The following is a 72,089-nucleotide window of genomic DNA, read 5'->3' on the forward strand; positions in this document are numbered from 1 at the left end:
CTTATTGCAAATCTTCACCTATTTCTTCCAAAAATTTCCCCGATAATGTAATGTCAACTGCTTCTTTGAAATCAATATTAGTGTAAATTATTTAAAGTGGAAGAAGAACATAAAAACATTAACAAAGGAATTTACTCTGCCATCTGCAATCTGATGTCTCTTTTTTAGTCTTTGTCGACTTGATCTCTTCAATTTCTCCTATTGCATTCAAAACTCCAATGACATTTGCATATAATTTATCACATTTGATGTACAAATACATTTCTCATGGATTTAAAACACAAATATTCAAATTAACTATATCTGATAATAACCTTGTATATATCATTCGTTATATTTTGAAGATCATGAAGACCAGCAAATTCAAATTTATATCTTGGAATAATAGCTCTCGGTTCTTTTATTTCTTATACAGTCGTGATCATAAGAAATTGTATATGGTATATACCATCAATGGATCTGTAAGAGGGAGCAGATGGTATGACTTTTATATGTCTGATCAAATATATCGACCCTTCATGAAGCTGATTTTTAAACTTTGCAATTATTTGGTATCGAGGCATGAATAACTTGATTCTAAAAAACCAGTGAAAATCACAAATTTAACCAAACTTGTATAAATCAGAAATAAAAGTCTTAACATTATTTTCAAACTATATTTTACACCTGTTCATCAATCAAAATCATGTCAAGGCTCATAAGTTCGTCACCCATACTAAAATTCCTACATTCCCACAATCTAGATACTCTGACAGTGACCATCCAATCATCCCTTGTTTCATCAATATCTTTAAGAAAAGTATTAGACATTGTTATGACCTGTCTACAAAAAGAAATTCATTCTTAATACAATTCAATAAAAGCAATAAACCCAACCAAGAGTTTACAACTAAAGCAAATGTCATTGTACCACAATTATAAATAAATAACATAATGTTTCGATTTTATAATCTAATTCATACTATAAATATTTCTTATCAAAATTTAATAGTATGCCGAATTTTTTGTTCGGCACTGAAATTTTAAACTCCATATTATTATACACAAATTAATAGTTTTTATAGATAAATTCATAATCCAACATATACAACATTACAATAGAAAGATAAAACAATTTAACATATCACATTACCTATAACAGGAACTATATCTCAATTATGCCAGCAATTTGTTTGTTTGTTTTTTTTTTTTTTTTTGGAACAATAATATAATGATATACTTTCAAGTACCTTTACTTATTTCTCTTAATCGTGTACGACAACATAAACAACTACGTATATATAACAAACACATTAATTGCAAGAGTTATGTATAAAACCTCTCACATCCACATAAATACTCCTCACACTTCACATTAAACATAATACATAGCAAATACAATGTATTGATCTCTTTCAGATAAAAATCTATCCACAAAATTGCATCAACTTCAATAACACTTAATAAACAGCATAAGAATGATAACAAAATTAAAAAACGACTGGGATTTTTTTATTTTTGTATTTTTTTTTTACGTGGATAGGTGTAATTCTTATTTAAGTTGCATTCAATACAAACTTAAACTGTTATGTGACATAAACAGTACCATAAATTTCTTCAACAATTTAACAAAAACACTACATTAAGAACGACATTAAATATCAGAATACCAAACATCATCGTAATACCGAACACATCAATCAAAACCAAAATCCTGATATTGTGATCATTAATAGTAATATCACATTGAAAGTATCACATAACAGTACAATGCATCCCTCGATTTTGGATAAAATTATTAATAGTACAAATCTAACGCATCGAAAACGAGCAATTGTAAAGCTACAAAACACGATATCAAGAGACAAATACCACTGACAACAACATTAAATATGAGAACACCAAACATCATCAAAATACCGAACATATCAATGAAAAAGTAAGTGTATTAACCCAGCGGGCTGCATGATTAGTTTGGCACTTTGTTTATTACAATTTATCCGCATAAAATACCATCATTTAGAAACCACATCTCCGATATACCAAACAAATTACAACATAGCAAAAGGTTTATTATAATAGAAATCATAACCTTTTTCGTTTATAGATTGATACTGAAATTTTCAACTGATAGAGGTTATGATTTCTATTATAATAAACCTTTTGCTGGTTATGAGTCACTTCAATTTTTTTAATAATATTATTCTTCGACACTTTGGCTGATATAAACTCAAAGAGAAATCAAGCCACTTTATTTTTTATTAACATTATCGTTCAACATTTTTAAAAAATTGTCTAACAAATTGTATGGAATCTGTTGCCTAACCATTGTCTATAATTTAGATATAAAATGCTAATGGGGAAAATACAGACTATGATATCATGATTTAAAAATGCTTGGAAATTCGACATATCAAGGTATCATTGAGGTCTACATTCCATTGCTGAACCATAACCAGGATGTAACTAATTGTATTTATAATTTGTTACAACTTTTCTTGGAACACAACTAAACCATGAATTTGAATACTTATCCATGATTTAAGGATGCCCAAAATTTGGGTAGCTCGATATATCAGAAAGATAAACAATTTCATCTATTCCTATGTTAGTCACTCCTAGGTTATTTTTTAAAGTTAGACCAAGTATTAGGCAGCTTGCCTAATACCAACTAAGACAGAGACTAAGCCACTTAATTTTTTATTGATATTGTTGTACGACAACTTTAAAAAATGGTCTAACAAATAGTATGGAATCCGTTGCCTAACCATTGTCCATAACTATGATTGTTCAAGCTATCCAAATCTTTACATCATCAAATGATCGATATATCAGATCGAATTGGTTGTATTCAATATACGGTGATTTATTAGTTGTAGTCAATATACGATCCACAATTTATCCATAAGGTACCATTGAGGTCTACATTCCATTGTCGAACCATTATCAAGATATAATTTGTTGCGTTTATAATCTGTTATAACTTTTATAGAAACACTGGTAAACCATGAATTTGATTGGAATTTGAATACCTTGACACAATTCCATATGTCCCTATATTAGCCAGATTCAGATAAATACTAGGATTTTTTTATTTTTATAATTTTGTTATGTGGACACATGTAATTCTTATTTAAATTGCATTTGATACAAACTTGTATTATTATGTGACATAGATAGTTCCATTTATTTCATCAACAATATAACAAAAACACTAACAACATTAAACATCAGAATACCAAACATCATCATAATACTGAACACATCAATCAAAAAGGAAGTGCATTAACCCATAATTAAACCAAAATTCTGTTATCCTGGCCATTAATAATAATATCACATTGAAAGTATCACATAACAGTACAATTGCAGCACAGCAAATGGTTATTACAATGGAAATCATAACCTTTATCATTTATAAACTGATATTGAAATCTTCAATCGAGAAACACATTGACCGCTTCAATTTTTTATTAATATTATAGTACGGCGGATTTACTAATATAAACTCAAAGAGAAATTAAGCCACTTCATTTTGTATTAATATTATAGTTCGGCATATTTAAAAAATTGTACTAACAAATTACGATGATACACAACTCAACATGCGCCCCTTTTATTCCCCCTTATTTAGATCTTTTGAATATCAACGCAACTAATAGAATTCAATATGAAGAAAGTTTTCCAATGTCAATACAATGCACCTATATAATTAGCAATCCTAGACAAATGTCATTAAACCACAATTAGTAATAGTAATCCAATACACTTGTATACTTGTTATTAATGCACATCTTTGGAATGCCAATGCAATGCACCAATATTATTATTATTATTATTATTATTATTAATACAGATCCCAATTTTTTAACTAATTAATATTTATAGATGGAGCAATAAATACCAATCCAACGTGTTAAGATAAAGCAATTTGATTGGCTTGTCAATCCAATGTGTCAAAATGGAGCAATTCTAGAGCTTCCAAAATGTGCCACATGGCGAACAACCTGCATGGATATTCAGCTTATTAATGCACATCTTTGGAATATCAATGCAATAAACCTGTATTATTATTATTATTAATTATTAACACATATCGCTTTTTTTAACTAATTAATAATTATAGATGGAACAATAAATACAAATCCAACGTATCAAGACAGAGCAATTTGATTGGCTTGTCAAATGTGCCACTTGGCGAACAACCTGCATGGGTATTCAACTTTATATATATAGGGCAAATACCGAGGATGTAAGTAATTGCATTTATAATTTGTTATAACTTTTCTATGAACACTGCTAAGCCATAAATTTGAATACTTATCCAAGATCTAAGACACACAAAAATTTGGATAGCTTTATATATCAGAAACATAAACAATTCCATATATTCCTATACAATACTAGGCAGCTTACCTGATACCAACTTAGAGAAATGTAAAGCCACTTAATTTTTTATTGATATTGTAGTTCGGCATCTTTAAAAAATTGTCTAACAAATAGTGTGAAATTCGTTGCCTAACCATTACTCATAATTATGATTCTTCAAAGTCTACTACGGTTGATAACTTCACCATCAAACCATCAATTTGGCTATAGAACGGTAATAGAGCAGATACAGATCCACAATTTATCCATAAGGTATCATTGAGATCTACATTCCATTGCCGAACCATTATTAGGATATGATTGGTAGCGTTTATAAATCGTTATAACTTTTTAAGGAACACTGTCAAACCATGGATTTGATAGGAATTTGGATACCTTGATACAATCCCATATGTTCCTATATTGGTCACTTTAGGAATATTTCATTGGCGCAAGTCCAAAGGAAAGGATAGTAAATATTTTGTTAAACCTACAACTTAGAAAACAGTATAAGAACGTCAAGATGATTAGACCTTCTGATTCCAATGCAATGCACACATACTGACAAAACGAGTAAAAAATCGTCATCCATAATTGGGCGACATGATTTGCTTGGCAACTTGTTTGTTGCAATTCATTGCATAAGATATCACGATCCAGAAAACATAGCTTTGACATATTGCCTCAGTATTAATAAATACATAGATGATTTGGACACATACAGTTGAATACATCAAAATCACTGTATATTGACCACAACCAACAAAGCTTTACTTCATCAAACGCCAAACCGCAAATGTTCATGCAGACAATATAACTTACACAATAACAACCATCACAATCCAGTGCAACTGAACTCGGAATAACCAAATCTCTGAATCACCATCACCATCATGTCGCGATACCAACCATGACATTCCGACAGCACGAAATGTTCATGTCCACAATCAGTAAAGTCGATACAATAACATTCCATTCATAAATCACAAAATCGAACCTCAACTACTATTGGATTTTGCCACCTTGTGACAACAATGCACTGAGCATCACAATTCGATGATAGCTGAGGTCCGATTGTGTAACCTGAGAACAGAGCTAGCAAAAACAACACCTACACGAATCTTGTTAACATAAACCAATCCACAAATGTTTCATGTAGCCCAGTCCCAAAACAAATGGTTACATATCGGCTAGAACAAATACATAGCATGGCCGAAAAAACAATGCTTAATCTTTAGACAAAGTACAGACCACGAACATTTAATGTTACTCGGCGTCAACAATACAGAAAAAACTAATTGCCCATCACATGAACATACCAACAACAAATACTCACTGCTAGTCAGAATTGTAAGCTGAAAAATAAAATTAGTAAACATTAGTGAGCACATAATACATGCTAATCGATTGCAACCACAGACATACCAAATCAATGAACTTACCGAAGACTTAATAAACACAACTTGGTACAAAACACGATGGACATTGTATAAACACATCAACTTTTTTCCCTGCAACCTATAAAATGAAATCAACAAAATCAACGAATTCACATTTTATACCAATCGATCAGCAAAAGAAACGCACCGAATCAATGACTTTACCAAAATAATAATAAACACAAATCCTCATTTCCTTGAAAACAAACATAACAATATGTAATCCATCTTCATGTTAACATTGTTAAGGAACAATTATCCATCCGTATAAAAACTAGTACCTAAAAAACGGAAACAACAAAAGTTAATTAATATTCATGTTAAAAATATCAAGGAACACACTTACCGTTCGGAAGGAATAACACAATCAATCATTCAAATAAATTGGCCGAACAAAAATAATCATTCAATCTAAGAAAAAATGTTAAAATAGTTGGGAGACATACTTACAATTTCACATTAAAATACTTAGAACATATACTTTCAATTCAGAAGAACAAATCAAAATAACAACTTCTGACAGTATCAATCCGACATCATGCCTTTATTCCATGCCAATTCATGAATCTCCAACCTGTAATCAACAACCAAGACATACATAAATAAAAAAACGATCGATCAAGATGCATGTGAAGAACAGACATATTATTCTCACAAAATAATATAACATATAAACAATAACAAAAGACCAGATGTATCGTTGACACTAACTAACAAATTGCAATGATACACAACTGAACATGAGCCCCTTTTATAACCCCTTATTTAGACCTTCTGAACACCAACGCAATTAATGTCAATACAATGCACCTACATAATTATAGATAGCAATCTTAGACAAATGTCATTAAACTACAATTAGTAATAGTAATCCAATACACTTGTATACTTGTTATTAATGCACATCTTTGAAATGTCAATGCAATGCAATGCACTTGTATACTTGTTATTAATGCACATCTTTGGAATATTAATGCAATGCACTTGTATTATTATTATCATCATTAAATATTAATACAAATCCCATTTTTTTAATTAATTAATAATTATAGATGCATCAATAAATACCAATCCAACATGTCAAGATAGAGCAATTTGATTGGCTTGTCAATCCAATGTGTCAAAATTGAGCAATTGTAGATCTTCTAAAATGTGCCACATGGCGAACAACCTGCATGGGTACTCATGGCGAAATATTAATACAAATCCCATTTTTTTAATTAATTAATAATTATAGATGCATTAATAAATACCAATCCAACGTATCAAGATAGAGCAATTTGATTGGCTTGTCAATCCAATGTGTCAAAATTGAGCAATTCTAGATCTTCCAAAATGTGCAACATGGCGAACAACCCGCATGGGTATTCATGGCAAACAACCAGTATGGGTATTCATGAATCTTAGAGTTAAAAATATCTCAGTAAACCACACGTCCAACGTGGCAAGAAAGAGCAATTCTAGAGCTCCAAAATAAACCAATTTTAGAGCTAAAAAAAAAAAAAAAGAAAAAAGTGTCATACGTGTCACTCAAATAAATATGCTTTTACGTTTGGATTTGGAATACCAATTCAGCAATTAATATCTCTTTACAATATCACCAATAAAATTCAACCACATAGCAATCACAAATCATGTGTCAAAATGGAACAATTCTATGAGTTCCAAAACATGCCACATGGCGAACAACCCGTATGGTATGTATATATATATATATATATATAGTTTATCTATTCTTGTATATTAAAGTCTTATTTGGTAATTTATACTTAAAAAGCCTTTTTAAATTTTCTTAAACAAATAACTAACAATTTTTTTCATAAAAGCTATATTTTCATTACCTTTTACTCTTATAAACTATAATTGATAAATTGTACAAACGTTAGGAGTAAATACTTTGTAACGAAGGAGGAATTTGAAGGAAGACGCTGAGATTGCTGTGTGTTGGGATGCATATATCGGATAGGAGATCTGGAGATTCAATTTTGGCGCGCTCAAGCACCCTGGTTGAATATATATAAAGTTTAATATTATTTGATCTTCAGTATCATCATATATATATACATATATGAACTGTCTTCAAGGTCAAAAAAGGCATGATTTTTTTCTAAAAGGTGCAATATTTTTAGAACTGCGAAGTGAGATGGAGAGAGGGAAGAAAAGATAGTTAGTATGAGGATCATGTTTGAACCAGAGAGGAAGGAATAAGTAAACGGTGATGAAAAATCAGTTTTTGAGGGAAATTAAAAGCATCCTTAATGAATTGGGCATATGTCTTTATTGGAATAATCTACCATCAGGGTATTATCACATCATTCATACCACTAAACCAATGAATTTATGTCATCTCATAAATTTTTCTCTCACGTCTATCTTTAAATTAAATATTGGTCCTTAATCAAATACAATAAAAACGCAAACACGCAATTCCCAAAGACATGCGAATTGGACTAATTTGGTCAAAATAATAGAGGCCAATTTCCACAAGATCTAAGTGACATGATGATGCACTTGGAATGCAAATTTTCAGCTATACTTCAACGAATAATGTATATATATATATATATAGTCAACAATAAATCGTTCACTTTTAATCTACACGTTAAAAATTTAAAGACATCTCCATCTAAGAAATTCCATGTGTTCACTTTTAATCTGCACGTTAAAAATTTAAAGACATCTCCATCTAAGAAATTCCATGTGTGTGTATGTAATTTCAAATCACCATTTTAGTGTTGCCAATTAACGCTAAAGAACATTCACAAACAAAATTTCCATTTTACCATTAACTAACAATCATAAATGATAGTTTGGATTTTTTTTTAAAATGTAAATTTTTATCCCTGAAAATTTTGATATCAGATCAATCACAGTATAATTGCAAAGTAAAATTTTGTATTTCATGTTCATGTGATTGCAAGATTAATTGTTTGCATCTAGGGATATATGGTATATACATTTGCATTATCAAATAGTAGAAGCCTCTCATTTGAAAGGGTTCAAAGTCATTCAACCTTACCTCAAGTATTGAAAAATCATGGGGTTAAATTTTTATGATCAGTTTGTGTTAAGCTTAAAGAGTATTCAAACAAGAAATGCTAAGTTCTCAATCAAGCAATATTCATAGTATTTAGAAGAGAAATAATAAGAGCATAAACAAAAATAAAGAATATATAGCAATTATAGTGGTTCGGTAATCAGTTGATTACCTACATCCACTCTTCAAGGCAGTAGGAATTCATTTACTATATGAAAGAAAATCTTACAGAGCTTGTAGATCCTATTTACAAGATAGATTCCTAGGAAAACCCCTCTATAATTACACCTGAAACAGACCCAAGAGTGCCTCACCTCTCATGTCAAATACAAAGCATTAATCAACAATTTATACACAAAGAAAGGGAATAAAAACAATTACTACTAGGCTCACCACCATCGTTGATTTCATCCTGAAAACATCAATGCTCCACCTTGACAATTTCTTTAACAAACTTTCTCTCTCTGTAACCAAGAGAGAACAATCAGGAAGAAGAATAGAAGATTTTGGTCTAAACCAATTTAGGTCTCCAAACAAATATCCTAATGGGAAATTCCAGTTATGCCCCTTTCTTCCTTCTAAATTGCCTCTGACCAAACATATAAAAGTTTGACTCCACATAGGCACAAATAAGTGTCACATCAGCACAAAACTTCACCTTGACATCTGATTTCTTCACTCTCTACTACCCTGGAACATTTCTTCATTTTACTCACTATGAAGCAAGCTCTTGAAAAGCCTTAGTTTATCCAAAGTGACAACTTTGGTAAACATGTATGTTGGATTCTCTTTCCCGAGAATTTTCTCCACCTTGATGACTTTTTCAATCATGTGTCTGAAAAAGGGCAGCCTCATATCAATGTGCTTGGATCTCTCATGGAAAGCTTGGTTTTTGCAAAAGAAGATAGCACTTTGGCTATCACTTTTGATTGAAAATTGAGTTTGATTAAATCCCAGCTCACTGAGCATTCCCTTGAGCCATATTGCTTCCTTGGCAGCTTCTGTGATTGCCACATACTCAGTTTCTGTAGTCGATAGGGTCACAATAGCCTGCAAATTGGCTTTCCAACAAATCAAGTTATTCCATAAAGAGAATGCAAAACCAATCATTGATTTTCTGTTGTCAGGATTCCCAGCATAATTAGCATCAACACATCCTGTAATAAAATCCAGCAAGTTTCTTCCCTTACTATACACAATTCCAATTGACATTGTTCCCCTAACATATCTTAAAATCTATTTCACTGCCTCCCAATGAGTTTTTCCAGGATTACTAATGAATCTACTAACATAGCTTACTGCAAAAGCTAAATAAGGCCTTGTACAGACCATGAGATGCATTAGACTACCTATAGCATTTGCATAGGGAACATTAAGCATTTCCCTTTCCTCATCTTCAAAACTAGGACACTGATTTATGCTTAGCTTAAAATGTTGTCCCATTGGAGTTCTAACGGGTTTACACTCAATCATATTAAACCTTCTAATAACCTTCTCAGCATATTCCTTTTGAGATAGCACAATCTTTACTGTTTTTCTATCTCTCTCAATACTCATTCCTAGAATCTTTCTAGCCTACCCCAAGTCTTTCATTTCAAATTGTTTGTTCATTTCAATCTTAAATTTAGCAATTTCAGTTGCATCTTTACAGGCAAACAACATATCATCAACATAAAGTACTAAATAAAGGTAACAATCATCATATAAGCATTTGAAATAAAGGTAGTTATCAAAATTACTTCTTTTGAAACCAAAACAGATCATAAAGTTGTCAAACTTCTATACCATTACCTAGGTGACTGCTTCAACCTATACAAAGACTTCTTTAAAAGACACACTTGGTTTCTAGAGCCTTTTTCAAACATTTCAGGTTATTCCATTAAAATCCTTTCCTCTAAATCACCATTCAAGAATGTTGTTTTGACATAAAGCTGCTCTAATTCAAGTTCAAATTGGGCTACTAAAGACAGAAGAACTCTAATGGTAGTGTGCCTTACCACATGTGAAAAAATTTCAGTGTAATCTACCCCCTCAACCTGTTTAAAGCCCTTTGCAACTAGCTTGGCTTTAAACTTAGGTGCTTCTACCCTTGGAATTCCCTCTTTCTTTTTAAACACCCATTTACACTTGACAACTCTACTGCCCTCAGGTTTGTTTACACGCACCCAAGTCTTATTTTTCATCAATGAATCATACTCATCTTGCATTGCTAATCTCCATAACTTAGATTCTCTACTTTCCATAGCTTCTTTGATAGTTCTAGGTTCATCTTCTACTTCTTCAACAACTTGGAGTGCAAAAGCAACCATATCAACCTGGGAATACCTCTTAGGTAACCTAATCTCCCTTCTCAGCCTATCTCTAGCTAACTGATAATTTTGAAGTTCATGCTCTTCATCATGAGCTTAATTATCTTCACTTTCTCCTAAAACAGGTTCCTCACCTTGAGGTTGGCAAACTTCTTGCTGATAATCTGGCTGTAATTCACCAGCATTATTAGAAGAAACTTCATCACCTATTTCAAGCCTAATAACTTCATAATTAACCTCACCAGATTTCTCATTGAGACCACCCAATTCCTCTTCCTTGAATTTGACATCTCTACTAACTATACATCATTTCCCAGCAACATCCCAGCATTTATACCCTTTTACCCCATCAGGACATCCTATGAAAATACACTTAATGGCTCTAGGATGTAACTTATCAGATCTGTCATGCACAAAAATAGTACATCCAAAGACTCTCAAACTGTTATAATCAACTGGATATCCAGTCCATTTCTCAATAAATGTCTTAAATTCAATAGCTGGAGAAGGAATCCTATTGATTAGGAATACTGCTGTATGAGCAGCTTCTACCCATAATTTGGTGGGAAGTTTGGCACAAGATAATAGGCTCCTAACCTTCTCCAGGATAGTTCTATTCATTCTTTCAGTTAGCCCATTCTGTTAAGGTGTATACCTAACTGTCTAATGCCTTAGAATTCCACTACTCTTGTACAGTTTATCAAACTCCTCATTTATGAACTCTAGCCCATTATCAGTCCTTAACTTCCTGATTTTCTTCCCTGTCTGGTTTTCAATCATTACTTTCCATTCCTTGAATTTACTAAAGGCTTCTCCATCGTTTTTCAAGAAATATATCCATACTCTCCTTGAATACTCATATATGATGCTAATAAAAAAACCTACAGCCCCCCAAGGATAGATATTTAGTTGGCCCCCAAACATCAGAATGGATATAATTTAAGATGGACTTAGAACAATGTTTCCCCACACTAAATCTAATTTTGCTCATCTTCCCATAAATACAATGATCACAAAACTCTAATTTCTCTACTTTGTCCCCTCCTAAGACCTTTTGCTTGCTCAGCTCAACTAAACCTTTCTCACTAACATGTCCTAACCTTCTATGCCATAAAGTTGTCTTATTAGACTTATGAGACAGAGATATTGTTGTTGTTCCAGTGATGATTGATCCTTTTAGAACATACAACCCATTCTTCTTCTCACCCTTCATTACAACTAAGGACCCTTTAGTGACCTTAAAGACTCCACCTTGAGCCTTATAGTTATTGCCAATTAAATCCAAAATTCCTAGAGAAATCAAATTCCTTTTAAACTCTGGTATGTATCTAACATCTGTGAACAGTTTTGAACTTTCATCATTCAAATTCAGCCTTACATCTTCAATTCCTAAGACTCTACAAACAGCATTGTTTCCCATCAAAACTTTGCCAGACTCCAACTTTCTAAAATTCAACAGAAAACTCCTATTTGGAGTCATGTGAAAGGTACAACCAGAATCAAGTATCCATTCAACATTAGTTTCATTTTCAGAAGCCACCAACACATCAGAACTCTCATACCCATTAAAAGTTACATATACACTCCCACTAGCATCCTTTTCCCTTGAACTTTTCTTCCTATCAAGACAGTCCCACTTAAAATGACCTTCCTTATGATAGTAAAAACATTTTCTAACAATTTAGAGTTTGACTTAGATCTACCCCTGAATTACCCTTTCTTATGACTTTTCTTTTCAGATCTACCTCTCACATGCAACCCTCACCATCCAATTTACCCTCTTTCCTAAATTTAGCATCTTTTGCAGTAATTGCAACTATAACCTCATCTAGCTTAAGAGTCCGTCTACCATATTTTGGGGTATCAACAAAATTATCATACATTTTTGGTAAAGAGTTTATAAGGATGACAGCTTGATCTTCATCCTCCACCTTAACGCTTAAACCCTCTAAATCTTGAACTAATTTCATGAAATCATTCATATTCTCTCCTAAAGACTTACTCTCATCCATTTTAAAACCAAAAAACTTCTGTTTTAAAACTAGCCTATTAGGAGAAGACTTGGACAAATATAAAAAGTCTAGTTTTTCCCAAACCCCTGTTGGTGTGGTCGTTTTCTTTACCTCTCTCAAAACTTTGTCTCCTAACCCTAGAATTAAGGTACTATGAGTCTTATCTAGAAGATCTTTCTTCTCATTTTCAATTAAAGATTCTGGTAAGCTATCCTCACCTTCTAAGGTAGCTGATAATCCATCCTTAACTAAGACAGCCTCATTTTCATCTTCCACAACCCATAATCATTATCACTTGTGAACTTCTCTACTTCAAACTTAGACATTTCTAGGCTTACAACCCTTACAGTTACTAGGAGATGAAAAACCCTAAAAGTTCAAGATCTAGAAAACCCTAAATCAAGACTCTCGTAACTAAACAGTTTGAATCTAACCCTAGGCAAACCCAAATTCAAACAATCTCTAATTCCCAGACCTATTCTGGCTTTGATACCACTTGTTAAGCTTAAAGAGTATTCGAACAAGAAATCCTAAGTTCTCAATCAAGCAATATTCATAGTATTTAGAAGAGAAATAATAAGAGCATAAACAAAAATAAAGAACACACAACAATTATAGTGGTTTGGTAATCAGTTGATTACCTACATCTACTCTTCAAGGCAGTAGGAATTCATTTACTATATGAAAGAAAATCTTACAAAAATTGCAGATTCTGTTTACAAGATAGATTCCGAGGAAAACCCCTCTATAATTACACCCGAAACAGACCCAAAAGTGTCTCACCTCTCATGTCAAATACAAAGCATTAATCAGCAATTTATACACAAAGAAAGGGAATAAAAACAGTTACTACTAGGCTCACCACCATCGTTGATTTTATCCTGCGAACATCAATGCTCCACCTTGACAATTTCTTCAACTAACTTTCTCTCTCTGTAACCAAGAGAGAACAATCGGGAAGAAGAATAGAAGATTTTGGTCTAAACCAATTTAGGTCGCCAAACAAATATCCTAATGGGATATTCTAGTTATGCCCCTTTCTTCCTTCTAAATTGCCTCTGACCAAACATATAAAAGTTTGACTCCACATAGGCACAATTCAAGTGCCACATCAGCACAGTTTGGTTTATGATCTGAAAATAATTTTTTTAAACTGAAATACAATTATAACTTTTGAGTCATATCTTAGTATTTTAAGCCCTCATACCCATCCCGATGCCAAGGACAAAATTTTCCCCACTCTCAACCCCAATCTTGGAATTTTCCAAATAATCCACATCCGATGAGAGCAAGTTTCTCCGGATACCCAACCTTGCCGGTTTTTATTGTCATCTATAGATGAAACAAATGTATAGAGCACAACAAGGTCATGTCAATGCATGATTATAATCTTACAAGCATACGCTGCACCATATTCAACTAAAATTTTCTGATCATTTTTATTTTTTTTAATCTAGCCAACTTTTTGCCTTCAAAATTTGGTATGAATCTCTTAACTCGTTTAAATAACACAAAATTAATTGAATATAAACAATGATTCATCACATTTGTAATTATTATTTAATAACTCAAAATTAATTGGATATTAAAAAAGAATCCATCTTGGCATTATTATTCATCAAATTTGTGATCATATTTTGCTTTGGTTTTGATCATTTTAAACTTTGTAGATGATATTGTTGGAGATATATTGTATTATATCTCTTTGCTCAAATAACCATTGCGTTTGTATACCATTTTGAATATATGAAACATTTCAAAGCACAACTTTTATGAAGGCCTTTTGGGAAATAAATTATTTTACAAAAATATTTAAATAGAATATATGCATGTAACACTATGTATCATGTCAATGTATGTTTTCGTACACTATGACAATTTATCCTTTTCTATGTTACCTTGCCTTGATCTCGTGTACAATTTTTCACTTTCAAGGTGAGATGAATTCCTAATCATCGTCTATGTTCTTCCATGGGGATCTCACCTCCCTCTCCGACTTCATTACGGATGTCTAAATTTAACTTCAAAACCTAAATTTTTTAATTCAAAAATAAGAATCTTTTGATTGGCAAAATATTTAGCAGGTTAATATGTAATTCGCTAAGGTACTACAAGGGAAAAATATGTAATCAATTATGTTATTTATAATTAATTATTTCTCTGACTTCATTTAAATAACACAAAATTAATTGAATATAGAAATTAAATCATTACGATCCATCAATTTTTTATTAATTAATTGGATATTAAAAAAAAAAATCCATCTTCCCTTATTATTCAAAAATTTTTAATGCTTTTTTAACAACTCTTGATAAATTCTTAAAAAATAAATAATGATAAAAAAAAAAAAAGGGGAAAAGAAAATTATAAATTTTACATATAAAAGCTAAAATTTCATCCTATAAAAACCATTTTTTTGTGCCCCCCTTTATTCAGAAATCTTATCACCCTTACATGCAATTTCATACATAAATTTATTTTATTGATCTCCCACAATTATTAAATATAACACTCTGACCCCTTCAAACATAATTTTCTGGTTTCGCTATTCATTAAGCAAATTGATTAGGGTGATTTCCCCTTACCTTGCAGTTGTTTGCAACCAAGAAAACAACCGTTTTGACACATGGGTATTGTTGCACCGCCTACTTTCATGCACATTGGCATGCAATCTGTTATGCAAGCTTCGTCTTCTCCTTCTCCATGACCATGAACCACCTCCATGTATAAGAATTCTCCAAAGATTATCAGTATTATTGCCACTAAAATTTTGAGTTTCATCTTCATGTGATTGCAAGATTAATTCTTTGCATCTACGGATATACGATATATATTTGCATTGTGNTTGGGATTTGGTTTAATTTTGATATATTGGTTAATTGCTTGATATTTAGAGTTAGATTTGATGAGTTTTTATGGGTTTATGAGTTGAATTTTACTGGGTTGGTAGAAATTGTTTGAAAAACCTAAGTTACGAGTTAAATTATGATAAATTTGTGTTGTTTTTTTAATTGTAATTGCAAATAAATTATATTTCTGATAATAAAAATTCTTTTATTTTTTTAGTTATGGACAAGTTTTTGATCAAAGAAAGTTTTCTAATGAGGAACCATTAATTGAACAAAACAAAAGGTGTCACGATAGTGTTCACAATGATCCTATGGAATCTAGTTCAAGACAAAATATATGTTAAGCTTAACTTGAGTAGTCTTCATACAGATCTTGGATTGAGGATTAAAATTTTAGAATATCATCCTAATGATAGAGACAAAGTGAGAAAGATATACTTGCAAAAAAGGCCTTGCCAACCACATAATCATAATTTTAAAAAATGAGTAATTGAGAATTTAATGTGTCGTTTTAATCCCGTTTGGTTTAGAGAATATACAAAGAGTAATACTACACTTATAAAGAAATTTTACAAAGATCTCCATACAAAATGATGTGATAAAAAATGAATGAAAGAGTGAATTTAATGAGTTTGATTTTTTGTTTTACTCTTCCATTCATTTTTTGCCACCTTACTTTGTATGGATATCTTTGTAAGATTTTTTTTGTGAGTATAGGATTATTGATATACAAATTGGTTGGAGTATAGTGTAGAAAAGGAGAGTGTTTTTGTTTGTATTGTTATCTTTTTAGATATGAAATTAATATTGATATTACCTGTTGCAACTACAAGTGTTGAAAGAGCATTTTCTGCGATGAAGATTGTGAAAAATCGACTATAGAATCGAATGAGAGATCAATTGTTAAATGATTGTCTTATTACATATATTAAGAGACAGATATTTGATGGAATTGTCAATGAAGCAATTATGTAACGTTTTCAGAATATAAAAAATCATCGAGAACAATTGTAGAATTGATAATTTGGTATATATAACTTTTAAAAGTACATTTTTTATGCTTATTACTTCAGTATATATTTTATTGTAAATTTACCAACTTTGATGTTTTGAACCCACTAACTCAGAATCCTGACTACATCCCTGTTGTTAACAATACACTTTACTTATAATCGTATAATGAATTGAAATTATATAAATCAGACGTAATTAAATTTTCTTTTACAAAACCTTTTTTAAACCTAACTACTATTTTGAAAATTTTATATAACAATTAAACCAGGGCAAGAGATTAAGTTAATCAAAGAAAAGAGATAGGTACCAAAGTGAGAGAAATCAGAGATATGGGCCTTAAATTAATGTATGAGAATGGCTTGTAACAAACTCACAGATTTCCCGAATATAGATACATTTCAGTATTTCACTTTGCTTACAAATACCTTCAACCCCCTTTATATAGCCATGAATAAGTTGAATGACCGCCCAAAAACCTTTTAGATATCCAAACACTTGGGACACATGTCCCTTAATCATTTCATCTACAATTTCCACCCAAGGTTTGGCCTAATGACATTTTCCCACCCAAAAAGTTTCAAAATACAATTTTACTACCCATGACACCATTCCGTTAGTAAATTTCAGTTTGAAGAAGGACATGATGGTAAAAACCCTAGTTAGTAAATACGGGTACAGCAAAAAAAGGGTACGGGAATTTTACGGGTATAATACGGCAAACAGTAAAAAATACGTTTATAAAAATTCGGCCATAAAATTCGGATACGGGAAAAATACGGTACGAGTATATACGGGTTTAATACGGTGCATTGTCAATAATACGTTTTGAAAAATACGGCAATATCAATCTTAGTTTTAATACTTTTATGGATTACTTGACTAAAATCAATATAGTATTTTAAATGTAAAGTATTCAATTAACCAATAACACAAATATATAATATATAACTGATATTTAAATTATATTCTCCATACTCAAACACAATATTTAGTTATGATTCTTTACTAATTTATAACTTGATAAGTTTGATATTAAATGCAACCAATTTTAACTTTCTATTAATCCATTAAATTATTTAAATCAAAAAATAAAATTTTGTCTCACAAATCTATATAAAGATTAGTATTACAATAGTCTAACTATTATTTTATACCTATAATATATGACAGTTTTTTTTTTCATAATAAATTATTATTTTAATTTCATTAATCTAATCTAATTTATTAGATAGCATGGAAATAATTTAAAATATGAAATGTGTTTTGACTCAGTATCATAATTAAGCAAATTACTATTTAATTCAAGATAATTATTCATCACAAAATGAATACAAAGAGGTAGGTGAAAATGTGAACTCTACATATTACTTTTGAGTTTAAAATGTAAAGGTGTCAGGTGTGCGGGAATGGGCGGGAAAGTGGATGTCTTTGGGCGGGTTAGTTTTTTTATTCCCCCCCTTTTAAAACGACGTCATTTCAATTATTATTATTATTTTTTAAAAATTCGTGAATTATTCGCGAATTATACGGATACTCCAATAATTCGCGAATAATTCGACAGTCCTTTATAAAATATGTAAATACGCATATAAAACGCGTATTTACTAACTAGGGTAAAAACTCCATTATAAATAAGGGCAGGATGGTCAATTAACATTTTGCATCAAAAATCAAAATTTAAAAGTGAAGTGTGGGTAGTTGTTAGAGCCAACGGTGGGTCGTGCCAGCCCACGACAGGGCATGGCACAACATGAAAATATGTGAGCCGTGTCGTGGGCCTTAAAAAAAGCATGTGGGCTGGCATGGCACGACACGAAAATTAAAAAATTAAAGAAAATTAAATTAACGGCAGATTTCAAGCTTCAAAATCGTGTTGTTGAAGATATATTTGAAGATTTTAAGAACTTATAAATTAAATTAATGAAAATGTATAATAATTCTTAATCCTAATTTTTAAGTTTGTATTTGTAATTTATAATTATAACTTATAAGTAATAAAAAGTGTTGAAATTCAATTGATATTTCAATGTCTCATTATTTTATTATATTTCATAGTGATTCTATATTTTTTTAATTAATATAAATACAAAATGTTACTAAATATAACATATAAAATATTTTTATAATAATTATTAATAATAAATCAAAATTACCATAATTTGTAAATATTAAAATTAAATATTTTTACAAAGCACGTGGGCCGACCCATGGCACAGCCCAAGTCACGACACAGAATATAATGGGCCATGTTGTGGGCTTTCAAATTTGATGCGTGGGCATGGCATGATAGGGCATGAATTTTTGAGGGTCTTGGCACGGCATGACCCACAGTACGATGGGTCTTGAATTTTTAGCCACGACATAACCTACCACCACCTCTAGTAATTGTAGGGCTAAATAGTTGCCATGTGTCCCATTAAATTGATTTAGGAAAAAAAGGGAGAATGAAAATTAATTTGCCCTTTTCTCCTTATTCTCTGTAATTTTCACTTCTTCTCTCCTTCTCTTCTATTTCTTTCCTATTTTTTTTTTTTTTCCTTTCATCCTTTTCTTTCTTTCCTTAATGTTTTCTTTCTAAGATCCAAACTTGAAGCCATAACAATTTCTTTTGTGATTGGTGTCAGTCATCTCATTGGAGGGCTAAATGAGTCAAGGCCTTCCTGATAGTTTTTCTTAGCCTTCATCATGGCTTGATCTAGCCAGTTCCTTCCTAACTGAATTGGTCTTCCCCAACACCACCATCAGCTTCAGTGTCCTTATATCACCAAAACCCTTCTTAGCCCTTACCATTTCTAGCCACCATTCCCCGGTTGATGCAAAGAATTAGGGTTTCCTCTTCAAGCGGGATTCCGATGGCCAAAATCGCTCATGTCACCACCCACATACTCATTGGCCCTTCCCCTACAAAACCCTTATCCCTCCAAAGATTTATTGCTCACTAAACACCAGTCACGACTTTGCTGCTTGCAAACGTGTATTATTTTGTTTTGTCTGTTGATTGTGTTCAAATTGAATAGGAATTTGATTGTTGTTGGTTGTATTATGGATTGGTGTTTGTTTTGAATTGTAAATTGTGAAGAAAGTGATTAAAACAAAAAACTAATATAAGATAGAGAGAAGAATATGTAAATGAAAGGGAGAAGAAGAAGAAGAGGAGAAGAGATGGAAGAAAACTAAAAAGGAAAAGAAAAGACAAGAAAAAACAACTAGGGTTTTTTCATATTTTATATTAACATTTGGATGGGCTAAAAATCGTATTGGACCTGATAAGGTCCAATAACATTATAAATGTGTCACGGTACAAGGCCTTGGCTCGATTTCGATTGAGCCCACATTTAGTATACCTTGTGAATTGCCTGCTTTATAAGTTGGGTCATCCCATGAGTTAAGTTGAACTAGGTTCGGGTCATTCGCCCACAGCAGTCCATAATTAGGATCAGAATTCTAGTCAATTTCCTCTTCTGCTAAGATCCGTGACCTCACCCAAAATCTCCTTCCAAAAGGAGAACTCTCACACCAAGTAGGATTCACAATCTTACTAGGATTCAAACCCCTTGGGTTCATTATATAAACAGACGCAACCCTTTCGTTAGGCATTCAGAAATCACCCCTAAGTTTCGATATTATTACTCCTAAGCTCTTAGCATATTCCGACGATGTCCCGACCCTGCTAAAGCCTCCCTCAACCGTAAGGGCACTCACCACAGGTCCATCAAGATTGTCAGTGGCTCGCATCACAAGATTCTATCTTCACAAGTTTAATTGTAAATTTTATTGTTTACAACATTATTTTTAATGAAAATTGGAGGGACAAATTTGTAAGTTATATATATCAGTAATTTCATATTTAAAGAATGGGTATATTCGTAATTGACTCTGTTGATATGAAAAAATTAATAAAAAAAATTTAAGTCAAATAGTAAAGGGTATTTTCGTTTTCACAATGAATACCACTGTATTTACAGAAATTATTAACATCACCATAACGTTTGGACAGCAAAGTTGTATTTTGAAACTTTTTTGGTGAGAAAATGTCATTAGGCCAAATCTTGGGTGGGAAAAAGTCGTTTACTCTTTTAATTACAATTTTGTCAATTTAAGGGTTATTATCAACTAGATCACACTTATATCATAAACTTATAATTTATAGGATATTTTTATTAGAAAAGGTCATGAGATAACACTTGACAATTTAAAACCGTTTACTATAATTTAGATATTTTAAATTACTGAAATATCCATGTATAAATAATTTTATTGTTTTAAAAAAATTGAAATAAAACAATATACACATCAAAATTCTTTATGTTAAAAACTACCAAAAAGAAAAGAATTAATAATCTCAATTTAGTGTTTTTGATTGGTATTAGTGTCTTTAAGCACAAATATTCCGAACTTCTCTTTCAAGCCATCAGATTGTACTAAGTCAATGGGCAACAACTTGTGTTAACAGTAGTATGTATCATATTACAATAATAACCCTTAGGGGGCGTTTGGTTCATGGAATGTTGGATTACTAGGAATATTAGATTACTAAAAAGTTAGATTACCTTGAAGATTACTGAGAATCTTAAGGAAAATGTGTTTGGTTAATTGGTGGGTATGTTATATTAATATGTTTGGTTGGGAGGAATAAATTGATGGGTATGTTATTTAAATTACTGAATTGTCCTCTAATTAAATATTATTAATATATTATTTTTTAACATTGATTATTATTTGGATTATTATAACTCCCCTGCATTTAAAAACTTAGCGAAAACGACCCCATAATAAAAGTTTGAAAAATCAACAAAGCACCCCCACCAACCCAGCCACTACCGACCACCGGCAACCACCGCAGGCCGCTGGCAACCGGCAACCTAACGGCTCACGGAACTTAGGAAATAGCCTCCGTGCTGACCGTCAACGACCAGATCAATGGTCGTTGATGACCACAGACGTGACCGTTAACGGTCATCGATCTGGCTAGAAATGGCCAGATGTGACAGACGACCAGATAGATGGCCGTTGATGACCAGATCGACGGATCTAGTCGAAAATGACCATATCGGTGCACGACAATCATTTTTGGCCTTCCGTGCGCCATTCCGGCGACAGCTAGCTGCGGCGGTAGTTACCGACGGCAGGTGGGTGGGGGTGGTGGCTTGGGTGGGTTGCAATTTGTTTTGAATTCAAGGGTAATTTTATCCAAAAAGTTAATTAATTGGGGTGAAATAGTAAAAACATATTCATGCAAATAAATTTAAAAATAAGGGCATTATTGTCCTAAAATTTTATTAATAAGGGATATAATTGTAACAAAAAAAAGATTACCCTAGTAATCTTAGAATACCTAAGAAAACTGAGGTAATTAGATTACCTCCAATATTACCAACAGTAACTAATATTGGTATTTGAAGATTATCGGAATTTTATATTATTTGACAACCAAATATGATAATCAAATAATATAAGATGACATAACTCTAGTAATCCTACATCACCCTCAACCAAACACTCCTTTAATATACTAATATTAATTATTAAATTTGGACAAGTGGCTTAAAGATAATAATTTAGAGGGTAATTTCGTCTTTTCCCTTTTAGATCCCTTTTTATGTTAACATTAACATGTAATTAGTAGGGAAGCATGTGAATTAAATGGAGTTTCTGTAGAATAGTCGGCAGAAACTAAAGAAAAATGTGTGGATATTTACCCAATTTTTTAATATTAGGAGTCTAAGTGGTCAAAGTTGTAGATGATTGATGTGATTGTGTTTTCAGATCCTTTTTAGACAGTACAATAATGGACTTGCAAGGGAATGAACACTTTTTCTATTTGATAGATATTTTTCTTCTGTTACTTAGTCATTAAACATTTATTAACTAGGTTCATTAATAGTATTACATGTGGCAAAATTGTGAAGCTATAATTCATGATCTTTATCTATTTGTTTGTGTCTTTAAGTCTTCTTGATTGCCAATAAAGGCCTTCAGTTCAAACTTTATATATAAAACAAGAAAGACAGAAAAAAAAAGTTAGAAAATACTTTGAAATTTGAATAAAAAGCTTACCACTTAACTATCAATTTAGCCCTTATATTTAGTAATCCCTCACTTTCACCCTTTAACATATTTCTTACCACTAAGGGTGCGTTTGGTTCGGGGTCACATAAGATTACTATGATAATCTTCATTTAATTTTCAAGATTCCCTTATTTGGTTTGTAAATAATAAAATATTATGGTAATCTTTTGTTGTAAATAGTGTTTACTGTTGGTAATATAGTAGGTAATCAGATTACCTTGCCAGATGATGTTATTAAAAGATCAGATTACCTTGCCAGATGATATTATTAAAAGATTACTGATGTAATTTGATTTTTATACCTATTTTGCCCTTAATTAAATACCATTTTGGACACAGTTGCTCTCAAATATCTACCAAATAACCATTACCCATAACCCCTACATTTGAGAATTTAGCCAAAACATCTTAGTCACTAAAAAGTTTAAAAGTTAACAAAATACCCTTAGCCACCCAAGACCACCGCTGGCCTCCGGCAATAGTTGCCATATCGGCACACAACTGGCAGGATTTGGCTGTTTCCAACTAGATCCACGATGATTTGGCTGTTTTTGACCTTCGATTTGGTCGAAAACAACTGATCATAACCAAAGATCTAACATTTTCACGACCAGATTTGGCTATTTGAAATGACCTTATCAGCACATGACCGGCCAGTCGTGCTCCATTTCGGAGATTGTCGACGGTGGTGGCTAGCTGTTGGCAGTGGCTTAGGGTGGGAGGGGGTGATTTTGATATAAATTAAAGTTTTATATGGTTAAGGTGTTTTAGCGAAATTTCAAATGTAAAGGTTTAAAAGAAATGAATAAAATAAAAATAAAAATAAAAATATTATATTAATATTTTAAAAGGAGTGCAATTTAGTAATCTATATAACATACCCACCTATTTACCTCCCAACCAAACATATCAATATAACATACCCACCAATTTATTTCAACCTAACCAAACACATTTCCCTATACATTCACAGTAATCTATCTTTCCATTAATATAACATTCCAAATAATACAATATTCCATGAACAAATTCAAAAACCCAAGGAGCTTAATGTTGTAGTGGAGACTTTTGAATGCCACAGCGTCTTAAAAATCTAAAATAAAAACAACACAAACAAAAATTAAAGCAAAAAAAAAAAAAAAAAAAAAAAAATAATATTACAATGCATCATCTGATGGGTTTGAGATCCAAAAACAACGAGCCGCCCGAAAAACATCCAACATGCAAACTTTGACAAACTTAATCCCAAACCCTAGGATCTACTAAAACGAGTTTTTAGAATGATTGTTATCTTCCCAGTGAAGTTTTGACTCTAATGGACCTTCCTAAGGTATGATCGAAGCCTCCTGGATGTAACGAGTGGGCGCATAAAAACTTTTGAAACTCCTTCCGAAACTTGTATGTGTGATTTCTTCTTTGATTTGAAACAACTTTCAGAACACAAAATCTCGAAAAAGAATGTTCAGCTGACTTTTTGATAGAATTTTTGGGATTAACAACTTGATCTTGAAAATTCAATTCTCTAGATTGCATGTAATAGTGACTTTGGCCTCTTTATATAGCTAGTGGAATTTCGTGGGTAAATATGCTGAGCCAAGCCAAGTAATTACTTACATGAGCTTGGCTTGGCTGCTATTGTAACAACTTCTTTCTACTATCATATTCATAAAATATATCAATAAAAAAACAAGTATATTTATCAAAATAGTTGGGCAAAAAAATTTTCTTTACTTAATAAATACATTCTTTATATAGTACAACATCATTTGTATAAAAGACTCTAAAAAAACAATGGACAGTGCAGTCAAGTCTCCCCGCTTGCCGACGTCCATCTGACTAGGTCCTCACCTATGTCCTGTACAACAAAGAAAACAATGGAGTGAGCACAAAAATGCTCAGTAAGTAAATCTTCTACTATATAATCCCCGTGCATTACTCATCAATTCTTTTCGTACTCTTGTCACTTTCTCTAATTCTAGTTCTCACTATTCTTTTATTTCTTTCTATTCTCATCACCCATGGAGAATATCATAATCATGCGTGGACGAGACATTAAAGCATAACAATGCATTTTCTTTCTTTTCTTTTCTTTCAATTCTTTTCTTATTCTTATTCTTTGCCGGTCTTGGTCGATGCATGGATTCGGAACCCTTGACCACGTGAGTGTACTCTCTCTCGTATATAGCTCTTAACCGCATGTATTCTCACGACTATACAAGTTCTTTTTCTCATTCTCATTCCGCTCTCTCATGGCGGAGACTGCTCTTTCTCATGGTGGTTTACATGAGGGTAACTCTACACTCACGGGTTCCCCATCGCACAACCTATTTTCTTTTCTTTTCTGTAGCACTTAATATTCATTTTATTCTCTAGTGCTAATTCTTTCTTTCTCTTTATTATAAGAGAATTGGTTCTTTTTCTTTATCTCTATTCATAGAGTGTTTCTTTCTGNAGAATCAATATTATTCGTATAATTCACTAATAAGTAAACATATTCTATAATATAATTTGACTCAAAGCTTAATATTAATTTAATAAAACTTTCAAAACTAGGGTACATGTATTGAGCTTGTAAAGTGTTCAATGGACATTAAAGATTAGTTAAGGTATGTATAAATTGACTTGGACAACTTGATTATAAAAAAAAAAAAAAAAATTTAACATACGGTAGATTTATTGTAAAGGTGTGGTTATGAAGATTTATATATTCCAAGTTTCCTCATAATGTGTAATTCCCATTCGAACCAACTGCTACTCTGAACCCTAGTTAGTAAATACGCGTTTTATACGCGAATTATATGGCCAGTTGTATAATTCGCATATAAAACGCGTATTTACATATTTTACAAAGGACTGCCGAATTATTCGCGAATTATTGGAGTATCCGTATAATTTGCGAATTTTTGAAAAATAAAAAGAAAAAAAAAACTAATTGAAATGACGTCGTTTTAGTGGGGAAGAAGAAATCAGTGGTAAGGCATAAGAGAAGAGATTGGAAAAAGAGGGAATAAAAAAATAACCCTCTGAAAGACATACACTTTCCCGCCAATTCCCCCACACCTTTACATTTTAAACTCCAAACACATTTCATATTTTAAATTATTTCCATGCTATCTAATAAATTAGATTGGATTAATGAAATTAAAATAATAATTTATTATGAAAAAAAAAACTGTCATATATTATAGGTATAAAATAATAGTTAGACTATTGTAATACTAACATTTTATATAGATTTGTGAGACAAAATTTTAGTTTTTGATTTAAATAATTTAATGGATTAATGGGAAGTTAAAATTGGTTGCATTTAATATCAAACTTATCAAGTTTTAAATTAGTAAAGAATCATGGCTAAATATTGTGTTTGAGTTGGTCTGGAGACTATAATTTGAATATCAGTTATATATTGTATATTTGTGTTATTGGTTAATTGAATACTTTGCATTTGAAATACTATATTGATTCTAGTCAAGTAATCCATAAACGTATTAAAACTAAGATTGATATTGCGTATTTTTTAAAACGTATTATTGACAATGCACCGTATTAAACCCGTATATACCCGTACCATATTTTTCCCGTATCCAAATTTTATGACCGAATTTTTATAAACGTATTTTTCACTGTTTATCGTATTATACCCATAAAATTCTCGTACCATTTTTTTGCCGTACCCGTATTTACTAACTAGGCTTTGAACCGGCAGTGTCTTCAATGTTTTACCAAACTGGGTTTAGACTCATAACTATGATGTACAGGCACATAATCTTGGCTGGCTCAAATCGTTGTGCAAGTGCCCCAACTGCTAATATATAATGAATTACACATGATCACAAATTAAATTGGTGCCTAAAATGTTTGTGCTTTCTGATTCACTCGGACTCTGAGTCGGTTAAATGAATAATTAATTCCTTTTAAACAGAAAACAAAAAGAAGTTTGAGATTAAACATATAGATTGAAATCATATCAGCTAGGCCGTTGCTTACCAATATTGGAGTAGAGAAAAAAAAAAANACAATTTACCTGGAAATAACTTAAGGTGCAAATGAAATATAACGACATTTTGTCCAACAAAAAATTCCTTCCGTTTGATCATCTCATCATGAAAACCCTCAGTTTTGTCCTTGTAGATTCGTGAGCTCTCATAAGTATCATTCCTTATCTCCTCGAGGTCATTCAACTATAACTTTCATTGTTCTCCCACTACATCTAACTCCATGTTGTATTGCTTGATTGCCCAAAAAGCTCTGTGCTTTAATTCAATTAGTAGGTGGCATGGTTTACTGTAGACCATCCAAAATGGTGACATTCCAATTGACGTCTTGTAGATCATTCTATACGCCTATAAAGCATCATCAAGTCGCAATGCCTAATCCTTCCGATTCAGGTTGACAGTTCTTTTAAGATTGACTTGATCTCTTGATTGGAAACTTTAGCTTGCCCATTCATTTGCGGATGATAAGGCATAAAAGCCTTGGGAGTTATATTGTACTTCTTCAAAAGCGCCCAAAATGAATGATTGCAAAAGTGAGTCTCTCCATCACTAATAACGGCCCTTGATGATCCAAACCTCGAAAAGATGTTAAACTTAACAAAATCTACAACCACCTTAGAGTCATTAGTCCATGTGGCTTTTGCTTCCACCCATTTTGAAACATAATCCACAACAAGTAAAATATAGATGTAGCCATGATAAGAAGGAAGTGGCCCCATAAAATCAATACCCCAAACATCATATATTTTAACAAAGAGAATTGGAGTTTGAGGCATTTGATTTCTAGAGCCTAAGTTACCTGCACATTGACAATGGTCACAAGCTTTACAAAAGAGGTAAGTGTCCTTGAATAAAGTAGGCCAATAAAATCCACTCTCAAGAACTTTGAGAGTTGTTTGTTTCACTTTGAAGTGTCCCCAACATGCATAAGAGTGGAAAAAAGTTAGTAAGAGACAAATTCAGATTCGGGTACAAACTTCTTTATTAATTGGTTGGGACAATACTTCCAAAGATATGGATCATCCCACACATATTGGTTGTCAATCTTCATGAGTTTAGCCTTAATAGCTCAAGATAAATCTGGTGGAATTTTCTTAGTGACCAAATAATTCAATATGTTTGCATACCAAGGGGCCGAAGATGCCATCACAAGTAGTTGCTCATTTAGGAAGTCCACTTTTAATGGAAGAACTTCCTCTTCATGTATCAACCGAATAAGGTGATTTGCAACCACATTTTCACTCCATCTCTTGTCTTTGATCTCAAGGTTGAACTCTTGTAGAAGTAGAATCCACCTTATGAGCCTCGATTTAGCATCATTCTTCATAAGTAAATCGAAAAAAGCAGTTACTTTAGTTCCAGTTCGATATGATCAAATTTTTTCTAAAGCAAAAATAACCACCAAACATTATTTCTCAAATGTAGAATAATTGAGTTGGGCATCGTTTAATGCCCGTGACACATAGTTTATGGCATCCAAAAGCTTCCCAACTCTTTGTCCCAAAACAACTCCAACGGCATAGTCACTTGCATCTCACATCAACTCAAACGAGAGACTCCAATTGGGTGACTAGATGATTGGGGTTGTGGTCAAGAGTTTTTTTAATTTTTCAAATGCTTTAATGCACTCTTCATTGAACTCAAATGCCACTTCTTTTTGTAGCAATCTGCATAAGGGCCTTACTATCTTCGAGAAGTTTTTGACGATCCACCAATAAAATCTTGTATGACCAAGAAGGAACATACCTCTCTCAAATNTGGTGGAATTTTCTTAGTGACCAAATAATTCAATATGTTTGCATACCAAGGGGCCGAAGATGCCATCACAAGTAGTTGCTCATTTAGGAAGTCCACTTTTAATGGAAGAACTTCCTCTTCATGTATCAACCGAATAAGGTGATTTGCAACCACATTTTCACTCCATCTCTTGTCTTTGATCTCAAGGTTGAACTCTTGCAAAAGTAGAATCCACCTTATGAGCCTCGATTTAGCATCCTTCTTCATAAGTAAATCGAAAAAAGCAGTTACTTTAGTTCCAGTTCGATATGATCAAATTTTTTCTAAAGCAAAAATAACCACCAAACATTATTTCTCAAATGTAGAATAATTGAGTTGGGCATCGTTTAATGCCCGTGACACATAGTATATGGCATCCGAAAGCTTCCCAACTCTTTGTCCCAAAACAACTCCAACGGCATAGTCACTTGCATTGCATATCAACTCCAATGGGAGACTCCAATTGGGTGATTGGATGATTGGGGTTGTGGTCAAGAATTCTTTTAATTTTTCAAATGCTTTAATGCACTCTTCATTGAACTCAAATGCCACTTCTTTTTGTAGCAATCTGCATAAGGGCCTTACTATCTTCGAGAAGTTTTTGACGATCCACCAATAAAATCTTGTATGACCAAGAAGGAACATACCTCTCTCAAATAAGTGAGAGGTGGTAAGGAACGAACAAGATCTATCTTAGATTTATCAACCTCTATTCCCTTAGATGATATCACATGCCCTAAAACTATTCATTTATCTACCATAAGTGACATTTCTCCCGATTAAGTACAAGGTTAGTTTTTATGCATCGCTTTAGAACTACTGTAAGCTTGCTAAGACAATTGTCAAATGTGTCCCTATATACACTAAAGTCATCCATAGGCACTTCCATAATGCTCTCTATATAATCGAAAAATATACTTACCATACACCTTTGAAAGGTGGCGGGACCATTACAAAGACCGAATGACATGCGTCGATAGGCAAAGGTTTTGAAGGGGCATGTAAAAGTTGTATTCTCTTGGTCTCCCAAAGTAATCACAATTTGTGAGTTTTAGATTTAAGCTTTTGGTAGTAAATGCAAACTCACCACTCTGTTTGAATCTGCGTAGGAACTAAATCATTATCCTCGTTCTTCACCATAGTAAATCTGGACTTCTTTGAAACCATTTGAACCGAACTAACCCATTTGCTATCTGATATTGGATAGATTACAACGACATCCAATAGCTTGATGATTTCCTTCTTCACCATTTCCATCATTGGTGGATTCAATCTCCTTTGTGTCTCTCTTGTCAGTTTCAATCCTTCCTCAAGTAATATCCAGTGCATGCACATGGAAGGATTAATTCCTTTAATGTCAGCAATTGTCCATTCAATCATCATCTTGTACTCTCTCAATACCCAAACTAGTTTATCTTCTTGAATAGAAGAAAGGTTGATTGCTATTATCACGGGCAGCATATCTTCTTCTCCCAAATACACGTATTTAAGGTGTTTTGAAAAAGGTTTAAGTTCCAAAGTAGGGACCTGCACAATGGAAGGTAGAAGTTTCTCATTAAATAAGGGAAGAGAAATGTAAAGAAGATTTTACCTTGGGTTTATTTCTGGAAAAGAGTCAAGTGATGCAACAATCTCTTCCATTTCCTCTCTCACGTCAACGCCCTCTTTAGAATTTTTAGGGTCTTTGATTACCAAACCACTTCTTATTGTAGCATCCAACAAATCTTTACTCTTAAGCTCAAACATTTGCTATGCTAAAGAGTCAAGTATGTCAATAGAAAAAAAAAAGAATGATAATCACTAGGGTACCTCATCGCTTCAAAGATATTGAGCAAATAACCTCTCCATCGAATTCCATTGTCAAAGTTCCATTATGCACATCTATCTTTGTCTAGGCTATTTTCATGAAAGGTCTACCCAAAAGCAAGGACATGGACCTAGTAGTAGAGTAATCTTGCACGTCAAGCACATAAAAAGCAACCAAGAAGATGAGCTCATTAACCTGCACCAAAACATCTTCCCAAACTCTCTTTGGATAGGTGTTAGAACGACTGGCTAGTTGAATAACTATGTCGGTTTCTTTAAGAGAGTCAATATTTATAGCAACATAAATAGAATAAGGCATAACATTAATTGAAGTACCTAAATCTAACATAGCCTTTTCAACTTTAGGGTTACCTATAATGCATGGTATGGTAAAACTACTCGAATCCTTGTACTTTGGTGGAAGCTTTCTTTCCAAGACCGCCTACACATTCTCTCCTACACTTACCACCTCGTTTCCCTTGAGCTTTCATTTTATGGTACATAATTCCTTGAGGAGCTTTGCATAGTGTGGTACTTATTTTATGGTATCCAACAACAGTACGTTGACTTGCACTTTCCGGAAGGTATCCAAGATTTCTTGTTCGTGGTCCTCCTTCTTCGATTTTGCAAACTTGCTAGGAAAAGGTAGAAGAGGTTCATAAATAGAAATTAGAATCGTAGATTCTACCTTAAGTGGCTGTTTTGCTTTTTTGAAGTCAAACGCCCTATCTCCCTCATTATTGGACTTGCTTGCCCCATCTTGAATCAGCTCATCCTTAGCCTCTTCATTATTGATCAGGTTCTTGTGAGCTTCTTCAAGTTGCTTCCGACTTCTCAATGATATAGCACTAGCATTCTCCATAGGTTTGACTGCAGTTTGAGAAGGAAGTTTTCTGGATCCTTCTGCCTATAGTCTTTCAACGGTAGTGGCCAATAGACCAACTTGGTTTTCAAGGTCCTTGATCAATGTTTTCTATCTTGTTGGAATTGGATAGTGTTGGTGGCTAAAGAATTTATTAATTCTTCTAGAGACTTGCCTTGAGGTGGTGGAGCATTTTGTGGCCTCACTTGATATGGTTGTTGTGCTCTTAGATAAGAAAAACTTGGTGGATTAGTAGGGGTAGTAGCTTAGTGGTTTCTCGAATAGCTAAGGTTGAGGTGGTCCCTCCACCTTGGATTATAGGTGTTGGAGAAGGGGTCATACCTCTGCTTTTGTTGTCCTTGAAATCCTCCCAAAGTGTTTGCTTGCTCCACATTAGGATCGTGAAGAGTAGGGCACATGTCAATAAGATGACCAATGTTAGAGCAAATTCTGCATGTTTTAACTTGTCCTACCAACATGCACAAGTGGAATCAAGGTGCTCAATTGCTGCTCAATATTAGTGGAAGTATCCATTTCATTGACCCTCTTTAGTGGTGGATCAGATCGGGAGCCAAACTGTTGAGCATTAGTAGCCATAGTTGCAATCAAATTTCTTATATTCTAAGGGGTTTTGTCAACCAAAGCTCTACCACTTGTTGCATCAATCATGCTTCTTTCCATAAGCATCAACCCTTTGTAAAAGTATTGGAATAAGAATTGCACACTTATTCGATGATGAGGGCAACTAGCATAAAGTTTCTTGAACCGCTCCCAATACTCATACAAACTTTCCTCACTGTACTGCCGCATGCCACAAATCTCCGTCCGAATGAGAATAATTCTAGAAGTTGGAAATTATTTCTCCAAAAAGAGTCTTTTCATGTCATTCCAATTGTCAATGGTCTGAGATGGTAGATAATACAACCACTCTTTAGTGTTGTAGCGTTGTCCGCTAAAAAGAATGGAAAGGCTCTGAACTTAACGTGTTCCTTAGTAGTGCCACTTGGTTTCATGCTAGAGCACACCACATGAAATTCTTTGAGATGTTTATTCAAATACTCTCCCGCTAGACCTTTGAAAGTAGGTAAAAGATGTTAGGAATTGATCTACCAAACGCAGCGGAAAAACAAAAATTAAAGGATAAATTGATTCCTTTAAAGCCCAAAATCAGGGTACAGATTATATAGTTAACACGTTAAATCAAAATTCTACAGAAAATATAAACAATCCATTCAAGGATTAGAGATCTTACGCATGTTTGGAGGCTCCTTCAAATGTCTCTGAATCTACTTCGCTTTCGATTCAACGTAGAACCGAACGAATGGTGATACACACAAAGACAATTTTAAGAACCAAAGAAGGATTTGCTAGATCCTCTTTGGCTTCAAGAATCAACTTGAATCAAAGAAAAATCTTTGATTCAAGATCAAGGGAAAACGTGTGAGAGTGTAGAGAGAGAGGGTTGCCGTTTTCAATGAATGAACAAAATGAATTAATTTTTTTCTTCAATACACATGCACTTATATAGTGCATATGTCAAAACCCTAATCCTTTTAGGAATAGGATTGGGCTCCAATCCAAATTAACCCATGTGTCCAAACACTCTCCTTTTGGTATTTTATTATAATTAAAATTAATTAATATATTTATAAAAATATATTAACATTTAATTAATAATAATTCATTTAAATATATGCGTACATATATTTAAATATAATTTCACTAATTTAATTTTAATATTAAATTAAATCTAGGCAACAACCTCAGCAAATTGAATTGCACTGTGAGATACCAAAATACCCTTTCGTCCTAAAAGACGAAAATACTCGTTGAACAAAACGATTCTTAAATTTTCTTCTAAGTGTGTGACCTGTAGGCTCCTCATCATACTGACAGTGAGTAGTATCACGATTAATACTAATTAATCATCTCACTACACACAGACCAAGATTGGCCCCTAGCAAGGCATCATGACCACCCAATAGATTCGGATTTAGCGAAATAGCTACCTATCAACGATATGGTTACCATGCAATCAAATCCTTTCGTCATCTGTTATCTCATCAAGTTTGAGGTACAGAAATAGTGTCAACCTCAATTACTCTCGATATCTTTGTATTTAATTACTGGACCAATGACCGGAATAATAAATTAGATTGAGTAACAACTCAATCCCACTGTGGCCACAGCTTTAGTGTCATTGTCATTTACTGAATTGCGTAGTGAGATAACTTCTCCTGTACTTGGGAGTGATGAATCCTCTATCGATCCACCATAGTCTTGATACACTCCTCGATGTAGCCAATCACTATCGTATTGACAACTCTGAATAGAACTGCGTTGGGCTAGTGTCAAACTACACCAATCAGTGCACAAGGTGCTCCGATGATCTCAAGTTAAGGATCACATGCACCACCATTCATTAGAGGATTTGTTCCATAGACACTGGCGTTACCATCTATATGGAATCCTCTGGTGGGTTAGTCTAGTGAACTTGCCTACAGCAAGCACCCATGTGTTGCATCAGGTTGTCGGCAAACAATCTTGACAAGTAAGATCAGTCACTGCCTTTCGACAAGGTCGTTCAACACTATGATAGCCTTACCGTATTATCTGTGCTCTTGGTCAGAATAATACTAGGGCTACGACATTTCTAGAATGGCTACCATATGTGATCATAGGGTTCTCACTATCAAGATTTGAAACACTTGATACCCTCATCACGGTTCTACCAGCCTTAGGACATATATCAATACATAAAATATGATTTACACGATATAAAATAAAAAGCCTTTTATTGATCAATGAACATTATTACAAAGAGTCAATTCTACAATAATTGATTGGCTCTAGGGCACTTACTCTAACAAGAGATGAATCATGCCGGACTTCATTCCAAAAGCTTCACTCGTTTCATGGTATCAGAGGTACAAGAGTTGTTGGTCCAAAGCTGGTGTAGCCATCTCCTTAAGAGTTCGAATTTGATTATTTCTAGCCATTTCCTTGTGATCGGAATAATCTGAATTGTTTGAAGAATTGCATGTGGATGGAAGATCGATATTGATTGCTTGATTGAAACTTCCTTACCCACGGGTTGTTGAGAAAGGATGATAGGTGGAATCAGTACAAAGTGGGGATTTGACTTGAAATTGAAAGAAGAGCTCAATCACCACGACACTTGAAAAAGAAACAGAAAAAACTTAAGCTAAAATATTATAAAATAACGAAAAGTAAATAAAAAGTCAATTTAAGAAAAGTCTCTGGCAATAGTAACAAAAATTGATGCATGCAAAAGCAACCACCAATTTAAACCTTACTTAAATTATCTTAAAATGTCATTTAGTAGCACAAAGCAAGCAAGGGTTTTTCCCGCAGAAGATTTTTCAAAATAACTAATTGTTTACCGAATTGGGGGGAGGGGGGTTGGGGTTGATTGATAACGCAGAAAATGAAAACAATTAATTAAAAGCAAACAAATTAAATTCAACGTTGAAAGAAATATGAGAATAATGAGATTGAAGGATTGATAGACAAAATTATATTCCTCGCAAGTGCACGAATCGCTATCGCAGTATAGTGTGCAACAGCAAGGGTCAATCCCACATAGAATTGTAAGTTATCAATTAATCTAATAGCATGCATCAGCCAAATAAAGTAACAAACTTAATCAACTAACTAATAATTCTAAAATAACAGTAAAATAACTAAAATTAACAATTAAAAGTAAGACAGTAATAAAACGATGTAGAATCAAATAGAGAAAGGTCTAGGTACCCAATTTAACCGTAATTATCCTACTCTATGCCAATAATCTAACTATGGCTTTCTCAATTCACATCCTAGGGTCAATACTTGCCAAATTAAGGTATTACTGTAAGGCGTTCGGGATTAACCTAGTGCTTTCATCACTAAACTAGCTAGGGCGTATAGTCTAGTTTAATTATTGAAAACCCATTAAGTCTACAAGTACTCGAAGTTCACAACCCGATTAATATCTGTCAGGGCATATGTACAAACACAAACCATTCATTCACATCAGCTATTCAAGATTAGCTAAGGCGTATAGTCTAACCTTGACTCACATAATCAATTAATCAATTATTAAAGATGATCAAGCAATAATATTAATTAAAGATTGAACAAACAACAATGAATGAAACCAAGATTGTATTGAATTGATTAAACAAGTAACTTAGATTAGAAACATAGAGCATTCAAATTAGGCTACATTGGATACACTAGATAAGGGTTTAGCTATTCATAATTACAAGAAAACAAACCTTAATCTTACCCATAAGCATTTGGATCATAAATCCACAACAAAAATCAAAGTTTTATTCCTTGCCTATCAAAAACCCCATCTCCAAGTTAGCCCAAACGTTTACAAAGTTAGAATACCTAAAAAACGAAATAAGTTGCCCTTTTATAGTTTTTTACAAGGGCATTTTTTTTAATAATTGGAAAGGCAAATTAGGGTTGGAAATTGCATATTTTTCATTCTGCTCGAATGGCGCCATGGTGCGATGAATCACGTTGCAGTGCGCGATGGGTTTCCCCGATTTGTGTCGTGGCACCGTAAATCTATGCCGCAGCACAACTTTGAAGTTCCAATTTTCTTTCTTCATGTCTTGATTCATTCGCACTCTAACGAGTCTTGATGGTTCGAACATTAGCACACGTACGAATCATCAATTCTGCACCTGAATTTCTGAAAACACATATAAACCCATGATTCTGGAAGATAACGAAACATGCAAGGAATTTCATGCAAAATAATGCATTAAACCATGAATTCCCTCCAATCTAAACACCAAATCACTAAATATATATGCATTTCTGACACTTATTACAACCCCCAACCAGCTTATTGCTAGTCCATAGCAATAAAAATGATCTAAAATAAAATCTAATCGTAACTAAGCTATCGTAAACTAAACCACTTCCATAGGTTATCATGATTGCATTTAGCGTATGCAATAAGCCTTTAAACCCCTAGGACCCCTTAGTGGACGAGTTATAGTCTCGTGAGGGTTTTCAATGATGTTACCCACAAACATCCTATAAATCCTAACACACATTTACAAGACAAAAATTTCCCAAATTAGTCAATAGAGGTGTCTCATAAATTGCATACACATATAGCAAAAAGAATAAGCAATAATCACCCTCATCTAATAGCACCCTAAACATCAATTTCACCTTCATTCTGAACTCTCTAACACCAGTCAATTCCACAATCTGTCAATCCTAGCCCTAGAGATAGTTCCATATGCAACATCCATAGGCAAAAATTTTGATACCATAAATATGAAAACTAATAAACACAAACTCCATAGGCCTACTTTTCATATCACTCTCCAATAATATAGAATGAACGCACAACTTCAGATCATTAGGACTTTATTAAGCTTGTAACGTTATGAAAGAATGGAAGGGAATCAAACAAATAAGAGGATTAATCTTCCTTCTTAAGAACAAAATTGCTAAAAGCATAATTCACTCTCTTCCCAACCACATTTGAATTTGTACCCTTTCCATACTTCCTTATTCATTCATTTTCATTTCTTGATGATTTTTTTTTTTTTTTTTTTTTAAAGATTTACTTTTAATTGACTAAAATTTTAGGGAGCATGGATATTTACCTTGATAATCGCATCACACAACAACCCCCAACCCATTCTTTTGAATACCTTCAAAAAGTTTGAAAACATTTTTCTAAGCCACACACATTCTCACTTTCATAAATTCATATTAAATCCTCTTAAAAGAAAATCATAGGTAGGAAAATGTGTTTAAAGGTTATATAGGGCAAGTTATTGTGATATAATAAACTCCATGACAAAGGGATTGATAGTTGCTTCCTTAGGGGCTGTAAATTTCTCCCATTTCAGGTCGCTAATCACATCAATAACCCCTGAATATGCACTCTAAAAGTCAAATCCCTTCTCATCAATAAACCCCTGACCACTCTTAGCAGCCTCTTTATGTCTCTTTTCTGCAATGGGACTTACAAACCTATCATCATGGGTGTCCCGTGGGGGCAGCCCTACGACTCGTACTCAATCCCAGCCCCATCTCTACTCCTCTTATCCGATGCCATTCAGATATCAAAACACAAATACTCCACAATAAACACAACAATAGCAGCCCTAGAGTAACCAAACCATTCTGCCCAATTACACAACACTAAATCAACCATAATAATCTTTACACACCCCAATCAATCTGCCCAATTACACAACAATACACAAACTGCCAATCCACAATCACAATAGTCTCATTCAACCAATTTCCAAAATTTCCCACAACAATCACAGACAACACTTAATCAAGCTCAATTTCACCACAGATTGCATAAATAAACATAAAAAACTTGGAATTTGAGCAATTTTCAATATCTAAAATTTTCAAAAATTTCTCAACAAATAACATTATAATCTTGTGATTAAAGGTCTTACTAACACAATTGAGAGGTCTGGAAGCCTTGGATTGCTGAATTTTTTATCCAAATTGAAGAGCCCCAATTCAACCCTAACTTCTCCTTAGTGTCAATTGGTGGATTTCTGCAAAATCAAGTGTAAATGAGTGTTTACAAGGTGTAGGGAAGGATTTAACAACATCAATTCATCAAATAATTGAAGAACAATAAAGATTTGAGAGAGGGAGAGTCGAAATGGCACCGCAGTCCAAAAAAAAAAAAAAATGGAACTGAAATGAGAAAAAAAATTAGTTTTCTTATATAGAAAACTAGTTCTGCCGTAGCATGAGCTTTTGCGCCATGGCGTGACATGGTTTTTCTAGGCGCTGTTTTGAATAATGTTCAAAATGCATCACGATGCAACATTTTGTGACGCGGCATGACATGGATTTTCATTGCAAGTTGCAAAATGCCGAAATGCAGCACGACGCGAAACTTTGTGCAGCAGTGTGAAATGAATTTTTGCGTTAAGTCAAGACGTAGTGCCACAACGATTTCACTGTGCATCTCACGTCGAAATATTCCATGGCATGGGAACTTGTGATGTAGCGTCGCAACGAATAGAATGTGCATATAAGCCAAAATATGTTGCAGCGTGAAGAACTTGCACTGCGGCATGAACTAGATTTCCTAGAAAAAATAACAAGTATCAACTCTCAAGTAAAAATTTAATCAAAACACTAAATGAAATAAAATAAGAAAAATAGAACTGTTATGCCTGGGAAATCAAGGGCTGATGTGAGAAATCACGTGATGGGGGTGACCTGCTCCCATCAGAACGGTAAGCGCACGTCAGGCATGCAAGGCGCCATGGAGCTCCCACGTGTCCATTTCCCTGCTCCAAATCGTGTAAAATCAGCTTGGAAGGTGGGTAATGTGACGTAAAGCCGGATTTAGTCCTGACATTCGCACTAACCCACAGATTTAATGATGGTTATCTGTACTCATCTCACTATAAAAAGGAAAGATCTTTTCATTAGAGGGATTCGGCCTTCTTGCACTCTGAACTAGCTTTCTCTCTCTCTTATCATTGTACTTTTGTATTTACTTTTCCCTAATTATTTGTAAGTCAGTCCGCTGTTGCGACCTGACCCACGATTCTAATACAAACTATCAGTGGACGTAGGATTTGCTACCTTAGCATCCGAACCACTTCAAAAAGCTCTCATTGTTGCATTTACTCTACATTTCATCCATAATCACGTGCGTCTCTTGACCAATCAACGTTACGCACGTGTCGATTAGTTGGTGTCAAAATCACGCATCAATAGTTTTGGCGCTAGAAGGAGGGCCTCATTTAGTGTTCATCTTTCATCAGGAGAATCTTCAACCTACTAGTCTTACAGCAATAGATGGCCCGCCAATCTGAACTTGAGCAAGCCAACTAGTGTGCTGAGGGAGTTCCCCTAACCCAGGGGGATACCCCTTCTAGGATACTTCTAGTTTCACAAAATGCTGTGGTGGATATCCCGACAGCTTCGCAGCTTAACCCCGCCATCAGAAGCTACCTAGAGAGGTTCGACAATACTCTCCAGACGGTCAACCAAAGGCTGGACCGTTTGGACCAAGGCGTATCATCTAGAACAGCTGGGGCGGTGCAACCGCCAAAAACGCCTACAGGTCGCGCGAAAGCTCGACAGAGGGAAATAGCCCGTGCCGTGAGCACTGTAGCGCGTAGACGTAAGGGCAAGCAAGTGGCAAAAAACAAGCCTACGGGCTCCCAAGGGCCAGCGAACACAAACCGTACCCCAAGCAGGGTGCCAGCAAAGCTGAGACTCGACAAAAAAGTGAATCCCGAGCTGTCCCATGCCACGTCACAGATGAACCCAAGCAGAAGTGCCGGGCGGGACGATTCCTATCATCGCCAATAGAACGATCTTGATCGCTATCATGCGGGTGGTCCCCACACCTCGCGGGGTGGTTCGTACCACCGCGAGGGTCGTAAAAATACCTTGCACCATCCATCGCCTTCACACGCCTCTAGTCAGCGTGTGTCGAGAGCGGCCAAAAATGCCAGCCAAGGCGAAGAGGAGTCCGACCTCTGGACTTTCCTAAACCGTAATCGCGAAGGCGGGACTCGCATGGGTGAAAGCAATCCCCAATTGGCTCCGTTACCACAAATTGAGGACCTATAACGAGCTCTGGACAGGTTAAGGGAGCAGCAAAATAAGGAGGCCTAGGTCGCCTCTGCATCCCCTTTCTCTCCCGAAGTGCTAGCTGCTCCACTCCCACCGGGGTTCAGAATGCTCAACATGCGGCTGTTTGATAGGAACCATGACCCGTAGGATCATTTGTATGAGTTCAACGACCTGATGGAGCTCCACCAGGTTTCGGATCTTGCAAAATGCCATTGTTTGGCCGTGACGCTGACTTCTCACGCCAAGCGGTGGTTAAGGTGGCTCCCAGCGGGATCGATCAGTTCGTGGCCTCAGATGAGCACGACGTTCCTACGGCATTTCCAAGCAAATCAAAAGTTTTCGATGCCTTTAAGCTACCTCAGTAACATAAGGCAAGAAAGAGACGAATCCCTACAATCCTACATCGACCGTTTCCACAGGGAACTCAACAAGATGGCTCATGCCCCCGAAAAGTCCATCTGAACACTTATAATAGCTGGAGTTCACCCGCAAACCGACCTGTGGAAAGAACTACAGGCTGAGGACGATGTTTCCCTCACCAGATTTTACAACCTTGCAGAAAAATATCTCCGAATAGAGAATTCATTAACGGCACTCCGCCGTCGCGATCACGGCACTTCAAGCAGTATGTCTGGTTGGGGGGAAGGTAGGAGAGTTGATTGCAAAGGAGACATCGACGATCAGCGAAAAGGGAAGAAACCCCGCTATGAGCACAAAAAGTCCTATGCTCCTGTTCCTCGTCGCGACCGAGACAGAGTTCAATACACTCTGCTGAATGTGTCCATATCCGCAATTCTTGACAAATCCAAGGAGGCCAGCTTGCTCGGTGAGCCGAAACCTATGAAAACCCCTGCTGCGGCCAGAAACAACAAAAAATACTGCCATTTCCATCGGGACAACGGGCATCACACCGATGAATGTCGAGCTCTAAAGCAGGCAATCGAAGAGCTCATCAAGAAAGGGCACTTCAAGGAGTATATTAATGACTCTGCTCCGAAAAGAACCAAGGGGAGCAAAAGAAAAAGCATCATGATCGTAGTGGATACAGTAGTGTTAACATAATCTTCGGAGGCCCGCACCTCGCGGGAAACACGCGAGGTGCGCAGGAAAGGTACGCTCGCGAAGCATATCATGACCCGATCAGGGTAATGAACACTTCGCAGCGACCGCAAAAGGCTCGAAAGGAGGAGTCGATCACCTTCTGCGAAAAGGAAGCAGCTTGCCTGCATCATCCTCATGACGACGCCCCGGTGATCACCCCTGATAGGGTTCCATAATGTCTGCAGAATGCTCGTGGACAACGAAAGCGCTGTGAACATCCTGTTCCAGACCACTTTCGAAAGAATGAACCTGGACGAGGCCAACCTGAAGCCCGCCTCGATACCTCTTTACGGTTTTACAGGAGACCACCTGATCCCCAAAGGAACGATCCAGCTCCCAGTCACGCTCGGCGACTACGATGAGGTGACTAGGGTTACCAAATTTTTGGTCGTGGATTGCCAATCGGCCTTCAATGGAATCTTGGGGCGACCTCTGTTGAGAAGCTTTAAGGCAGTCACTTCCATATACCATCTCAAGATGAAGTTCCCAACTCCAACGGGGATAGGGGAAGTGAGCGGATCGCAAAGTGCATCTCGCGAATGCTACATAAAAGTGGTGTAGATGGCAAGCAAAGGAAAGGGCATTTCACGATGTGCGCATCACCAGGCTATGACGATTAGCCGAATCGAGCCACAGCCTGGTCCAGCGGAGGATAATATAGATCCTCGAATCCAGGAAATCCCTCCCAGCAGCCCGGTTGAGGATTTGTCTGAGATTTCGGTTGATCCAAAAGAGCCGAGCCGAGTGTTAAGAATTGGAAGCTGTCTCAACCCTCAGCTCGCTTCCGAACTGATAAGTTTCCTAGTTGAAAATATCGATGTGTTTGCCTGGTCGCATGCAGATATGGTCGGGATCAGCCCGGACATCATTTGCCATGCATTAAACATCGACAGTGAGGCCAAACTAGTTCGCCAGAAAAGAAGAGCAATGGATCCGGAGCGGTATGCTGCATTAAAATCAGAAGTGGAAAACCTCCTCTGGAATGGGTCCATCCGAGAGGCACTCTACCTGACCTGGGTTGCCAACCCGGTCCTGGTAAAGAAGCCAAATGGCAAGTGGCAGAACTGCGTTGATTTCAGCGACCTCAACAAGGCTTGATTGAAAGACAGCTTCCATCTGCCAAGAATCGACCAGCTCGTGGATGCCACCTCGGGGCACGAGCTACTAAGCTTCATGGATGCATACTCGGGATACAATCAAATCCCGATGTATGGGCCAGAAGAGGAGCATACATCCTTCATTACGGACCAGGGCTGTACTGTTACAAAGTTATGCCTTTTGGCCTCAAGAATGTTGGCGCAACCTACCAGCGGCTGGTTAACCAAATGTTCTCTGACCAGATCGAAAAGACAATGGAGGTCTATGTGGATGACATGCTGGTCAAATCCCAGGTCGCCTCAGAACACATTGCACGTCTCGCTGAGATGTTTGACATCCTCCGACTGTACAGAATGAAGCTGAACCCTTTCAAGTGTTCATTCGGGGTATCGTCAGGAAAGTTCCTGGGGTACATGGTTAATCAGCGAGGGATAGAAATAAACCCCGAGAAGATTCAAGCTCTGCTCGATATGGAGAGCCCGACCAGCAAAAAACAGGTCATGAGTCTAAATGGGCGAATAGCAGCACTTAGTCGCTTCATATCTAGACTAACAGACTGCTACTTACCATTTTTCAATGTTCTGAAGGCCAACAAGAAATTTGAATGGACTTCCAAATGCGAACAGGCATCCCAGAGTATAAAAGAACACCTCGGGAAGCCACCTCTCCTCTCTAAGCCTCTTCCACAGGAAATCCTGCTCATCTACCTGTCTGTCTCTCAGTTCGCAGTCAGTGCAGCTCTAGTATGGGAAGAGGAAAAGGCGCAATGGCCAGTGTACTATGCGAGCAAGCGTTTGACGAATGCCGAGATGCGGTATCCGAAAATGGAGCGACTAGCCTTTGCTCTGCTGATCGAATCCAGAAAGCTGCGACCTTACTTCCACGCCCATACGATCCACGTAATGACTAATTACCCCCTCAAGCAGGTCCTCCAGAAACCAAAAGCCTCGAGTAAACTGCTCAAATGGGCCATGGAATTAAACCAGTTTGACGTGAAGTACAAGCCCAGGTTGACCATTAAAAGGCAAGCTGTTGTTGACTTCATCTCAGAATTTTCCTATCTTCCAAGCGAGCAATAGCCTGGCGAAGCCATCCAGGAAAGTATTCGGAACCTGTCGACCTGGAACCTTTACGTCGACGAGTCATCAAACAGAAAAATAGCCGACACGGGTCTTCTCCTTGTAAGCCCCGAAGGGACTCGAATCCATGGTATTCTCTGGTTTGGGTTTAAAGCGACCAACAATGAGGCTGAGTATGAAGCCCTGCTTGTCGGGTTGCGACTTGCCAAAGAAATGGGTGCAACCGCGATCAGCGTTTACAGCGACTCCATGCTGGTCGTCAACCAAATTTTAGGGGAATATCAAACCAAGGAAGAAAACATGGTCCGCTATCTGAAAGAAGCTAAGACCGCTCTTGGGTCGTTCAAACACTTTGAAATCACTCAGATTCCCAGAGATAGCAATTCTATAGCGGACGCCGTAGCAAAGATAGCCTCGTCGTTGGATTCAGAAGCTCCAGATAGCATTCCTATTCGGTTCGTCGATGCTCCAACTATCAGTTCAACTGGACAGGCTGTAAATATGACTCAACCGGACTCTTGGATGACTCCCATTTCCCAATACCTCAAGGATGGGACCTTGCCAGACGATAAGGTCGAGGCAAGGGTCCTACGAGCAAGATCTGCTTGTTACACACTCATCGGGGACCAACTGTACAGGAGAGGATTCAGTGCCCCTCTCCTCCGATGTGTAACCAGCGAAGAAGCAGGCTACATCATGAGGGAAATTCACAAAGGGATCTGCGGCAATCACACAGCTGCTCGGTCTCTTGCAAACAAGGTTGTTCGTCAGGGATATTATTGGCCCCAGATCCAAGAAGATACACATAATTTTGTCAAGAAATGTGACAAGTGTCAGCGGTTTGCGAACATTCCGCGAGCCCCCTCTCACGAGCTGATAAAGACGTCTAGCCCCCAGCCATTTTCAATGTGGGGGATCGACCTTATCGGTCCCATGCCATTCGGAAAAGGAGGAGTCAAGTATACCGTGGTCGCGGTAGATTATTTCACAAAATGGGTGGAAGCTGAACCGCTGGCCGCAATCCCGACCAGAAAGCTGAAAGACTTCCTTTTCAAGAACATAGTGTGCAGCTACGGAATTCCCCACATCCTCATCTCGGATAATGGAAAGCAATTCGATAACGAGGAGTTCAAGCAGTTCTACGACAAGCTAGGCATCCATAAAAAATTCGCCTCAGTCGCCAGACTGCAAGCAAATGGCTAAGTTGAAGCTGTCAACAAGACCATCAAGCAGACTCTAAAGGCCAAGCTTGGGGCAGCCAAGGGAAATTGGGCCGACGATCTCCCTGAGGTCTTATGGGCATACAGGACAACTCCAAGAACCTCCACCTTAGAAACCCCTTTTTCGCTAGCCTATGGCTGCGAAGCAATGATTCTTGTAGAGGTGGGAACTGGTTCTCTTCGGAGAGACTTGTACGATAAGGTTGAAAATGAAGCACTTATGAGAGCGAGTCTGGATCTTGTTGAGGAGCATCGTGGCAAAGCTTCACTAAGGATAGCAGCCTACCAACAGCGTGCGAACAGATTCTTCGATTCAAAGGTCAAGCGAAGAGACTTCCAGGTCGGTGACCTTGTGCTAAAAGAAGTTCTCCCCGGAACCAAGGAGCCAAGCGCGGGAGTATTAGGACCGAACTGGGAAGGTTCGTACCGGGTCGACAAGGTGATCAGACCGGAGACTTACCATCTCAAAAGGCTGAATGGTTCCAAAGTATCCCGAGCTTGGAATGCCGAGCACCTTTGACCATACTATCAGTAATCCTGAGCTCAGCTCTCATTGCAAATTAGGTTTTAATTTTGTTAGATTCCTTTTTATTGTAAAATATTATCCTGTTCGCTTGTAACAATTCGCATGTGATATTGCCTATGTAAAACAAACTGAATTGTAAACTGCACTCATATATGATTAAGCGAACAACAATTGAAAGCAGTGTATTTCATGTACAAAAATTGTTCAAGACCCTATTAATCCCTATGGAGTCGGTCTCATCGCACTAAGCCTGGTCGGTGGGGGGATCCTTCGAAGCAAGACCCGAACCCTCTGCCTGGTCAGATCCTCGGGCGGCTGCTGCTGCTTGATCATCTTCCTTTGCCAAAATCTGCAAGGTCTCTTGCCACCCCTTTGGGAGGTCAGACATATCTAGATCTGGGTTCTTTGGTTGCAAGGTATAAATGGACCCGATCGCCTAGTCGACGGCTTTCCTCGATCTCCTCTGACTGGATCCGCATTTCTTCAGTCAAGGAAGCAATTTTTTCCCGACTCTCCTGGAGTTCGGCCTCGAGAGCTAGCCTTTCCTTTTTGGAGGCCTCCCTTTCTTGTTCTGCTCGCTGGGCCCATGTTAAGGTCGTCTGGAGCTCTTGGTCCTTCTCCCCGACTTCTTTGGAAAGCCTAGCGGTTGTCCTCTGAAGCTCTTTTACTTCGTCCACACGCTGTTCAAGCTCTGCCTTTTGGAAGTCAACTGTCCATATAGCGGCCTCCTTTTGGTTCAAGTATCTGTTCGTCGCCTCAAACGATTGCGTTCTTTCCGCTTCGATGGTCTCTAGGCTCTGTTTGAGCTTCGCGATCTCCTCTTTCAGATCATTTGCCCCCTTCGCGGCCTCCAACCGAGCTTTCTCCATGGACATCCTCATGGCAAGCAAAGCCTGCGAACAAGAAGTTAGAATGAAAATGGCGGACAAACTTTAAGAATAGTTCGTTTATCTCGCTTAGATGCTGGAACGACGTGGTTATCAGGTCGTCGCCTGTATCGGAGAACTCATCATATGACTCCGATAGCCCACACTCAAGCAGAGAGTAGACTATCGGCTATAGGTATTCGGGCAGGTTCCCCAGCGAATCCAGCACTGGTGTGTCCTTCGCCTTGTCAACAACGACCATCTTGTCCACATGCTCCTTGCCCGACCTCCTTCTGACGTCCCGCCGCGACCTTAGTGGCTCTTCCTCAGATTCGGTCTCTGACTCCTCGACCTGAATCTGCCTCCTCTTCTTCGACCATTGGGTCGGAGCCTTCCGCCTCGGGCGGGCAGGTGGCTGAGTGACCTCTTTTGTCCTGGTCGTTTCTTGCTCAAGACGGGATTGGGAGGGCACGACAGTTCGCACTGGTTGTGCCGCTGTAAGGCGAGCAGCTTCGGCTTCCTTTTCTTACCTTGAATGAGGGAAGTTGAATGGTGCTTGCCGGGGCTGCTTGGATTCTTTCAGAGGCATGGTCGCTGCGTGAAGGTGCGTTAGTAACTAAGCAAAAATTATTCCACGACCAGAAAGGAATCAGTGTGCAACTTACATTCTGGGGACTCTAAAGATGCCTGGTCATTGAAAAAACCATACTTCCGCAAGTTCGCGGCCTTCACGAGCTTCCTAGCATCCCGGCTTTCTTCAAGGAGAACCCCAAAAGACACGATCCTGTACGGGTCGGTGAGCAAGTTCAGGCTGGTTGTCTTGTTAACTGCAAAAGAATGCAGGTCATTAGAAAAAGCGTGCGCACAGTTAATGAATTTAGCGAAGAGGGACCTACGTGGTTTCTGAAAGCGGCAGTTGCCGTCGTAGCAGAAGAAGAAGAACTTCGTCTCATAGGCCCCGGCATTGCTGGGATAGCTATGTATCCCTTCGGCGATGGTAGATCGCCGATACAAATAATAGGAGTCTTTTTCCTTACTCCTTTTGAGGTAATACGAACAGCCGAGCTCCATCGCTGTTAGCTTGCCCAAGCCATTCTCAAGGCACGCGATGTACATCGCAACAGCGATGACATATGCGTTTGGCGTTAATTGCATTGGTGCGATCTTGAAGTGATCCAGGACCAACCTAATAAAAGGGTGGAGAGGAATCAACCCCCCACCCTTGAAGATCTCTTTGGAGATCGTAGCCAGGCCATCGGAAGGATGCCGCGACGACCGGGTGGCATCGAGAAACACCTCCGCTCGGACGCCGAACTATTTCTTTATCCTATCGAATTCTTCTTGGGTGAGAACCGAGAAAACCTCGAGGGATTCATCCACGGGAACATCCCGTTAAGACGAACCGACTCCTTCTTCGGATCTAGACGCTGAGGGTTCCATTCCGCAGTCTGTAGCACTGGCAGACAGAAGGTCATTTTAGCCATCGTACGTCACCCCGTACGACAGCTTGGGGTGAATTCCCTAAAACCTAGTAGTGACTCCAGCCACCATTCACGGCAGGAACCCGACTCCATCGTCGCGCCTCTGATGAAGCATCAGATGACGCAACGCCATTGTACCACCAAATAAAAAAAAAAAAAAGTGGGAGCAAAAACCCTTACCTTTTGGGGGACGTGACCATGAACGGTTCTTGCTTCAGGTATCGGAAAGATGTCAATCGAAAAAGAAAGGCTTCCGATTTGCAGGGAGTTTTCGTTCGAGACAAATGGGATTCTGGCGGCCTCATTTGGAAAATCTTGACTTTTATATGGACTATGAGCCGGCATTTACCGCCCCTCAGAATCGAAACGATGTTTCTCTCTCTCCGCATTAAATGCACCCCATGCCGCATTTATTGTTGTGATGAGGGTTGTCGTTTCGAGCACGTCGTGCAATTAATGCTCTGCCAAAGCAGTAACGCGTCAGCACACAATGTATTTAATGCGCCTGGCAGACGCCTGACACGCGCAGAGCACCTGTCAGTGCAGAAACGACCTCATCAGTTCTCCATCTCTAAGGCACGGTAAGGAACACCCAATGAAGTCAGGACGCTTGGGCAATGGCTGTCAGGTCGTTCGGACGAGGTTTGCACGAAGTCATGTTCGCAAAAGGTCATATCCCGAGCTTCTTTCATTTAGGTCGGAATGGTTAGGGCCTCCACTCGCGGCATGACTTAGTTTCCAAGGTTTGACCCTCAAACCTTAAAAACTAGGGGACTTCTGTTATACCTGGGAAATCAAGGGCTGACGTGGGAAATCACATGATGGGGGTGACCTATTCCCGTCAGAATAGTAAGTGCACGTCAGGCATGCAAGGCGCTGTGGAGCTCCCACTTGTCCATTTCCCTGCTCCAAATCGCGTAAAATCAGCTTGGAAGGTGGGCAATGTGACGTAAAGCCGGATTTAGTCCTGACATTCGCACCAACCCATGGATTTAATGATGGTTATCTGCACTCATCTCACTATAAAAAGGAAAGATCTTTTCATTAGAGGGATTCGCCCTTTTTTGCACTCTGAACTAGCTTTCTCTCTCTCTTATCATTGTACTTTTGTATTTACTTTTCCCTAATTATTTGTAAGTCAGTCCGCTATTGCGACCTGACCCACGATTCTAATACAAACTATCAGTGGACGTAGGATTTGCTACCTTAGCATCCGAACCACTTTAAAAAGCTCTCATTGTTGCATTTACTCTACATTTCATCCATAATCATGTGCGTCTCTTGACCAATCAACGTTACGCATGTGTCGATTAGTTGGTGTCAAAATCACGCATCAACAAGAACAAACAAATATAAAATAGGAACATGAATGAAAAACTTGAGCTACCTCCTAAGAAGCGCTTGTCGAACGTCTAAGCTAGATGGAATGTTTGGTCTATAGATCAAGGAGGCATCCTCAACTCTACATTTGATGTCTTCATTATTGTTCTATCAATGGCCTCTAAATACGCTTTTGCCTTTTCATCATTAAATTCATTGTCCTCAATAGTCAAAGCTAACCCCAATTTGTATTCTATCTTATCCTACAAAAAACTTGAAACAGTAATTGGGTCCAAAGAATCAACAAGAAAGTACTCATTAGCTTTAGAAGGTGAAGATAGAGAATTAAAAACTAAAAATTTCGAGTCTAATCAAGAACCGTCATTCTTAGTTTCCCATTTTTAACATCAATAATTGTCATTGTTACAGCCATGAATGGACACCAAGCAAGATGGTTAATTCCTTGTCGAAATTTGACGACATCTCCATATCTAACACCACAAAATCCATAGGAACAGTTTATCAAATTGAACTAAAACTTCTTCAACAATACCTCTTGGATACTTCACTGATTGATTGGCTAACTGCAAGGTCATTGTTGTAGGATTTAGTTCTTCCATTCCCAATTGCTGATACATTGAATACAGCATAGGATTAATGCTTGCACCCAAATCCAACATGGCTCGCTTTTCCTTTTTATTACCAAAAATAATGTTGATAATAAAACTCCCAAGATCCTTTAATTTGGGTAGTAATCTACTTTGTAGCACCGCACTCGTTGACTCAGAACTCAGAACTTTCTCATGAGGCTCATACTTATGCTTTCGTATATTCAGCTCCTTGAAAAACTTTGCGAAGGCAGGCAATTTCCTAGTCAAGTCAAGCAAGGGTAAGTTCACATTAATCTTAGATAAAATTTTGTAAATGTCAAAAAATTACTTATTCTGTTTGCTTTTAGTCAAGCAACTTGGAAAAAGCACAGGTGGAACATATGGTGCATCTTTTTTTTTTTTTTTTTTTTCACTCGAAATGGGTGCACTCGATTGCTTCCCCTCAGCTTTATCTCTCCGTACATGATCAAGTAGAGGCTCATTAGTTTCAAAATTAATCTCCTTGTTAATTACCTTACCACTCTGTAGTATTGTGATTGCATTTGCTTGCTAACGTTGGCTTGGTAATTTCCCAGGAACATGCCCTTGTAATGCTTCCACTATTTGTCCTATCTGAACCTCCATCTTTCTTATGGATGCATCTTGCTGTTGGAATCTCTATTTGAAGTTCTAATTTGTCTTTTGAGACAATTGAATAAAGTTATTCAGTGTTTCTTCCAATGAAAGCTTCTACTGTTGCATATTGTGATAAGAACGCCCCTGTTGCTGACTGTTTCTCCAAGAAAAATTGGGGTGATTTCTCCAGCCAAGATTGTAAGTGTTCGGAAAAGGATTATGGGGCCTTTGATTGTAACAATTCATCATGTTGGCTTTTTCCACAAATTCTGGAAAATTTTCACTAGAAGGACAAATGTTAAGAGTATGAGCAACTTTACCACAAATAGCACATACCTCTTTGGAACCGCTCTATCCTTGTCCCATCATCATGTTGCACATCATCTTCATTTGCTTGGTCAATTCAGACACTTGTATTGCCAACTTAGTGTTAGCACTTCAAAAATTCCTTTTGACTTTCCTCTTAACACTTTTTTGCTGTGAATTGGCTCCAAGCATCTCATACAACCCGTAAATCTCTTGTGTAGTTTTCTCTCCCATGGCACCACCTGCAGCATTATCGACTATGGCTTGGCAAGCCTGTGTCATCCATCATAGAAAAATTGGTTCAACAACTCTAACGGATATCTATGATGTGGACACTAAACTAAAATCAATTTAAAATGTTTCCAAGTCTCATGGAATGGTTCACCTTCAATTTGGGAGAAAGTAGCAATTTTATCACTTAGTTCAACAGTCTTTGCATGAGAGTAGAATTTACCTATGAACTTGTTGTAAACTGCATCCCAAGTGGTAAGTGAAGCTGGTGTCAAAGACATGAACCTACTGTAAGTGTTTTTGTGTTGGAGATAACTAAGAAAAGAAAGAGAGCATAATCCGAATGAAGAAAAGTGTCTTGATTTTCTTAAGTTCAAAATGAGTTTTACACTTCAACTAATAAAGCTGAACTTTTACTATTACACCAAACATGCAGACATATAATAACCTGATTTAATCTGAAGCTACTGACTTAATACCAACTAAACAACAACTATGTAACACATCCTATATAATCTGGGGCACATATCAAGCATTTACAAAATAAGCATAACTTTACAGTATTACAAATGGACCCTTGGCAGATTGCCCTTCAGTTTTACCGCCAAAACATACTTGAAAAGCACCAGTTGAACTGCTGCATTTCCAGCCAAGTATCAACCTTCAACACTCCTCCTTGATGGTTGGCTGGAAACACCAAGTCTGAATCTGAATTCTTCAAACTTGGCTTTGGAGACTGCCTTGGTCATTATGTCAGCCACTTGATGTTCACTCTTGCAATGCATTAGATTTACTTCACCATTTTGCTCAGCTTCTCTCACGGCATGGAACTTAATTTTTATGTGTTTTGTTCGTCCATGCTACACAGGATTCTTGGCCATAGCTATTACAGACTGATTGTCACACATGATAGCAGTAGCCTTGTTCTATTTCAGCTTCAAGTCATCAAGTATTTTCCTTAATTAGATGGCTTGATTCACAGCTGCAGTAGCTGATATGTACTCTACTTCAGCTGTGGATATAGCTACGGTTTCCTGCTTCCTAGAAAGCCAGCAGATAGCACCATGATTCATGAAGAATGCAAAACCTGAAGTGCTTCTCATATCATCTGTTGAACCAGCCCAATCACTGTCCGAATAACCAATCAAACTGAAGTCCTCTGATCTCTTGAACCATACCCCATAGTCAGTGCTTCCTGTTACATACCTCAGTACGCTTTTTGCTATTTTGAAGTGTGTTTCAGTTGGATTACTCATAAATCTGGATAGTAGACTGGTTGCATACATTAAATCTGGCCTAGTTGCTGTCAAATACAACAGACATCCTATTAAACTCCTATACAAACCTTCATCAACTTTCTCACCATCCTCATTCTTTGACAGCTTTAAATTTGGAACTAAAGGCAGATTTACTGGTTTGCAGTTTTCCATGCAGAACTTCTTTAAAACTTCACTTGCATATCTTCTTAGGTTCACAAAGATCCCATCCACATGTTGATCAATCTCCATTCCAAGGAAGTAAGACATTCCACCCAAATCAGTCATTTCAAACTCACTTTGCATGGATTTCTTGAATTCATCCACTTGAGTTTCATTGCTTCCAATAACTAGAAGATCATCCACATATAGAGAAATAATCATCAAGTCATCTTCAGCTTCTCTAATGTAAAGGGTGTATTCATTTGGACTCCTAACAAAATCCAAATTCAGCAAGTGGTCATTAATCCTGCTGTACCAGGCCCTTGGAGCCTGTTTTAGGCCATACAAGGCCTTCCTCAACATATACACCTTTCCCTCTTGTTGTTGGATCACATATCCTTCAGTTGTTCGATGTAGACCTCTTCATTTAACCAGCCATTCAAGAAGGCAGATCCTAGGGTCGGTGCTCTGGTGTGTGGAGAGGTTGCATGGATGGAATAGGGGTGCGGAACTGATTGGGAGGTACCTGGCCAGGCAGAAACTCTAGATCATAGAATTGACTCACCTTCTCTTTAAGAGACTGATTTTCTGCCCTGATGGATGCGTTTTCGGTCCGGATAACTTTTCTGTTTTCTGGTCTATCCACCAGCTTCCAGGTTTGGTTTTTTTCAATCATGGCCAACTCCTCCTTCATGGCACTCCTCCAGGATTTTGATTGTGCAGCCTCTAAATAACTTGTAGGTTCCATTTGAGCTAAGTTGCACCTGTCATACATATAGTAAGTGTTCTGGTTCCCCTGACAGCAATTTCTTCTTCTGATTCCTCCCCTAAGTCTTCTTCAATTTGTTTAGGTCGAACCTCACTCAGTTGAGGTTGAGTATCTACATCAGCTCTACCCTTTTCCCAGTTCTAGACTCCTCTTTCATCAACCTTAACATCCCTGGACACTACAATTTTTCTAGAGTCAGGAATATAAAGTCTGTAGGCCTTGGATTGGCTGTTGTAGCCAATAAAAATTCCTATCACAGCCTTATCCTCTAGCTTAGTCCTCTTTGCAGGTGGTACTAGGACATAGCAAAGGCTTCCAAAAATTTTCAGTTCATCCACTGCTGGTTTGATTCCAGTCCAAGCTTCAAAAGGTGTTTGGTTTTTTAAGGCTTTGGTGGGAATCCTATTAAGTAGGTAGACACTTGTGTTTGCTGCTTCTACCCAAAATGGTTTGGGAAGATTTTTCTTTGCCATTAAGCATCTTGCCATTTCCATGACTATCCTTTTTTTCCTCTCACAAACTCCATTTTGTTGTGGAGTGTATGGGCTGCTATATTCATGCCTTATTCCAGCTTCAGTGCAGATTTTTTCAAACTCTTGAGAAGTGTATTCAGTGCCATTATCACTTCTCAAGGTTTTGATTGATTTTTCTGTCAAATTCTCTACTTCTAGTTTGAATTTCCTGAATGTTCCAGACACCTCATTTTTCTGTTTTAGGAAGTAAATCCACCTCATCATAGACCAATCATCTATGAACAATATAAAGTATTTGCTCCCATTAAGTGATAAGATTTGCATGGGGCCACATACATCCGAGTGAACAAGCTGGAGTTTTTCAGAGGCTCTCCAAGCTTGGTTCACAGGGAATGGTTTCCTACTCATCTTGCCTAGTTGACACACTTTCCACACACCTCTCGGCTGCTCAACAATAGGCAGATTATGGACTAGATTTTTGGACTGCATTTCAGTCAAATTTCTGTAGTGTACATGGCCTAGTCTCTTGTGCCACATTTCAGTTTCATCCTCCCTAACATTGCATGCTGTGTGTGGTGTAGCTTTCCACATTATTGGAAAGCTTTTCCCAACCATTTTCACTCTCAAAACCTCACTACCCTCACTGTCTTGAATAATGCAGGATTTTTTTTGAAAATGCAGTGCATAATTCCTTTCCAACATTTGCTCCACACTCAAAAGACTTTGATTTATATTAGGTGCATAAAATACATTTGAGATTATCTTTGTACCTTTTGGAGTTTGGATTGCAACATCTCCCTTGCCTCTTGCTTCCACACACTCTCCATTCCCAACCTTGATCTTTGACCGATGAGAGTAATCTATGTTCACAAAGCTACTCAAATCAAGTGTCATGTGATGTGTGCACCCACTGTCAATCAGCCATGTATCATCACAAGTTTGGATCAAGCTGGATGAGGCCATAAACAACTGTTCTGTCTCCTGCACTGGTTGTTGTTCATCAGCTGTTTGAGCTTGCTGTTAGGACTGATGTCCCTTGTTTCTGCATACTCTTTCAATATGCCCAAACTGTTTGCAGGCCGTACACTGTATACCAAGTCTGAACCAGCATTTGTGCTCTGCATGTCCCTTCTTTTTGCAATGACAACAAGCTGGAAAATTTTGTATCCCACCAGCTTTGTTCCATTGGTTGTTGGACCTTTCTTTTCCTCTCCTTTCTCTAGTAGACTTTCTAAAATTCCCTTGCACAGGTTTGCCCTTGTAGGTTGCCAGCATTGCCCTTTCATTTGCATCTTCAAGCCTTAGGAGCCTTCTTTGCTCTTGTGCCTGCAGAGCATGGACCAGCTCAGTCAAAGTGATCTAAGTCAGGTCCTTTGAGTCCTCCAAGGATGAAATCTTGGCTTCAAACCTTTCCGGCAAGCTCACCATTACCTTCTCCACTATTCTACTATCTAACATCTCCACTCCAAGTAATCTGATTTTGTTGACAATGCTCATCAGCCTGTCAACATATTCTTTCACTTTCTCAGCCTCCTACATTCTTAAAGATTCAAACTCCCTTCTTAAATTCAAAACCTGCATGTTTCTTGTAGTGCTACTTCCCATGAACTCTTCTCTCAACTTGTCCCATGATTCCTTAGTAGTTTCGCATGCCATAATCCTTGTAAAAACAAGGTTTGTGACAGTTGAGTGGATATGGGATAGGGCTCTTGGAGCTCTTGATGCTTCCTCTTCATGCATTCGAATTTGGTTGAGGGTAGGATTTGGTCCCAACTGAGGGGGTTGTCTCTCTTCCTCTACATATTGCCAGAGTCCTTAGCCCCTCAGGTAAGACTTCATTTTGACTGACCAAATATGGTAGTGTTCACCGTTGAACACAGGAGGTAGAAGGGAAGCTGTTGGAGTAGTCATTTCTTCAGGAGAAAATAGGTCTGATGCAAGGTAGTTTCCTGGTGAGCTAGATGAGTTGTTTAGGGAAGAAAATGTTCAGTTTTTTTGTTGGAATCAACTTAGCTCTGATACCATGTTAGTGTTTTTGTGTTGGAGATAACTAAGAAAAGAAAGAGAGCATAATCCGAATGAAGAAAAGTGTCTTGATTTTCTTAAGTTCAAAATGAGTTTTCAACTAATAAAGCTGAACTTTTACTATTACACCAAACATGCAGACATATAATAACCTGATTTAATCTAAAGCTACTGACTTAATACCAACTAAACAACAACTATGTAACACATCCCATATAATCTGGGGCACATATCAAGCATTTACAAAATAAGCATAAGTTTACAGTATTACAAATGGACCCCTGGCAGATTGCCCTTCAGTTTTACCGCCAAAACATACTTGAAAAACACCAATTGAACTGCTGCATTTCCAGCCAAGTATCAACCTTCAACACCTACTCTTTGCTACATTCTTCAGTGTGTATGGAAAGCATCTCATCTACAATTGGTCTTCATTTAAATTCTATAAAGGAAAAATTTGCATAGTTGAGTAAAAATCACAAATGAAAGTTAAAGGATCCTTTTGTGGCTATTCCATGAAATGAAGGAAGCATCTGAAAGTGAATGTTCCTCAGCTCATAATTCCTTGCTGCGGCACTTAGGACTATGCAAGAGGGCAACGTTCCAATGGTAGGACATGCATACTCCTTCATAGGACGAGGTACATTAGCCATTTCTTCTTTAGATTTAGAACTTGATTCAAATGACTCTTCAAAATTTTCTAGTTCCCTTCTCTTCCTACCGATCAAATTCACTCTATTAAAGTAAGGAAGCACTTCTTCGTCCAAAGATTGGTGACCTTGCATTCAAGAACTCACACACCAAAGAAAATAGAAATAAAAGGTAATCCAAATAAAAAGAATAAAACAACAAAAAGTAAAGATCGAAATAACAAAATTAAAGCACACCTTATCAAAGAAATTGAATAAATTAAATAATTCCCTGACAATGGCTCTAAAAACTTGATAGACAAATTATATTCCTCGCAAGTGCACGAATCGCTATCGCAGTATAGTGCGCAAAAGCAAGGGTTGATCTCACATAAAATTGTAAGTTATCAATTAATCTAATAACATGCATCAACCAGACAAAGTAACAAAATTAGTCAACTAACTAATGATTCTAAAATAATATTAAAATAACTAAAATTAACAATTAAAAATAAGACAGTAATAAAACAATGTAGAATCAAATGGAGAAAGGTCTAAGTTTCCAATTTCACCGTAATTATCCTACTATATGCCAATAATCTAACTATTGCTTTCTCAATTCACATCCTAGGGTCCATACTCACCAAATTAAGGTATTATCGTAGGACGTTTGGGATTAACCTAGTGTTTTCAACACTAAACTAGCTAGGGCGTATAGTCTAGTCTAATTACTAAAAACCCATTAAGTCTACGAGTACCTGAAGTTCACAAACCAATTTACATCTGTTAGGGTATATGTACATACATTAACCATTCATTCACAAGAGCTATTCAAGATTAGCTAGGGTGTATAGTCTAACCTTGACCCACGCAATCAATTAATCAATTATTAAAGATGATCAAGCAATAATATCAATCAAAGATTGAATAAACAATAATGAATGAAACTAAGATTGTATTGAATTGATTAAACAAGTAACTTAGATTAGAAACATAAAGCATTCAAATTGGGCTACATTGGATACACTAGATAAGGTTTTAACTACTCATAATTATAAGAAAACAAACCTTAATCTTACCCATAAGCATTTGGATCATAAATCCACGACAAAAATCAAAGTTTTGTTCCTAGCCTATTAAAAACCCCTTCTCCAAGTTAGCCCAAATGTTTACAAAGTTTAGAATACCTAAAATACGAAATAAGTTGCCTTTTTATATTTCTTTTACAACTAAGGGCAATTTTGTAATAACTAGAAAGGCAATCAGTGTTGAAAATGCGTAATTTTGCATTCTGCTCGAATGGTGCCGCAACGCAATTTCTGACTATTTGTGCTTCGACAAAATCCGTTCCATGCCGCAACGTAGGATAAATCATGCTGTGACGCGCATTGGGTTTCTCCGATTTGTGCTGTGGTGCCATAAATATACGTTGCAACACAACTTGAATTGTGTTGATTTGTGAAGCGGCACCTTAAAATCTACGCTGCGACACAACTAGAATTGCGCTGATATGTACTGCGACGTAAGAAAACTGTGCCATGGTGCAACCTTGAAGTTCCACTTTTTCTTCTACATGTCTTAATTCATTCTCACTCTAATGAGTCCCATTGGTCCGAACATTAGTGCACATACGAATTTTCAATTTTGTACCTGAATTCTTGAAAGTACACACAAACCCGTGATTCTAGAAGATAACGAAACATGCAAGGAATTGCATACAAAATAATGCATTAAACTTTCCCTACAATCTAATCACCAAATCACTAAATATATGTGCATTTTTTACACTCATCACAAACCCATAAATTCGATACCCCATACATCAAACAACTCAACCACCATGAATGATATGAGTGGCATCTCATCTCTCTTGCCAATATTTCTTGTCCTTTGGCGTCAATCACACCCTGCACAAAAAGCAAAAGCATATTTAAACAAAGTTAGCTAATAAAAAACCAAATTGCAATACATTAACTGTGGTCTTCTTGCCACTGAAATGCCGTCTAGAAAGAAGTTCATGATTGTGTCGTAAAATGCTTTGTTGCTGTGTCTCGGGAACACACCTCCTCATTATTGGATTTGGAAAACTCTTAAACAAATAAGGATCATCCCAAAAGTAATGCTTCACTATGGATAAGAATCTTTTCTTTTCCTGAAAGGTTATATCAGATCAGATTTAATAACTTTACATGTAAGATAATTATCAATATCTTCATACCAAGGCTTTTTTCCATGGATGGAAAAAAGTTGTTCTTCAGAGAAGGTTTCAATGAGGGGATATTCCCCATCTTGATTACACTCCTCATGGCTTGTCGTCTCTATAAGTCTAGATAAGTGGTCAGCCATTACGTTCTCACTTCCTTTCTTATCCTTGATAATCAAGTCAAATTCTTGTAATAATAAAATCCATCTAATCAACCTAGATTTAGCATCCTTTTTACTCGACAAATATCTCAAGGCAGCATGATCAGAATACACAATTACTTTAGAACCAATGAGATTAGAGTGAAATTTTTCTAAAGCAAACATAATAGCCAAAAACTCTTTTTCAACGGGGAGTAATTAATTTGAGCATCATTTAAGGTCGGACTCGCATAATGAATAACATGATGTAATTTCCCTACACGTTGTCCTAAAATTATGCCTAATGCATAATCAGAAGCATCACACATTAACTCAAATGGAAGAGACCAATCAGGTGGCATAAGAATAGGTATAGATGTAAGTTTGTCTTTCAAAGTGTTAATAGCATTCAGGCATTCATCATTGAAATCAAAAGTTATTTCTTTAGCCAAGAGATTATATAAATGCCTAATAATTTTTGGAGAAATCCTTTATGAATCGCCTATAGAAACCTGCATGACCAAGAAAACTACACATACCTTTCACAGAAATAGGTGGTGCAAATTTAGCAATCAAATCAACTTTAGGCTTATCTACTTCAATACCCTTACTAGATACTACATGCCCTTGAAAAATTCCTTGCTTCACCATAAGATGACTCTTTTTCCCAACTCAAAGTCAAGTTTGTTTCAACACATTTTTTCAAAACTAAAGTCAAATTGTCAAGGCAATCATCAAATGATGATCAAATGTAGAGAAGTCATCCATAAACATCTCAATAAATTTCCCAATCATATCAGAAAAATAGACATCATTCACCTTTTAAACGTGGTTAGGGCATTGTATAATTCGAATGGCATCCTCCTATATGCAAAGGTTCCAAATGGACATGTGAATGTCATCTTTTCTTGATCCTCTGGGGCAATCAGAATCTAATTATAACCTGAAAAACCATCAAAGAAACAATAGTAAGAATAACCAGCCAATCTCTTAAGCATTTGATCAATGAAAGGAAGAGCAAAATGATCATTTTTAGTTGAAACATTCAACTTCCTATAATCAATACAAACCCTCCAACCTGTACTCATCCTAGTTGGCACTAACTCATCATCAGAATTTCTCACTACTGTAATGCCAGACTTCTTAGGTACCACATGCGCTGGACTCACTGACTTGCTGTCTGAAATAGGATAAATAATCCCAGCGTCAAGTAGTTTCAAAACCTCAACTCTCACCACCTCTTTCAAATGTGGATTCAATCTCCTTTGAGCCTCCCTAGTTGGTTTGGATTCCTCCTCTAGCAAAACCTTATGCATGCATATAGTAGGGCTAATTCCCTTGATGTTAGCTACTGTCCAACCTATGGCCGCTCTATTCTCACTCAACACTCTAAGCAAGTTCTCCTCCTCCTCTAAGGTCAGATCTAAAGCTATACTCATAGAGAGGGCTTGATTCTTTCCTAAGCAAGCATACTTAAGGGGAGGTGGTAGTGGCTTTAACTCAAGCTTAGGTGGGGATTTAGTGGAAGAAACTAGCTTAATATCTACATGTTCTATCGCTATCCTCAACTGTTCATCACATATCTCTTTAATCTCACTATCCAACACCTCTACATACTCCTTAGACTCATCATCAATAAACTCATCATTCTCTACTGTCAAAGCCAATTCCAATTTATCTTCGGTCTCTCCCTATAGAAAACTTGACAAAATAATAGAATCCAAATAATCTACAAGAAAACGATTGTTAGTTTTTGAAGGTAAAGACAAAGATTTGAAAATTGAAAATTCATCTGTTTGATCAAGAACCGTCATTCTTAGCTTTCCATACTGCACATCAATGGTTGTCTTTGTTGTATCCATGAACGGATGCCCTAACAAAATAGGCAACTCACTGCTATGGTCTGATGTCTTCTCCATATCTAACACCACAAAATCCACAAGGACAATTAGTTTAACAACTTGAATAAAAATTTCTTCAACGATATCTCTTAAATACTTCCCTAATCAATCAGCTAATTGCAAGGTCATTGTTGTAGATTTTAGTTCTCCCAATCCCAACTATTGCATGGGTGCACTCGGTTGCTTCCCCTCATCTTTATCTTTCCCTGCATGATCAAATAGAGGTTCATTAGTTTTAAAATTAATCTCCTTGTTAATTACCTTACCATTCAAAATTATGACTGCTTTTGCTTGCTCAAGTTGGCTTGGTAATTTCCCAAGTACATGTCCTTGAATTGCCTCTGCTATTTGTCCTATCTGACCCTCCATTTTCCTTATGGATGCATCTTGGTATCAGAATCTCTGTTCAAAGTTTTGATTGTTCTTTTGAGACACTTGAATAAAACTATTTAGTGTTTCTTCCAATGAAGGCTTCTTTAGTTGCATGCTGTGATCATAACTCCCTTATTGTTGATTGTTTCTCTAAGAAAAATTGGGATGATTTCTCTAACCAGGATTGTAAGTGTTTGAAAAAGGAATGTGACGCCTTTGATGGTAAGAATTCATCACGTTGGCTTATTCCACAAATTTTGGAAAATTCTCACTAGAAGGACAAATGTTAGGAGTATGGCCAACATTACCACAAATAGCACATACCTCTTTGAAACCACTCTACCCTTGTCCCATCATCATGTTGCACATGGTCTTCATTTGCTTGATCAACTCAAACACTTGCATTGCCTACTCAGTGTTAGCACTTACTTCATAAATTCCTTTTGACTTTCCTCTAACACTTTTCTGCTATGAATTGGCTCCAAGCATCTTATACAACTCGTAAGTCTCTTGTGTAGTTTTATTTCCCATGGCACCACCTGCCGCATTATCAACTATGGCTTGGCAAGCCTGTGTCAGTCTATCATAGAAAAACTCTAAAAAATATTTATGATGTGGACATTGAACTAAAAGCAATTTAAAATGTTCCTAAGCCTCATGGAATGGTTCACCTTCAATTTGAGAGAAAGTAACAATTTTACCTCTTAGTTCAGCAGTCTTTGCATGAGAGTAGAATTTAACTATGAACTTGTTGTAAACTGCATCCCAAGTGGTAAGTGAAGCTGGTGTCAAAGACATGAACCAACTCTTTGCTACATCCTTCAGCATGTACGGAAAGCATCTCATTCGCAATTGGTCTTCATTTAAATTCTGCAAAGGAAAAGTTTGCTCAATTGAGTAAAAATCACAAATGAAAGTTAAAGGATCCTCTTCAAAATTTTCTAGTTCTCTTCTCTTCCTACTGATCAAATTCACTCTAAGTGAGGAAGCACTTCTTCGTCCAAAGATCGGCAACCTTGCATTCAAGAACTAACACACCAAAGAAAATAGAAACAAAAAGGTCATCCAAATAAAAGAAATAAAACAACAAAAATTAAAGATCAAAATAAAATAAAATAATGGCAAAAATTAAAACACACTTTATCAAAGAAAATTGAATAACTTCAACAACTCCCCAGCAACGGCGCAGAAAACTTGATAGACAAAATTCTATTCCTCGCAAGTGCATGAATCACTATAGTAGTATAGTGTGAAAAAGCAAGGGTCGATCTCATAGAGAATTGTAAGATATCAATTAATCTAATAACATGCATCAACCAAATAAACTAACAAAATTAATCAACTAACTAATAATTCTAAAATAACAGTAAAATAACTAAAATTAACAATTAAAAGTAAGACAGTAAATAAATGACATATAATCAAATGGACAAAGGTCTAGGTATTCAATTTCACCGTAATTATCCTACTCTATGCCAAAAATCTAACTATAACTTTCTCAATTAATATCCTAGGGTAGATACTTGCCAAATTAAGGTATTATCATAAGGCGTGATGAGTGGTGAAATGATATATATATTTCATGATTTTATGGCTAGATTGTAAGGAATTCAGGACGTTAATTGATTATTTTTACGCAAGTTTCTTTATATAATTCTATTTTCAAGAATCACGGGTATGTGTATGAGTTTCAAGTTTTTAGGTGGAAAACTGATGATTATATGCTCACACGATGGTTGGAGGCTTTGTACGTGCTAAAGAGAGAGACATATCAACAATAAAAGAGAGAAGGTGAAATTACTAGATGGCACCGCGACATGGATTTTCTGCGCCACGATGTGAAAAGCTAATTTGGATAGAATATTTATTTTGCGGCATGAAGAAGTTGGTGTTGCGGCATGACAAGGTTTTGAGGTTTGCATTAGAAGTCGGTGCCGCAGCGCCAGAAAATCACACCGTGGCGTGGATCATGAAGAAAAGGGAATTCTTGCCTTTTCCAACTCCGATTTGAACTTGTACTCTCCCAAAAACACCCCTAGCAAAGGAAAAGTATAAATAAGACATTGTAATTTATTTTGGGAGGATTCTCTTTGACCTAAATTGAGAGCCACTTTGTAGTAAGAAAGAGAAGGAGACTCTTCCTAGGGTTTTTTATTATTCATGCTTTTGCGGGAACTGAGGTTTGCTTTCTTTACGTCAATGTGTAACTAAATTCTCCTTTAGGGATCCAACGTAGCCTAATTAGAAGGCTATGTGTTAAACATATGTTATTGTTATCAATTTAATGGAAATCTTGATTCATTCATGTTATTAATTTAATCTTTAATTTTCATTATTGTGTGACGACGCTTAGTGTGATTTATTAGGTTGTATGTGTTTAGATTAGACATTTATTATGTTTTAGTCTTGAAGAACTCATGTGAATGAATGATTAATATTCTGTGCATATGCCCTAACAGAGTATTAATAGGTTCATGATTTCTTGAATAAATAGTTTATGTGCATACGCCCTTACAGATGCAACTTTATTCTTGATTTCAAGTATTCTTGTGTTTAATGAGTTTTTAATTCATAGGCTAGACTACACGCCCTAGCTAATCTTGTATTAAAAATACTAGGTTAATCCTGAAAGCCTTACGGTAATACCTTGATTTAGTGAGTGCGAACCCTAGATAGTGAATTGATAAACAATAGATAGATGGTTGACGTAGAGCTGGATAGTTATGGTGAAGTTGGAGCCATAGGTTTTGGTCAATTGGGTTTTAGACAATTTTAATAGTTGTTTAATTTTAGTTTTAATTAGTTATTGATTTTCAAGTGATTTTCCTTAATTATTTATTATTAATTCCAGTTATTAGTTTTAATTCCAGCATAGTTATCAGGATTGGTAAATTGCTTACAAATCTCTGTGGGATCGACCTTTGCTTTTGCATACTAGACTACGATAGTGATTCATGCACTTGTGAGGTCATAAAATTGTTCATCAAGTTTTTGGCGCCATTGTCGAGGATTTGTTTTAAGTACTTAATTTTCTTGATAAGGTGTGCTTTAATTATTGTTACTTTTTGTTATTTAATTTAATTTGTATTATTTTTTGGGTTATTTTTTGTTTTTGTTTTCATTGGTGTGTTTGTTTCTAAATGCAAGGTCGTAGATCATTGGAAAAATACTTATTTTCGTAAGTTGATAGAATCAACTTGATCGGTAGAAAGAGAACGGAACCAGAGATTTTCGAAAATTCATCAAATTCAAGTTTTGAACTAGAGATAATGGCTAAATTATCTTGTCCTATGAAGGAGTATGCATGTCCTACTATAGGAATGTCGCCATCTTGCATAGTTCTGAATGATGTAGCAAGGAATTACGAGCTGAAGCACATTCACTTTCAGATGTTACCTTCATTCCATGGCATAGCCATAGAGGACCCCTTAACATTTATTCGTGATTTTTATTCTACTGTTCAAACTTTTCCTCTGCAGAGTTTGATAGAAGACCAATTGCGGATGCGTTGTTTTCCTTACCCCTTGAAGAATGCGGCTAAAACGTGGTTCATGTCATTAACTCCTGCTTCACTTGCCACCCGAGATACAATTTATAATAAGTTCATCGGTAAATTCTATTCTCCAAAACTACAGAATTTAGAAGTAAGATTACTACTTTCTCACAAATGGAAGGTGGGCAATTCCGTGAAGCTTAGGAACATTTTAAATTGTTTTTGAAAGATTTAATTCCTTTACCAAGTGAATTAATCCTAGGTGGAAATGGTTGCTATGTTGATTTTAAGAGTTCTTTGAACATAAACATAAAGCAATAAAAATAAACCAAAGTAAAACAACACCAGGTTTTTAAATGGTTCAGCAACATGCCTACATCCGTGGGACCAAGTTCAGTTGAAGCCAATCCACTATGGTAAATATTTATAGTTCAATTACAAAGCCAAAGTTAAGCATTAGTTTAAAAAACACTCCTTGTTTTGCAACACTTCAAACTCCACTCTTTGGTCGAACTTCGAACTACCACAACAAGCTCCACATTCATAAGACCAACTGGTCAGTCTTGAGCTCCTCTCAAGGATCAACACCGAAGATGCACTTCAGCTCCAAAAGCTTGAAATCCCATCAAGCATCACCAATGGAAACCCACGTTCCAGCCATGAACAAATAAACAAAGTGTAACCAAGGTATTTGTAAGCCTACCTAAGGCATATGAAACCTGATTCAAAACAAAAGAAACCTCAATGAATTTTCAAAGTAATATCAGAGGAATAATCAAGCTTAAGAAGAATTGCATTGGAGGAGATGAATATATAGAAAACTTGGGCTCTAATGCAAGGGGACAGGTGTCAAGGAATAACTTTAATAAATTCACCTTTATAAAAGTTTATTCCAATATCAAGATGCCACCTATCAAAGAGAATAAAACTTTCCAACACATTGAATATAAAATTGACAGGTGTTATGGACCACACAAATATCTCATAAGAGAATAAAACAGCTCATGCATTCTAGAAGCATAACACGTGTTACCCAAAAAAATCTATCAGATACACTGTGATCACCCTGACTCAAAGGTGCTCACCCGATATAGCAGATAAACAACATGATAGAAGGTGGTCACTTTTAACACAAGGTCGTCACACTAGAAATTTAAACAAGAATGATTGTGTAATATTCAAAGTAAAGTGTTCATACCATGACAAGTGTTACACATAATCATAAGTTGACAAAATAACTTACAATCTCCCACTTTTTGTCAAACTTATGAACAAAGCACAATCTTTTCATCCATAAACCTATCTCAAAAAATCAACAATCAATCAACAAGAGACACAACACAAAAACATATCTCATTAGAGGCATAAACATCAAGGCATGGAGATAAGTATGAAACAAAGACAACAAGCAAAACATAATCAGTATGGTTCAATTAAAAACAGTTTTGCAAGATCAAAAATTGAACTACAAAACTCCCCCTCAATTAGTATACTCCCCCTGAGTAACTAAACCAAGTTACAATCTAATAATTATAAAAAAAGAAGGGTTAGTTCAATTTACATCACAATCAATCAATTGTGAAACCGGATCACAAACCAACTATGTTGGAGTAGGTGCCCTAGAGCCAATCAATTATTTTAGAATTGACTCTTTGTAATAATGTTCATTAATCAATAAAATGCATTTTATTCTATATCGCGTAAATCATTATTATTGCAATATGTATTGATATATGTCTTTAGAATGGTAGAAACGTGACGAGGGTATCAAGTGTTTCAAATCTTGATAGTGAGAACCCTATGAGCACATATGGTGGCCATTCTAGAAACGTCCGTAGCCCCAGTAGTATTCTGAAGTAAGGGCACAGGTAATACAGTAAAGCTATCATAATGTTGAACAACCCTGTTGAAAGGCAGTGACTGATCTCACTTGTCAAGGTTGTTTGGTGACAACCTGGTGCAACACATGGGTGCTTGCTGTAGGCGAATACATTGCAGCAAGTTCACTGGACTGACCCACCAGAGGATTCTATATGGATGGTAACCCCAATGTCTATGGAATAAATCCTCTAACGAATGGTGGTACATGTGATCCTTAGACTTGAGATCACCAGAGCGCCTTGTGCACCGATTAGTGTAGTTTGACACTAGCCTAACGCAGTTCTATTCAGAGCTATCAATATGGTGGTGATTGGCTGCATCGAGGAGTGTATCAAGACTATGGTGGATTGACAGAGGATTCATCACTCCCGGGTTGTAACACCTACTGAAAACTAGTATAATGCATGCAATTAACAATGGGAAATTGGGCCCAAAACGTTTCTTTTCATTACAATTCACATGTCTTTTATACACAAAGGTTACTGTTTACAAAAGTGCATTTTAAAAGACAAAATAGGGGAACAGTGTAGCTATTGCTCCTCGCGCGCCGACGCCCCTCCAACCGCATTCATCACCTAGAACTGCATCCACAAAGGAAAATAACGGGGTGAGCACAATAATGCTCAGAAGTAAAACTCTCTAACTGTCTGTCCCTGTGTGACTCTTAATTTCCTTTTCTAATTCTGTTTCTATTTCTGTTCTAATAAAATCATGGCCTCATCTTACCGGAGGTACGGCCGGATGGCGTTCACACAGCACCATTCCATCTCTATGGCTATCGGGTGGAATTCACACAGTACCAACCCTTCCTAGTGACTACCGAGTAAGGATCACAAAGCACCAACTGGTTCCTCCTAGCTATCGGGTGGAGATCACCTAGCACCTACCGTTCCTCATGAATTTGGGTAATGATCACCAAGCATTTACCCGTCTCTAGTCACTATCGGGTGATGATCACAAAGCATCACCCGCCTCTAAGCCGTTGGATAATGATCACACAGCACTCAACCTACATATCTCTTAACTAATCGGGTAGTGGTCACAAAGCATCTACCCATTCCTATTACTCATTGGGTGACGACACTAAGCATCGACCCATCTCTCCAAGGCTATTCGGATGATGATACAAAGCATCAATCCGATTCCATAACGGTCGGGTGATGATCACAAAGCTCATCCCAACTATACTACTCTTCTAACTCATTCTATTGTAGCATTTTTCAATGCTCTCTACCCTTAGGTAATTTACCCACTAAGCTCTCCACTCATAGGGTATTTCTATACACAAAGTTCCCTACTCTTTCTTAGGTCACTTGTCAATGCATATAACAATGCACATGGATGATTTATCTCTACTAATGCACTGTGAAATGCCAACATGCAATGTTGCAGAATAAGGTTCATTACTCACACTCAACTCTATTAGGCATTTCATCAAACAACTCATGTGCACTATAAGACTCTATCAGCCATGAATCTAAAACTTTTCCTAACCATCCAAAATGGGGAAAAACCCCTTCACAAAGCCATAATAACCTGTCAAATAAAACACTTCCAAAAAGGGTTTCATAACACCCCTTCAAATCCTCAACTACCTTGCCAATCCAACAACCCATTTCTCATATTTACAAGGTATTACATTCACAAAGCATAGAATCTCTATTCATACATCCACATGGCATATCATGTATTTCACATACATGCATCATTACTATTAAAACCAATCAAGAAATTTCATAAATCTCAACTGGGTGGGTTTTACTATTGCTATGGAGAGACTTCACCAAATCTTCTTTCCACTTGGTTTTTTGGCTATTCTCTCTACTCTTAACCAAAAGAATAAAACCCTCAAAACCAAAATGAACTAAAATCTACAAATCACACAACTTAAGGAGAAATCCTACCTTAGGAAGCCTTAGGTTGCTTTCTATACCAAATCACTTCAAAATCCCTTGAAAACCTTGATCAAAAGAAAAGAGAAGTTGAGAGGAGAAGAATGAGGGTTGCGTTTTTGGAGAAGAAGAATGAGGGTTTCTTTGATTCTATTCCTTTTAATGAAATAAAACACAATCATTCCCATTTTGCCCTTACTCTTCTTTGGGAATTCCATCTATACCTTTGATCCATTACAAACTCACCCCCATCAACACATTCTCCATGAAAAATCCTTACAAATAACTCCCCACTTTTCCTACTAATTAGGGGTAGAAGGTCAAATTGTCCTTAGGGAAGAAAATGTCTAAAACTCAACCAAATGAAATTCGGCCGTCGCCGCGGCGAAGAAACATTTGTCGCCGCGGCGAAACTGTCAGAGAGTTTCACCCTTGGTTCAACCCATCTTCGCCGCGGCGAAGATCTTCTTCGCCCCGGCGAGCTTGGTACACTCAAATTCTTCTATTTTCAACCAAAATTCAGGGCACATTCAACATGACATTCAATCAAACAATAATAACAAAAACCAACTCGATTAAGGGCGAAAGAGGAAACAATAACAACGTACCTCAAGTGGGCGTTACAATTCTTCCCCCCTTAAGAATGGTCCCGAAATTCATGCAATAGCTCTGGGAAACGATTCTGCATGTCTCGTTCCACTTCCCAAGTGGCTTCTCCACTTTATGATTCCTCAAAGGACTTTCACTAGCGGAACACTCTTGTTCCGAAGTCTTTAACCTCGATCTAAAATTGAACTGGACGTTCTTCATATACTAGATTCTCTGCTACTTCAAGTCTATGCTCAGGATGTGGAGGGGATCACTTACATATTTCCGTAGCATCGAGACATGGAAGACATCGTGACCCTGTCATGTTAGGTGGTAGTGCCAATCTATAGGCCACTTTTCCTACTCGTTGCAAGATCTCAAAAGGACCTACATACCTCGGCGCTAACTTCCCTTTGCTCCAAAGCGCATTCACTCGTTGTAGGGGGAAACTTTCAGAAAACCTTTGTCACCCACTTGGAATTCTTATCTTTCCTCTTCAAATCGGCATAAACTCTTCTGTCGATCTTGGGCTGTTTCATTCTATTTCTGATTAACCTCACATCATCTACTAGTTTCTGAGTCATCTCTGGCCCAAGAGCGGTCTCAACTCATCTCTCTCTCCTACTTATCCCAATGAAGCGGAGACCTACACCGTCTACCATACAAAGCTCGTAAGGCGCCATTCTAATTGTAGACTGATAACTGTTGTTGTAGCAAATTCCACTAAGGGTAACTTTCATGCCAGGATACTCTAAAATCCATGAAACAGGCTCTTAACATATCTTCGAGCACCTGATTCGCTCTCCGTGTTGGCCATCTGTCTGAGGATGATAGGCAGTACTGAATGCTAAACGGGTACCCAAACTCCTCTGTAAACTTGTCCAAAAGGCTGACACAAATCTGGAATCTATCTGATACATACTTGGGCACACCATGCAATCTGACTATTCCTTGAGGTAAATCTGAGCAACTGATCTGTAGTGGTTACTCTCCTTTACTGGGAGAAAATGGGCTGACTTGGTTAATCTATCCACAATCACCCATATAGCATTACACCCTTTCTGCACTCTGGGGAGACCGTGATAAATCATGATGAATGCTCTCCCATTTCCATCTGGAATACTCAATGGTTGGAGCAACCCTGATGGCCGTTGAGTTCTGCTTTCACCGCTGGCAGGTTGACATTTAGCCACAAACTCGGCGATGTCTTCCTCATACTGACCACAGTAGCCCTTCTTTACATCCTGTACATCTTGGTTGCTCCCGGATGAGCGGTGTACGGTGTGTCATGAGCCTCTATGAGGATTTTCTGTTTCAACTCCTCATTTGGAGGAAGCACAAACGATTTCTGAAAATGAGGAAACCATTTCTCACAAAGAACTCTGATGTCTTGCCTCAAGTACTTGCTGAACTATTTTCTGACACATCATCAGCCATTTGCTTTTCTCTAATTTCCTCGTAAAGAAGACTGTACCTCTAGGCTGGCAACTCTTCCCGGAACCACCTCAATCTGTTCCTTAGACAATCTCTATTAACTTTTCTATCTGGTAAGCGGAAAACATGAGCTTTTTACTCAAGGCATCGGACTACATTGGCTTCCGGTTGGTACTTGATCTCACAATCATAATCCTTGACCAGCTCTAACCACCTTCTCTGCCTCATATTCAACCCTTTGACTGAAGAAGTACTTCAACTCTTATGATCGGTGTAGATATTACTCTTCACACCATAAAGGTAATGCCTCCATATCTTTAAAGCAAAGACCACAGCTGCAACTCTAGGTCATGCGTAGGGTATCTGGTCTCGTACTCTTTCAATTGACGAGAAGCATAAGCTATAACCCTACCAACTGCATTAAACACAGCACCAAGTCCCTGTAAAGAGGCATCTGTATAAATGTCATAATCTACACCCTCCTACGGTAACACTAGCACAGGAGCTGATGTTAACCTCTTTTCAACTTTGAAAGCTTCTTCACATGCTGCTGACCAGAAAAAGAGTCTTCTGTTAGTAAGAGCTGTCAACGGTTTAGCCAACTGGGCGAATCCCGATACAAATCGCCGGTAGTAACCTGCTAAGCCTAAGAAACTCCTGATTTCTTTCACTGTTCTCGGCTTCTGCCCTTCTAGAATTGCCTGCATTTACTCGGATTACCGAAATCCCTTCCTTTGACACGGTATGACCAAAGAATATCACTTGATTAGCCAAAACTCACACTGGAGATTTAGCACACAACTTCTTTTCTCTAGCCGTTGCAGCACTAAGCTCAAGTGTTCTCATGCTCTTCTCTTGACTTTGAGTAAATCAGAATGTCGTCGATGAAGACAACAATAACTGATCCAAGTACTCATGAAATACCCTGTTCATCAAGTCCTAAAAAACTGCTGGGGCTTGGTCAACCAAACGGCATACTACAAATTCATAATGCCCATACTGTACGAAAGGCGTCTTAGCCACATCTGCTCAACCACTCTTACCGATGGTACCCAGACCTCAAACAATTTTGGAGAACACTGCTGCACCTTTCAACTGATCAAAGAGGTCATCTATCCGGGGTAGCGGGTACTTATTCTTCACTGTAACTTTATTAACTCCCTATAATCGATACACATCCTAGTGATCCATCCTTCTTTTTCACAAACAGGATTGGAGCTCCCCAAGGGGAATGACTTGGTCGGATGAAGCCTTTATCTAAAAGTTCTTGGAGTTGCTTCTTTAATCTTGGGCTCAGCTGGGGCCATTCGATAGGGGCTTTAGTATGGTGCTGTTCTGTGCTATGTCGATACTAAATTCTACCTCCCTCTCTGGAGGCAAACCCGGTAACTCTTCCGGAAACACATCTATAAAGTCGAACTACTGGCACACTTGAATCTCTAACTGTGGACATCACCACTCTGCACACATGGGCAATATAACCCGAACACCCTTTCTCAACATCTTCCTGGCTTTACATTACTAATCAGCATGCTCAACTGATGGCCTTCTCCAAAACTAAACTTATCTCCACAATCGAGGTTAAACCTCGCCTCTTTTTCCGACAGTCAATCTCTATCCATACTTCCTAGGAACCATACCCAGAATCACATCAAAATCGGGCATATCAAAAACTATTAAGTCAACTGTTAACTTCTACCCTGGATCATAAGGACTCTCTTAACAAAATCTCTTGAGTCACAACACTAACCCCACGGGTAGTTCTATCTTAATGGGCTGAGTCGCTCAGTAGGTTCAAACCTAATCTCTCAAGCATCCCATAAATATAAACGAATGGGTGCAACGAATCAATTAAAGCATATAAAGGGACTGCATGAAATAATAACTGACCAGTAACGGCGGATGGACTCCTGTTGCTTCCTTGTGCCACGTAAAAACTCTGGCACTCGCAGTGCTCCTGAACTCTGAGTCGTAGGTGGAAGAGGAGCTTTACAATCCCTCATCATATGCCCTGGCTGTCGGCACCTATAGCAACTCTCTGATCCCTAGACACTCTCCCGGGTGATTCTTCCCACACTTAGGGCAAGGAGGAAACCCCTCCGTCCGAGGTCGCTTATTTTCCACTCCTTTCTATTCTGTCTACTGAAACTTTTCTTTGATTCTTCATTTCTTTTCCTTTTACACCCTCAGTTTCTCTCTCTGAGGAGTAGAGGGTAGTCCTTTGGTCCTCCCTTCGAGGATCCTAAGGGGAAGATTTTATTCTCAAAATCTCCGCCTTCATTGCCG

General features: G+C 37.0%; 1 protein-coding gene, 1 long non-coding RNA gene and 2 other non-coding genes across 4 annotated transcripts; 2 read left to right on the top strand and 2 right to left on the bottom strand.

The window, feature by feature from the left end:
- Positions 1-32,242: 32,242 nt before the first annotated feature.
- On the top strand, positions 32,243-32,346 carry LOC116121236. The gene has a single exon (XR_004126684.1). It is a non-coding gene; the product is annotated as a small nucleolar RNA R71 (small nucleolar RNA).
- A 3,478-nt stretch (positions 32,347-35,824) lies between these two features.
- Positions 35,825-38,612, bottom strand: LOC116121228. Its single transcript, XR_004126681.1, has 2 exons — positions 37,974-38,612; positions 35,825-36,223 (listed from the first exon to the last, which is right to left on the bottom strand). It is a non-coding gene; the product is annotated as an uncharacterized LOC116121228 (long non-coding RNA).
- A 12,060-nt stretch (positions 38,613-50,672) lies between these two features.
- LOC116121237 lies at positions 50,673-50,779 on the top strand. The gene has a single exon (XR_004126685.1). It is a non-coding gene; the product is annotated as a small nucleolar RNA R71 (small nucleolar RNA).
- Positions 50,780-51,547: 768 nt separating this feature from the next.
- Positions 51,548-52,751, bottom strand: LOC116121206 (uncharacterized mitochondrial protein AtMg00810-like). Its single transcript, XM_031407148.1, has 2 exons — positions 52,569-52,751; positions 51,548-52,333 (listed from the first exon to the last, which is right to left on the bottom strand). The coding sequence occupies exons 1-2, from the start codon at positions 52,749-52,751 to the stop codon at positions 51,548-51,550; spliced, it is 969 nt and encodes a 322-aa protein (XP_031263008.1).
- Positions 52,752-72,089: the final 19,338 nt, after the last annotated feature.

This window comes from Pistacia vera, unplaced genomic scaffold (genome assembly GCF_008641045.1).
Source record: "Pistacia vera cultivar Batoury unplaced genomic scaffold, PisVer_v2 Contig970, whole genome shotgun sequence".
Taxonomy (NCBI): Eukaryota; Viridiplantae; Streptophyta; class Magnoliopsida; order Sapindales; family Anacardiaceae; genus Pistacia; species Pistacia vera.

What these genes read in the sequence shown, in the direction of transcription:
- LOC116121206 (XM_031407148.1), bottom strand. Translation starts at nt 52,751, where the DNA reads ATGGAACCTACAAGTTATTTAGAGGCTGCACAATCAAAATCCTGGAGG. An exon ending in ATCAGTCTCTTAAAGAGAAG is followed by an intron (nt 52,334 to 52,568) that starts GTGAGTCAATTC and finishes GGCCTAAAACAG; the next exon opens with GCTCCAAGGGCCTGGTACAG.